Genomic DNA, 72,089 nt, shown 5'->3' with positions numbered 1-72,089 from the left:
TTGGAGAACCTGGAGGAGAACGACAGGAGGAGTGACCTGGGCGGAGAACGTGGAGGAGAACGATAGGAGGGGCAACCTGTGCGCAACATCTGGAGGAGAACCTGGAGGAAAACGACAGGAGGAGCGACCTGGGCACAGAACGTGGAGGAGAACCTGGAGGAGAACAAAAGGAGGAGCAACCTGGGCACAGAACTTGGAGGAGAACCTGGAGGAGAACGACAGGAGGAGCAACCTGGGCACAGAACGTGGAGGAGAACCTGGAGGAGAACGACAGGAGGAGCCACCTGGGGGCAGAACTTGGAGGAGATCCTGGAGGAGAACGACAGGAGGGGCCACCTGGGCGGAGAACTTGGAGAACCTGGAGGAGAACGACAGGAGGAGCAACCTGGGCGGAGAACGTGGAGGAGAACGACAGGAGGAGCGACCTGGGCGCAGAACGTGGAGGAGATCCTGGAGGAGAACGACAGGAGGAGCGACCTGGGGGGAGAACTTGGAGGAGATCCTGGAGGAGAACGACAGGAGGGCCCACCTGGGCGGAGAACTTGGAGAACCTGGAGGGGAACGACAGGAGGAGCGACCTGGGCACAGAACATGGAGTAGAACCAGGAAGAGAACGACAGGAGGGGCCACCTCGGGGCAGAACTTGGAGGAGATCCTGGAGGAGAACGACAGGAGGAGCGACCTGGTCACAGAACTTGGAGGAGAACGACTGGAGGAGCCACCTGGGGGTAGAACTTGGAGGAGATCCTGGAGGAGAACGACAGGAGGGGCCACCTGGGCGGAGAACTTGGAGAACCTGGAGGAGAACGACAGGAGGAGCGACCTGGGCGGAGAACGTGGAGGAGAACGACATGAGGAGCGACCTGGGCGGAGAACGTGGAGGAGAACTACAGGAGGAGTGACCTGGGCGGAGAACGTGGAGGAGAACGATAGGAGGGGCAACCTGTGCGCAGCATCTGGAGGAGAACCTGGAGGAAAACGACAGGAGGAGCGACCTGGGCACAGAACGTGGAGGAGATCCTGGAGAAGAACGACAGGAGGGGCCACCTGGGCGGAGAACTTGGAGAACCTGGAGGAGAACGACAGGAGGAGCGACCTGTGCGGAGAACCTGGCAGAGAACAACAGGAGGGGCCACCTGGGCACAGAACTTGGAGGACAACCTGGAGGAGAATGACAGGAGGAGCGACCTGGGCACAGAACGTGGAGGAGAACCTGGAGGAGAACCTGAAGGAGAACGACAGGAGGAGCGACCTGGGCACAGAACGTGGAGGAGAACCTGGAGGAGAAAAAAAGGAGGAGCGACCTGGGCAGAGAACGTGGAGGAGAACGACAGGAGGAGCGACCTGGGCGCAGAACGTGGAGGAGATCCTGGAGGAGAACGACAGGAGGAGCAACCTGGGCACAGAACGTGGAGGAGAACCTGGAGGAGAACGACAGGAGGAGCCACCTGGGGGCAGAACTTGGAGGAGATCCTGGAGGAGAACGACAGGAGGGGCCACCTGGGCGGAGAACTTGGAGAACCTGGAGGAGAACGACAGGAGGAGCAACCTGGGCGGAGAACGTGGAGGAGAACGACAGGAGGAGCGACCTGGGCGCAGAACGTGGAGGAGATCCTGGAGGAGAACGACAGGAGGAGCGACCTGGGGGGAGAACTTGGAGGAGATCCTGGAGGAGAACGACAGGAGGGCCCACCTGGGCGGAGAACTTGGAGAACCTGGAGGGGAACGACAGGAGGAGCGACCTGGGCACAGAACGTGGAGTAGAACCAGGAAGAGAACGACAGGAGGGGCCACCTCGGGGCAGAACTTGGAGGAGATCCTGGAGGAGAACGACAGGAGGAGCGACCTGGTCACAGAACTTGGAGGAGAACGACTGGAGGAGCCACCTGGGGGTAGAACTTGGAGGAGATCCTGGAGGAGAACGACAGGAGGGGCCACCTGGGCGGAGAACTTGGAGAACCTGGAGGAGAACGACAGGAGGAGCGACCTGGGCGGAGAACGTGGAGGAGAACGACATGAGGAGCGACCTGGGCGGAGAACGTGGAGGAGAACTACAGGAGGAGTGACCTGGGCGGAGAACGTGGAGGAGAACGATAGGAGGGGCAACCTGTGCGCAGCATCTGGAGGAGAACCTGGAGGAAAACGACAGGAGGAGCGACCTGGGCACAGAACGTGGAGGAGATCCTGGAGAAGAACGACAGGAGGGGCCACCTGGGCGGAGAACTTGGAGAACCTGGAGGAGAACGACAGGAGGAGCGACCTGTGCGGAGAACCTGGCAGAGAACAACAGGAGGGGCCACCTGGGCACAGAACTTGGAGGACAACCTGGAGGAGAATGACAGGAGGAGCGACCTGGGCACAGAACGTGGAGGAGAACCTGGAGGAGAACCTGAAGGAGAACGACAGGAGGAGCGACCTGGGCACAGAACGTGGAGGAGAACCTGGAGGAGAAAAAAAGGAGGAGCGACCTGGGCAGAGAACGTGGAGGAGAACGACAGGAGGAGCGACCTGGGCGCAGAACGTGGAGGAGATCCTGGAGGAGAACGACAGGAGGAGCGACCTGGGGGCAGAACTTGGAGGAGATCCTGGAGGAGAACGACAGGAGGGCCCACCTGGGCGGAGAACCTGGAGGAGAACGACAGGAGAAGCAACCTGGGCACAGAGGCACGTGGAGGAGAACCAGGAAGAGAACGACAGGAGGAGCCACCCGGGGGCAGAACTTGGAGGAGATCCTGGAGGAGAACGACAGGAGGGGCCACCTGGGCGGAGACCTTGGAGAACCTGGAGAAGAACGACAGGAGGAGCGACCTGGGCGGAGAACGTGGAGGAGAACGATAGGAGGGGCAACCTGTGCCCAGCATCTGGCGGAGAACGTGGAGAAGAACGACAGGAGGAGCGACCTGGGCACAGAACGTGGAGGAGATCCTGGAGGAGAATGACAGGAGGAGCGACCTGGGGGCAGAACTTGGAGGAGATCCTGGAGGAGAACGACAGGAGGGCCCACCTGGGCGGAGAACCTGGAGAACCTGGAGGAGAACGACAGGAGGAGCAACCTGGGCACTGAACGTGGAGGAGAACCAGGAAGAGAACGACAGGAGGAGCCACCCGGGGGCAGAACTTGGAGGAGATCCTGGAGGAGAACGACAGGAGGGCCCACCTGGGGGCAGAACTTGGAGAAGAACCTTGAGGAGAACGACAGGAGGAGCCACCTGGGGGCAGAACTTGGAGGAGAACCTTGAAGAGAACGACAGGAGGAGCGACCTGGGCACAGAACGTGGAGGAGAACCTGGAGGAGAACGACAGGAGGAGCGACCTGGTCACAGAACTTGGAGGAGAACGACAGGAGGGGCCACCTGGGGGCAGAACGTGGAGGAGAACCTGGAGGAGAACGACAGGAGGAGCGACCTGGTCACAGAACTTGGAGGAGAATGACAGGAGGGGCCACCTGGGCGGAGAACTTGGAGAACCTGGAGGAGAACGACAGGAGGAGCAACCTGGGCGCAGAACGTGGAGGAGAACCTGGAGGAGAACGACAGGAGGAGCCACCTGGGGGCAGATCTTGGAGGAGATCCTGGAGAACGACAGGAGGGGCCACCTGGGCGGAGAACTTGGAGAACCTGGAGGAGAACGACAGGAGGAGCGACCTGGGCGGAGAACGTGGAGGAGAACGATAGGAGGGGCAACCTGTGCGCAGCATCTGGAGGAGAACCTGGAGGAAAACGACAGGAGGAGCGACCTGGGCACAGAACGTGGAGGAGATCCTGGAGGAGAACCTGAAGGAGAACGACAGGAGGAGCGACCTGGGCACAGAACGTGGAGGAGAACCTGGAGGAGAACCTGAAGGTGAACGACAGGAGGAGCGACTTGGGCACAGAACGTGGAGGAGAACAAAAGGAGGAGCAACCTGGGCACAGAACTTGGAGGAGAACCTGGAGGAGAACGACAGGAGGAGCAACGTGGGCACAGAACGTGGAGGAGAACCTGGAGGAGAACGACAGGAGGAGCCACCTGGGGGAAGAACTTGGAGGAGATCCTGGAGGAGAACGAAAGGAGGGGCCACCTGGGCGGAGAACTTGGAGAACCTGGAGGAGAACGACAGGAGGAGCGACCTGGGCGGAGAACGTGGAGGAGAACGACAGGAGGAGAGACCTGGGCGCAGAACGTGGAGGAGATCCTGGAGGAGAACGACAGGAGGAGCGACCTGGGGGCAGAACTTGGAGGAGATCCTGGAGGAGAACGACAGGAGGGCCCACCTGGGCGGAGAACCTGGAGGAGAACGACAGGAGGAGCAACCTGGGCACAGAACGTGGAGGAGAACCAGGAAGAGAACGACAGGAGGAGCCACCCGGGGGCAGAACTTGGAGGAGATCCTGGAGGAGAACGACAGGAGGGCCCACCTGGGCGGAGAACTTGGAGAACCTGGAGGAGAACGACAGGAGGAGCCACCTGGGCACAGAACGTGGAGTAGAACCAGGAAGAGAACGAAAGGAGGGGCCACCTCGGGGCAGAACTTGTAGGAGATCCTGGAGGAGAACGACAGGAGGAGCAACCTGGTCACAGAACTTGGAGGAGAACGATAGGAGGGGCAACCTGTGCACAGCATCTGGCGGAGAACGTGGAGGAGAACGACAGGAGGAGCGACCTGGGGGCACAACTTGGAGGAGGTCCTGGAGGAGAACGACAGGAGGGCCCACCTGGGGGCAGAACTTGGAGAAGAACCTTGAGGAGAACGACAGGAGGAGCCACCTGGGGGCAGAACTTGGAGAACGACAGGAGGAGCGACCTGGGCACAGAACGTGGAGGAGAACCTGGAGGAGAACGACAGGAGGAGCGACCTGGTCACAGAACTTGGAGGAGAACGACAGGAGGGGCCACCTGGGCGGAGAACTTGGAGAACCTGGAGGACAACAACAGGAGGAGCAACCTGGGCGCAGAACGTGGAGGAGAACGACAGGAGGAGCCACCTGGGGGCAGAACTTGGAGGAGATCCTGGAGAACGACAGGAGGGGCCACCTGGGCGGAGAACTTGGAGAACATGGAGGAGAACGACAGGAGGAGCGACTGGGCGGAGAACGTGGAGGAGAACGATAGGAGGGGCAACCTGTGCGCAGCATCTGGAGGAGAACCTGGAGGAAAACGACAGGGGAGCGACCTGGGCACAGAACGTGGAGGAGATCCTGGAGGAGAACGACAGGAGGGGCCACCTGGGCGGAGAACTTGGAAACCTGGAGGAGAACGACAGGAGGAGCGACCTGTGCGGAGAGAACCTGGCAGAGAACAACAGGAGGGGCCACTGGGCACAGAACTTGGAGGACAACCTGGAGGAGAATGACAGGAGGAGCGACCTGGGCACAGAACGTGGAGGAGAACCTGGAGGAGAACCTGAAGGAGAACGACAGGAGGAGCGACCTGGGCACAGAACGTGGAGGAGAACCTGGAGGAGAAAAAAAGGAGGAGCGACCTGGGAGAGAACGTGGAGGAGAACGACAGGAGGAGCGACCTGGGCGCAGAACGTGGAGGAGATCCTGGAGGAGAACGACAGGAGGAGCGACCTGGGGGCAGAACTTGGAGGAGATCCTGAGGAGAACGACAGGAGGGGCCCACCTGGGCGGAGAACCTGGAGAACCTGGAGGAGAACGACAGGAGAAGCAACCTGGGCACAGAGGCACGTGGGAGGAGAACCAGAAGAGAACGACAGGGAGGAGCCACCCGGGGCAGAACTTGGAGGAGATCCTGGAGGAGAACGACAGGAGGGGCCCACCTGGGCGGAGAACTTGGAGAACCTGGAGGAGAACGACAGGAGGACAAACCTGGCGCACGAGAACGTGGAGGAGAAACCTGGAGGAGAAGAATGGAGGAGCGACCTGGGCGGAGAACGTGGAGGAGAACGATAGGAGGGGCAACCTCGGCGCAGCAGATCTGCAGGAGAACCTGGAGGGAGAACGACAGGAGGAGCGACCTGGGTGTCAGAACGTGGAGGAGAATCCTGGAGGAGAACGACAGAGGAGCGACCTGGGGGCAGAACTTGGAGGAGATCCTGGAGGAGAACGACAGGAGGAGCAACCTGGGCACAGAATGTGGAGGAGAACCAGGAAGAGAACGAAAGGAGGAGCTACCCGGGGGCAGAACTTGGAGGAGATCCTGGAGGAGAACGACAGGAGGGCCCACCTGGGCGGAGAACTTGGAGAACCTGGAGAACGACAGGAGGAGTGACCTGGGTGCAGAACGTGGAGGAGATCCTGGAGGAGAACGACAGGAGGAGCGACCTGGGCGGAGAACTTGGAGAACCTGGAGGAGAACGATAGGAGGAGCAACCTGGGCACAGAACGTGGAGGAGAACCAGGAAGAGAACAACAGGAGGAGCCACCTGGGGGCAGAACTTGGAGGAGATCCTGGAGGAGAACGACAGGAGGGCCCACCTGGGCGGAGAACTTGGAGAATCTGTAGGAGAACGACAGGAGGAGCGACCTGGAGGGAGAACCTGGCGAAGAACGACAGGAGGGGTCACCTGGGCACAGAACTTGGAGGAGAACCTGGAGGAGAACGACAGGAGGAGCAACCTGGGCACAGAACGTGGAGGAGAACCTGGAGGAGAACGACAGGAGGAGCAACCTGGGCACAGAACGTGGAGGAGAACCTGGAGGAGAACGACAGGAGGAGCCACCTGGGGGCAGAACGACAGGAGGGGCCACCTGGGCGGAGAACTTGGAGAACCTGGAGGAGAACGACAGGAGGAGCAACCTGGGCACAGAACGTGGAGGAGAACCTGGAGGAGAACGACAGGAGGGAGCCACCTGGGGGGCAGAACGACAGGAGGGGGCCACCTGGGCGGAGAACTTGGAGGAGAACCTGGAGGAGAACGACAGGAGGAGCAACCTGGGCACAGAACGTGGAGGAGAACCAGGAAGAGAACGACAGGAGGAGTCACCCGGGGGTAGAACTTGGAGGAGATCCTGGAGGAGAACGGACAGGAGACAGGAGGGCCCACCTGGGCGGGAGAACTTGGAGAACCTGGAGGAGAACAACAGGAGGAGCGACCTGGGCCACAGAACATGGGAGTAGAACCAGGAAGAGAACGACAGGAGGGGCCACCTCGGGGCAGAAATTGGAGGAGATCCTGGAGGAGAACGACAGGAGGAGCGACCCTGGTCACAGAACTTGGAGGAGAACGTCAGGAGGGGCCACCTGGGCGGAGAACTTGGAGAACCTGGAGGAGAACGACAGGAGGAGCGACCTGGGCACAGAACGTGGAGGAGAACCTGGAGGAGAACGACAGGAGGAGCCACCTGGGGGCAGAACTTGGAGGAGATCCTGGAGGAGAAACGACAGGAGGGCCCACCTGGGCGGAGAACTTGGAGAACCTGGAGGAGAACGACAGGAGGAGCGAACTGGGCACAGGACTTGGAGGAGAACCTGGAGGAGAACGACAGGAGGAGCAACCTGGGCGCAGAATGTGGAGGAGAACCTGGAGGAGAACGACAGGAGGAGCCACCTGGGGCCAGAACTTGGAGGAGAACCTTTAGGAGAATGACAGGAGCAGCCACCTGGGGCCAGAACGTGGAGGAGAACCTGGAGGAGAACGACAGGAGGAGCCACCTGGGCGGAGAACTTGGAGAACGTGGAGGAGAACGACAGGAGGAGCAACCTGGGCACAGAACGTGGAGGAGAACCTGGAGGAGAACGACAGGAGGAGCAACCTGGGGGCAGAACTTGGAGAAGATCCTGGAGGAGAACGACAGGAGGGCCCACCTGGGCGAGAGAACTTGGAGAACCTGGAGGAGAACGACAGGAGGAGCGACCTGGGCACAGAACGTGGAGGAGAACCTGGAGGAGAACGACAGGAGGAGCAACCTGGGCGCAGAACGTGGAGGAGAACCTGGAGGAGAACGACAGGAGGAGCCACCTGAGGGCAGAACTTGGAGGAGAACCTTGAGGAGAACGACAGGAGGAGCGACCCTGGGCACAGAACGTGGAGGAGAACCTGGAGGAGAACGACAGGAGGAGCGACCTGGTCACAGAACTTGGAGGAGAAACGACAGGAGGGGCCACCTGGGCGGAGAACTTGGAGAACCTGGAGGAGAACGACAGGAGGACAAACCTGGGCACAGAACGTGGAGGAGAACCTGGAGGAGAACCTGAAGGAGAACGACAGGAGGAGCGACCTGGGCACAGAACGTGGAGGAGAACCTGGAGGAGAACAAAAGGAGGAGAATCCTGGGCACAGAACTTGGAGAAGAACATGGAGGAGAACCTGGAGGAGAAAAAAAGGAGGAGAAACCTGGGCACAGAACTTGGAGAAGAACCTGGAGGAGAACGACAGGAGGAGCAACCTGGGCACAGAACGTGGAGGAGAACCTGGAGGAGAACGACAGGAGGAGCGACCTGGGCGCAGAACGTGGAGGAGATCCTGGAGGAGAACGACGGGAGGAGCAACCTGGGCACAGAACGTGGAGGAGAACCAGGAAGAGAACGACAGGAGGAGCCACCCGGGGGCAGAACTTGGAGGAGATCCTGGAGGAGAATGACAGGAGGGCCCACCTGGGCGGAGAACTTGGAGAACCTGGAGGAGAACGACAGGAGGAGTGACCTGGGCGCAGAACGTGGAGGAGATCCTGGAGGAGAACGACAGGAGGAGCGACCTGGGCGGAGAACTTGGAGAACCTGGAGGAGAACGACAGGAGGAGCAACCTGGGCACAGAACGAGGAGGAGAACCAGGAAGAGAACGACAGGAGGAGCCACCCGGGGGCAGAACTTGGAGGAGATCCTGGAGGAGAACGACAGGAGGGCTCACCTGGGCGGAGAACTTGGAGAACCTGTAGGAGAACGACAGGAGGAGCGACCTGGGGGGGAGAACCTGGCGAAGAACGACAGGAGGGGTCACCTGGGCACAGAACTTGGAGGAGAACCTGGAGGAGAACGACAGGAGGAGCAACCTGGGCACAGAACGTGGAGGAGAACCTGGAGGAGAACGACAGGAGGAGCAACCTGGGCACAGAACGTGGAGGAGAACCTGGAGGAGAACGACAGGAGGAGCCACCTGGGGGCAGAACGACAGGAGGAGCCACCTGGGCGGAGAACTTGGAGAACCTGGAGGGAGAACGACAGGAGGAGCAACCTGGGCACAGAACGTGGAGGAGAACCTGGAGGAGAACGACAGGAGGACCGACCTGGGCACAGAACGTGGAGGAGAACCAGGAAGAGAACGACAGGAGGGGCCACCTCGGGGCAGAACTTGGAGGAGATCCTGGAGGAGAACGACAGGAGGGGCCACCTGGGCGGAGAACTTGGAGAACCTGTAGGAGAACGACAGGAGGAGCGACCTGGGCGGAGAACCTGGCGGAGAACGACAGGAGGGGCCACCTGGGCACAGAACTTGGAGGAGAACCTGGAGGAGAACGACAGGAGGAGCGACCTGGGCACAGAACGTGGAGGAGAACCTGGAGGAGAACGACAGGAGGAGCCACCTGGGCACAGAACGTGGAGGAGAACCTGGAGAACGACAGGAGGAGCGACCTGGGCGGAGAACCTGGCGGAGAACAACAGGAGGGGCGACCCGTGTGCAGAACCTGGAGAAGAGCCTGGAGGAGAACTACAGGAGGGGCCACCTGGGCACAGAACTTGGAGGAGAACCTGGAGGAGAACGACAGGAGGAGCAACCTGGGCACAGAACGTGGAGGAGAACGATAGGAGGGGCCAGCTGTGCGCAGCATCTGGAGGAGAACCTGGAGGAGAACGACAGGAGGGGCCACCTGGGCACAGAACGTGGAGGAGAACCTGGAGGAGAACGATAGGAGGAGCAACCTGGGCACAGAACGTGGAGGAGAACCTGGAGGAGAACGACAGGAGGAGCCACCTGGGCACAGAACGTGGAGGAGAACCTGGAGAACGACAGGAGGAGCGACCTGGGCGGAGAACCTGGCGGAGAACAACAGGAGGGGCGACCCGTGTGCAGAACGTGGAGGAGAACCTGGAGGAGAACGATAGGAGGAGCAACCTGAGCACAGAACGTGGAGGAGAACGATAGGAGGGGCCACCTGTGTGCAGCATCTGGAGGAGAACCTGGAAGAAGAAATGACTGAATATTTAGACGATTCTGAATACTCTGATGTAGTATTTGAATTTGATTTGTGAATTCTCTCCATAATGTTGTCAAATACTTCCAATAATATGAGTAACAAACCAAACTCCTGAGTATCACAACAGCATGGCTGGCTGAAACCCTGTAGCCTGTTGTCTCTCTCCCTCTCTTTTTCTGTTGCAACTTCTCATCAGTTCAAATACATAATGTAGGCCATCAAATTCAAATACCTCATCCAACTGTTCAAAATCTTCTAATATTCAGCCATCACTTCAGAAACAAATTACAAGTTTTAGAGATGAAAGTGGCTGTTGGCAAAAAACCCTGAAAATTTTTTTTCTAAGCAACTTTGCCAAGTGAGCGCCGAAGGTGCTCCAAGAGGCTGCCGAAGGCAGCCTTATGCGAGTGCCGAATAATAAATTATAATAGTGTCATTGTTACAATTAAATTAACATAGCATTATAGTCTTTATTAACAATAAGTATATAAAAAATTAAAATGACCACGCAATATTCAATGAAGATAAAAATTTAAAAATGACCAAACAATATAGATCTTCAATGGAGTCTATCTTATCAAAAGCATGCACAAATGATATTCACTCAAAAGAAAAGAAAAAATTGAGGTCTATCTATTTTTGTAAAATAAAAAAAAAGTTCCTCGTTTGTCTAATTTCCTGATATATTCAGACAAGAAATCGTCGTTCGTATCTTTCTTTTCTAAAACATGCACAAATAATATTCATTCAAAAAAGAAATTAAAAAAATATTCTAAGTCGTGACCTGAAAAAAATTTCGGCAGAACTTCCCCTAAGGGCCAAGCCCAGAATTTCATAAGCCCCTTCCCTCATTAAAAGAATAGCTGTGAAAATGTTCATAAAAATGCGGAAACATTCCTGTTAACATGTTCAGTAATGTAAACTATTCAGTAGTTTGGTACCCCATATTTCATATATTAATCATTTCATACTCTAGTCTAGATGTGTCACTAATCTATTATAAGGATTATATTATAATATCATTAAGACAGGAACCTTAAGACACAGTAAACTATCAATATATTGATATCTATTTTTGTAAAATAAAAAAAAACTTACCTGGTTTGTCTAATTTCCTGATATATTCAGACAAGAAATCGCCGTTCGTATCTTTCTCTTCTAACCACGACCACCGGAACGCGTTCTTGACTGTCGCGTCTATAGCACGCACGTCAGCGTGCCTGTCTACCTGTTTAAACATTGTCCTGACAGGTACGGGTCATTACATTTACACAAAAGCAAAGGTCGTCTATTCAATGAGCGCTATTCAATGATTAATCTCTCCTTTGTACTCAAAACTGGCGCTATTCAGTGCATCCGCTCTTGCAAATTCTCGCAGCAATGTATTCAGCATTAGATTGGAATCGCGTCAATGAACGAGATTCAAAATGGCTGCCTCCGTACAGGAATATAAACAACAAACAACACATTTGCGATAAGAATAAGATTTTCAAAAAGAATACTATCAATCAAATTCTGATTTTCACTGAAAATTTCAATCAATTTTCCCAGATTCCCGGAAATGAACTCACAAAATTTGAAATCCCGGATTTCCGGGAAAACCCGGAAAACTTTCATCTCTGAAGTTTCTGTAGCTCCACACACTCCTCTGCTTCAAATGACAGACTACATAACAGGATGTAAACAAGGGCAAGAAGCAACATCAGGTAAATAAAAAGGTAGAATTTGTCTCCATAATGTTGTCAGATACTTATCATAGCAATCTAAGCTGGTTAGTCACAAAATAAACACTTTTATTGACATACTTTTGATGCAAGAAAGATCCCCACACAACCCCGTTCAAACTTAGTTTTAGCTCCTATCACTGAGTTGCAGCGCTGGACTACCTACCTTAAAGGTACCGAGGAGCCGGCTACAAGCATGGAGAGCAAAGCTTAATCAAAACAAAAACAAGAGGCCCATGGGCCTTGACGGTCACCTGAATTTTTCATGTAGTCAGTTTTACTGTTTATGGAAAAAAAATATATTAATCCACATTTTGAATGGTGTACCACGTAACTAAATCAATTTAGATTTAACAAAGTTTGCGATTTTACGATTTTCATGCAGCTACACTCATGTAAGAATGCATTTATTGTGATTAACTTACGAAGTTCAGCAGTCTATATCATCGTATCACACATTCTCTTTTTAAAACTACCTATCAGTTAATTTTAAAACATTTGAACTGCCAGTAAGTTTTGAATGATGTACTAAACGTTGAATGAAAAAGGTTCTGCAATGTTGTGGAAAAAAGGGATGTTTACTTCTGTTTAAAATTAATACCAGTAAATCTAGTCAATGATTAATATTATCTAAACATGTTAATTTTCTTACATCACACATCCTGATGATCTCTGAAGTATCCTCCGAGAAAAAACGTGGGAGACCAAGAAGGGCAGCTGTCCTCCTATTCTGATTTGTGTCCTACATAAAGTTGACAAAAGTGAGCTCATGCAATATTAGAGTTCTGATGGAAGTTCACATTGACAAATGCCCATTATACATACCTCTTTATCAAGGTACTGCATAACACTTTGAAAGGTCAACCTCCTGCTTGATGAAATGGCTGCTTTATACAACTGCAAGAGGAAAAAAAGGATAATGTGAATCAGTTTTTAACCTATCTGCATCATCTTATGATATATTGCGTGAGTGAGAAAGAGATATTTTGGGTCCTTCTGCATGAAACTGCATTTATGTTAAGTATTTCTACAAAGAACCAAAAAATCTAGTCCATTAAAAAAAAAGACACAGGGATTGGATGTAACAAATATTTGATATTATTAGATAAGTCGCATAGAATTCCAGTATTTCAATCAATAAAAAAAAATACAATTAATTTCCTCAAATTTCCCTTTTACAAGCTTCCAATTTTTTTTTAAAAAGAAGCTCCATTGTTTTGTTTAATGTGACAGTGAAAATAATCTATTTGGGACAAATCTGAGGGTGTCACCATGAGCTTAATGAAGCTGTGACTAAGAGTTTTTTTTTTTTTAATACTATTTTCTGACCTTTTATGGAATAATCAATTTAATAACCACCAGATTAAATGAAAAATAAAATTAACTGTAGATTGTAGGGTCATTAGTAAAAGTAGAAAAAGATAAACTACACAAGTCACACACAATTCAGACAGTGCTGCACCCTGACAGGGATCTTCATCCCCAGAGCAGCTGTGGGAGAGGAGCTCGGTTGTGATAGAGCGAGCAAGAGGATGAATAGAGAGAGAGAGCGCGCAGCGGTAGACAATGCACACAGTCAAGGCAAAGTAGTGCCGGCTGTGTTCTGGTATGCCCGCGAAAGCTGTCACGTGACACCCCCCCTCCCCCCCCCCGTGCGTGAATGCAAGAAATTGCATTCGCGGGGCGGGGGCCTTGACTGTGTGGCAAACTAGCTATCTAACAAAAGGGTAACATTAGCCAGCAGTTGCTGGCAGGTAAATGTTGAATTCAAAAGTTTTTTTTTATTGCTCCTGTCATGTCAGAAGCATTTGTAACCTAAATGAACGCCCGTCAACTAAAATGTCCGCCATTGACAACAGTGGTGTAATTTACTAATGCGCCATTTCAAACTTTGATTAACATGATGGATTAGCATAGAGAAAAACACGGTAATGTAGTCATATTTGCAAAGCTCTGCCAATGTGCTGATTTTATTCAATTTTATCACAGAAGAAACTGACATTGTTATTAAATTTTATTGACAAAAACTCAAAAGCACTTTCAGAAGACAACTTACATCCTTGCCGTGTCTTTTCTCCGAGCAGAATGCCTCCCCTGGTCAGTTGCACTCTGCCCGCCTGCATATGAATGCAATTTCTGGAACATTCTGTGTGTGTGTGTGTGTGTGTGTGTGTGTGTGTGTGTGTGTGTGTGGGTGGGGGGGGGGGGCACGTGACTCAGCTTTCGCGGGCATACCAGAACACGACCAGCACTACTTTATCTTGACTGCATCCAAACTAGCTAACTAACAAAAGGGTAACATTAGCCAGCATTTGCTGGCAGGCAAATGTTGAATTCAAAAGTTTTTTTTTATTGCTCCTGTCACATCGGAAGCATTTGTAACCTAAATGAACGCCCCTCGACTAAAATGTCTGCCATGGACAACAGTGGTGTAATTTACTAATGCGCCATTTCAAACTTTGATTAACACGATGGATTAGCATAGAGAAAAACACGGTAATGTAGTCATATTTGCAAAGCTCTGCCAATGTGCTGATTTTATTCCATTTTATCACAGAAGAAACTGACATTGTTATTAAATTTTATCGACAAAAACTCAAAAGCACTTTCAGAAGATAACTTACATCCTTGCCGCGTCTTTTCTCCGAGCAGAATGCCGTATACCTCCCCTGGTCAGTTGCACTCTGCCCGCCCGCGCGCATGAATGCAGTTTCTGGAACATTCTGTCTGTGTGTGTGTGTGGGGTGGGGTGGGGTGGGGGGCACGTGACTCAGCTTTCGCGGGCATACCAGAACACGACCAGCACTACTTTATCTTGACTGCATCCAAACTAGCTAACTAACAAAAGGGTAACATTAGCCAGCATTTGCTGGCAGGCAAATGTTGAATTCAAAAGTTTTTTTTATTGCTCCTGTCACGTCGGAAGCATTTGTAACCTAAATGAACGCCCCTCGACTAAAATGTCCGCCATGGACAACAGTGGTGTAATTTACTAATGCGCCATTTAAAACTTTGATTAACACGATGGATTAGCATAGAGAAAACCACGGTAATGTAGTCATATTCGCAAAGCTCTGTCAATGTGCTGACTTAATTCCATTTTATCACAGAAGAAACTGACATTATTATTAAATTTTATCGACAAAAACTCAAAAGCACTTTCAGAAGACAACTTACCTCCTTGCCGTCTGTTCTCCGAGCAGAATGACGTATCCCTCCGCCCTGGTCAGTTGCACTCTGCTGCGTCACTGCGTCAGATTGCAGCTAGCTGGAAAAGGGTGTCCCTCCGCAGCTGGAAGTAGTCCACTGCCGTTTTCTCTATTGTTTCGTCAATAATTAAGTTTTGGTTGAAATACTATGGTTTGTCCAATTTAGAGAACTGGTGAGCCTGATAGTTCTTAGATATCATAGCTTTACAGTTTTATTTTTGACTAATTCCAAAATTATGGTATTTCTTCAGCAGCAACCCCCCTCTTTTTTCAAGGTATAACTTACAGAAATAAGTTAAATCAACACTGACAGTCCTGATGAAACTTACAAATAGCCAAGACAACTAATTACTTTAAGTTTAATTTTCTAAAACTTATAAACTTCAGTTCAATATTCAAAACTTACCATGACGATTTGAGTTAAAGAAAACAAACAAGTTTACATAACTTAATGGCGCTCTCATGTTTTACGGTGTAGAAGCACTGAATTCAAGGCATCTTTGCTATAAAAAAATACATATATATGTATATATATATATATATGTGTATATATATATATATATATATATATATATATATATATATATATATATATATATATATATATATATATATATATAAATAAACTACCGTTCGAAAGTCACTGAGAAATGTCCTTATTTTTGAAAGAAAAGCATTTTTTTTCCCAATGAAGATGACATGAAATGAATGATAAATCCAGTGTAGACATTGCTAATGTGGTAAATGACTATTGTAGCTGGAAATGGCTGATTTTTAATGGAATATCTCCATAGGGGTACAGAGGAACATTTCCAGCAACCATCACTCCTGTGTTCTAATGTTACATTGTGTTAACTAATGGTGTTGAAAGGATCATTGATGATTAGAAAACCCTTGTGCAGTTATGTTAGCACATGAATAAAAGTTGGAGTTTTTATGGAAAACATGGAATTGTCAGGGTGACCCCAAACTGACAACCATGACAAAAAGTCCAAGTTGTCCAGTGGCCCAGCTCACAGCCCACAGAACCCAGAAGATCCACTACCTGTATACTTCTTAGGTGTGTTGCTTAACCCTCCTGTTGTCTTCATTTATGGGCAACAAAAAATATTGTTTCTTTGTCTGAAAAAATCCAAAAATTCAGCAAAAAAATTCCCCAAATATCTGAAAATTTGCAAAACCTTCAGGAAGAAAATTCCAATAATTCCTTAAAAGTTTCCCTTAAAAGTTTCCGTTTCGTCTTCTCTCCCAACTTCCACCTATCGTTTCTTCCTCCCGCCCCCTAACATTCTCTTCCTCATCCCTGACCAATCCCCACACAGTAAAACAAGTTGACCTTTAACCCTTGACCAATAAACAGTTAACTGCAAATAAAAGGAGCAGTCTGTGTTTTCCATTTTCTCATCCACTAAATCAATTATTTCGATTACCCCCCCACACACACACACACTCTTTCCTATACACAGTTTATTTCAGCTATGTAAATAACCATTTTGTTTACAGAAAAAATTAACATGAATTAACTATTTTAAGGTGTTAGTTAACTCAATTATTGTTAGTTGAACAGTTTTTTCCATAAAAACCTAATAACTTTTTAGGCCATCAATATAGTTAAGTGCCCTGTTTTCAACGGGGCTACAAATGCTTCTTCGATAAGGTAGATATGACAAAATGTAAGCACAACAGGGCATACTGTATATACATTATGTATACATAAAGACGGGTCGCAGTTTACCTGAGCTTCCAATGCGTAAAAGAATAGAATCATTACAAAACACTGTTGACACCTACTGACTGAGGAGAACATCCATTTTTGGGGTGTGGAACTCAATATTGAAAAGACCAGAAACTGAAATAGTCATAAAGTCATTAGACATTTGCTGTAACGAGCAATTTACTGTGATAGTCTAAGTTATTTGTACGATTCGTTTTACAATTAAGTCTGATTTTGGCGTTCCCTCTGTGCTTGATTGAACGTCCCTGCTGGAAAATAAACTCCATTTCATTACCACAACTTAGCTGTAATGACGGTGGTTAATTTTAAGCATCATCTCATTTGAATCCAGTATTATGGTGAGATTGTATCTTGGGAGTGTCAGGGTAGAAAGACTCTAATTATCAGAGCTCTGCTGGGGCTTTTACAGATCACTGGCTTATTCTGACAACAACACTAGTCTTCCCACTCTCTGGCCAGCATGCAATTAGAGGAAGACCTCTACCTCTTATCTCATCCTCCAAAGGTTATTGAACGGAGGCTAGCACACCTGTCATCGTTTCAGAGCAGTGGAGCATAAGACATATGACAGTTTGCTAATATTGCAATACTTTCTGCAGCTCTATACCACAGTCGGTAACTTTTAATGTGAAACCGGAGAAGTGTACTGTGTAAGTAAGTCACGAAGGAGGAGGGGTGTTGAAATATTAGTGAATACAAATTACAGAGCACCCCAAAAAATATCACATTTTATAACTTCCAGCCAAGAAATAGCTTTAATTAAAAATAAAACCACTGATGCTGCAGATATTTGGGTGAAATCCAAAATACTGGGCAAAAAAGCAATCACCGAAGTCATCCTGGGTCAAGGTTTTTCGGAGCCTGAAACTTACGAATGCTGCATCAATGTTGACTTGGGTTCCAGGGGGACTTTGAGATTTGAGCCTTCAAAAACCAAGGCAGAAAGGCCTTATTCAGAGTTGAGAGAAGAAACTGACTTTGATCTGCAGCACCTGTGAATTCGCTCCTTTTAGATTTTGGTCTCTTTTTGCACCAAAGCCGTTTTAATATTAATAACATGGCTATCTTATCCTGTAGCGTAGAGATGCAGCTAATTGGATTAACAGTTCAAACAATGTCTGATAGAGAGATGTAGAAAATGCCTTCCAAAGCTAACTTATGATTATCCAGTAAATTAGTGTGTTGTTGTTGGAAAAGGCAGCATTACAAAGTGGTGATGTCCATTAAAATTAAGAGCTTGAAAGGCAAACTGATGACCAAACTTCCTCCATATGTACTGCAGAGAGTCCCTGTGAGTATCAGGTGGGTGTGAATCATGGTGGGATGGGCGGTTGTACAGTGTAGAGGGTGTGCATTGTAGCCACTGTGGCCTGCAGCTGTGGTACTGTGCAGATGTGTGGGAAAGACACAGGCACCGGCTGACCTTGCCAACAGTTGAAAGGCCAACGCTTCTTCAGAAGTCCGTCCAGCCTTTGAAGTGCCGGAGTGGCGGGCCTGGATATCACAGGAGCGAGTCGCCATGCAGCGTCGGTAAACCAGCTCTTAACCTCACTCCCCTCCGGTGCTCGGAGACAGATTAGACTCTCCGCGGCTTCAATGGACATCAACGACGACAAGCAGTTCAGCAAAGAAAAGAAGGGTGGTTGCAAAGTTTTTTAATTCCTGGCCTGAAATGTTAAATGCTGCGAGAATCTGTTAGGTGAACTGATCCTCGCTAGCAATGACAAAAAATGATTAACCTGGCTCGAGGAACAAAACAGGAGGCCACACACAGATCTAGAGTGGAATTAATTTCATAAACATTTGCGAAAATCCAAACCATGTGGCGTGTAAAGAGGTCACAGACCAGTGGTGTGTGAGACTTGTGTGGGAGGCTTCTGCCAGGAAGTCAAGGGAAAGAGGTTAGTGCTCAGTGAGACACTGCTTTTAAACCGAAGCAGCCCGAGCACAGATGTTGCAGGCTTAGGTAATGAGAAAACCCAACCCCACCCTCTTGCAGCCTCACACAGGACAGGAACACACAGCGGAGGGAGTGATCACACACAGCTGGTCCACTCAGAAGCTCTGGATTTAGCAAAACCTGACAGCGCTGTCACACTGGAGGTCTTGGAGATAATGTTTAATAGAGGAAAATAACTTAAAAATGGATACGAACATGTCATCTTTGTTTTGTAGAAAGGATACAGAAGCTGAAATACATTTAATTTCATGCTGCTGTTTGGACATTTTGTACCTGCTTGAAGGTGGTTCACCAAACTTAGAATGACAAAAGATGCAGCAAACTAACAGAAGAGACAGTAAAGCACAATGTACAGTTACTGTAAATACACAAAAGCATGATACAGTTAAGGCAGGGGGATTTAATGGTGTATATAAATATATATTAGTTGCAGATCTGTCACAGTAAGCAAACTTTGATCATTTGCACAAAAATCTAAATTGCTAAACGCCCATCCTCCGCCCTAACCTCCTCACCCCTCAGTCGCATTCATTTCAGTAATGATGTGCGACACCACTGATTTCCTTTGCAATCTGATACCGAGAAAACTCCAGACTGGTATCCCTGATGCCAATATGTATTGTGTGCAAAATCTTAATGTGTTCTGAAAAGGGAAATTAAAAAACTAAGCTCTACCAGTTTCATTTCCCATGCAGACTGTGAGCCGGCAAACCGTGGAGTTACACTCCACTCCACTGTATGCTAAATCTCATTCGGCTCTATGTATACAGGCTCTCAAGATGCACTGACAAATGTAGAGGATCAGAATAATCAACAGTTGACACAGGTTAGCTGCCTAGAATGCCATGTTATTCAAACTGAAATGAAAAAAAAATGCCAGTGAAATACACAAACAAATAAATAAATGCCGTAATCAGCATTTAAATGAGTGCATAATGTGCTAGCTGTCAGTCAAAACAAATGAGACGGGGTCAGCGAGCCTGAATCTACGGCCTACGTACTTCTAGTAAGATAAGGTTTGTTGCTTATAGTAAGAGGGAAATTATTTCAAATAGATACACGGCAGAATATGCACAGTATTGGCAGTAAAACAACCTGTTTTAGAGAATTGAGAGCCAATATCACTCACACTGATCTCACTGCAAGCTGAAAAGTTGGAGACCTGATCTTTATAAAGCTACATATTCTGTCATTTATTTCATTACTTATGTCATAACTGTGTTTATTCATTTTGCCACTTATATTAGTCTGAATAAAATGCCATCGCATAGATGTAAAAATGCAGGGAACTCCCATTGGATGAACATCAATACACAAGCAGGGCCCAGACAGACATGAATCACTTTCCCACAGTCGGGGATACACATCGTCATAGCTACATGTAGTCTCTCTTCCTGTCTGTGCTTAGATGCTGCCACAGCACTCAGTGATAGGAACCTGTCTTGTCCTCGCAGGACCTTTCTTCTTCCTCGCTTACTGGCTTCAGTGGCTCACACATATACACCGCCGTTCAAAGAAAGTGCAGTGTGAATTTTACGTTTCAAACCTTTTTTGTGTGACGGTGTGTTACAGCAATGCTAGCATGACAAACACAAGCATGAGTTAAATATCTATCAAAATTAAGAGTTAAGGTGAGGGTAACTAATGACAGGAAAAGTTCACCAGGTGACATCCTGACACCTTTGCAACATTTGCAGTCATTCTTCTTATTTATACAGTTGAAAGTAACCGGTGAAACAATATTAAATCATTACCTACACTGTAAAAAAAAAAAAAGGATTACCTTTTAAGTAATAATTTTTTTTAACAAGCTGGTCCCTTTTTTGGTAAATTATAGATAATAATTAGTAAAATCACAGAAAAAAGTCTTATTTACAAGTTAACCATAAAAAACAGGCCCAAAAGGGAATGGTGGTCCACATCAACTTTCTATTTATACAAATAGTATTTTATAGATTGTAATTAGTTAGGAAAGATAGCTAGATAGATAGCTAGATAGCTAGATAGATAGATAGATAGATAGATAGATAGATAGATAGATAGATAGATAGATAGATAGATAGATAGATAGATAGATAGATAGATAGATAGATAGATAGATAGATAGATGGCTAGATAGATGGCTAGATAGATGGCTAGATAGATAGATAGATAGATAGATAGATAGATAGATAGATAGATAGATAGATAGATAGATAGATAGATAGATAGATAGATAGATAGATAGATAGATAGAGGATGGAAGAATTGTAAATAATTTTAGCCGCAACAAATCCAATCACATAAGTCTGCTCCGAGGAAGTACAGGAGTGACGCTTTGCAGCAACAGCACAATGACAATGTGCATCGCACATGGCAGCATATGGGAGGGAAGCAGTAAGTGGAATAATATGCAGCACATGCTTTTTGCTTATTCATATAGGAAGCAGATTGCCAGGCTAAAAGCTCCGTCATAATTGTTACAAATTTACCTGAGCTGTCATCCAGGATGTTGAGGTTTTCGGAACTTGGATGAAACACAGAGCAGTATTCCTAAACAAGTTGTTGGAGTTGAAGGGCCATTTGAGTCTTTTGAACACTTTGATACTTCTCAGCAGAGAAATACCCGACAAACAACATTAATTCTTGGCTATGACTGGCTCTTCACACTCTCTATTTTTGTCAAGTGATGCTCTCCAAGTACCTGTCAAAAGGGATGTTATTCTAGTTTGTTTTACACCCATGATACTGCATGAATGTGTTATTTTGCATTCACACATTTAAAAAGGAATTTAACCTTCACCACTGCACCACTATATTACGTCACTTAAAAGCACTAGTGTAGGTTTAGACAGATTTCAGATGTGATGTTTCAGTGCGTTAAACCAAAGACTTTCACCACTCTAAAGTTATCCTCTTTTTGATTTGTGGTTCCAGGTGAAAGACAACAAACATTCCTCTCTTTTACAGACTGAGATGTCCACTTTTCACTTTGAGTTGTGGTTTATTTCTCACTCAGGGGGGTCAGTTGACCGAGTGGGTTGAAGCCAGCCATGATTATACCGGTCAGCGCCACCCACCTAGAGATAATCACTGGCTCCTGGGGTGGTAATCAGTGTAAGGAATCTCAGCCATTTACAGTCGAGGCCGTCTCAGTGAGCTGTTGATGTTGTTTCATTGCCACCTGCATTGTTGTGCAAACGGAAAAATAGCTTTCCCTCGAACTCGGGCTGATTGCGGGTGGAAACCCTCCGAAATTTCCAGCAGATACACAAAAGTCATGTAACCCTGGTCCAAACTGTCCCATTTTTTCCTGTTTCTGCAAAACACTGATGATGCAAAATGGTGAAAACAGATCGAAGACCTGATTATGGCACTGATTGCGCTGATTGCATCCATTGCAATCAGCCAAACCAGTGAAAAGCAAACCCCAGTGGCAGGCAGGCCACAGTTGGCGCACATCATCTCCAATTTCCGCAACTCCACAGTTAGAACTTTTCATCTCTGCTCAAAAAAAATCCAGTTTTCTATGCAGCTGAGGGCCTCCTAGATTATGTCCATGAACAATAGAAACTAAAACTCAGCTACAAGGACTTAGAAGATGTGTGAAGACCTCTTACCCATTTATCTTACAAAGAAACAGCTAAAAATGAAAATGGAACCCAGATTATCCAACAACATGTGGGTTGTGTTTCTGCAGTGCTTCAAAAACTGAGAACTTTTGTAGAGTCTACAGTTCACTTTAATCATCATGGTCAAAATCTAAAACCGTCATCTTCCTCATTTTCACCAACGTAACAGTTACAATCACCATTGAAACCAAATATTGTTGTGAACAGATGGAAACAGCCGTCATCGGCACCTGTCATCACATCAACACCACCACCATCATCATCATTTTGTCATCTCAGCGATCTTTAGCAGCAGCGGCGGCAACAGCATCGAGCTCCAGGTTTAATAAATTAGAAGGTACATTACAAAACATTTCAGGCAGTCAAGTCAGTCACCAACAAACAAAATGAGGTATAGTACACTCAACTCACTGCCACCTACCTGCAACAGTTAATTTTGCATTTGAAAAGCAGCACATTCTGTAAAACTGTAACTGATACAGTGTTATCAGAAATTACATGTATATATATATATATATATATATATATATATATATATATATATATATATATAAATACTTTTCACGTCGTCATTTATCTAAATCTGTCAACATACATTATTTAATGTTTAGTCATCAATAACAACAGCTTATGCGAAAACGTTGTGTGTGAGAACTAAAATCAGAACCAGGATCCAGAAATACAGAATCAGATTCTGAGTGATGCTAATGAACAAAACAGAATAAGGCAATGACTGATTCTGTGTATTATATCGAAGAGATCCGTATGCCACTGTGAAGGTAAAAACTCTGAAATCGTACAGAATTTAAGGCATCAGTTGTCTTGGAGTGTAATACAGTACTATGCAATGCATCATTTATCCAAGACAACAATTTCTCCTCTGTATAACCATAAAACCTTAAACTCATGGGTACAAATGAAAGCAAATACGTATCGGTTTGTAATTACATAAATACCTTACATGTATATTAATGTGGATTTTTTTTTTTACAAAATGAACTGCAGCTGCTAATATTTGGCTCACTGGGCATCGATGATAATTTTGGCACTGCTCTGTTTCACTGGATGTACAGTATAAATGCACTGTGTATCCAAAATCCCAGTGTAAATCACATATCCATGAATAAACCTCAGCAGTACTTTAATTTGTCTTCTGGACTAAGGTGTCTAAGCACTTCTATCTACAGTAAGTCAACTCTATAACAAGTGGAGCCCAGTAGAAACCCTCTGATACAAAGCTGCCTGTCTTCTGATACAGAAATAAACAACATAATGGGTACAACAATGGGCTAAAGGCTACTGCAGAAACAACGGGACGAAATGACTACACAGAATATCTATCAATTATGAGAGCAAAAAGGGGAATTTTATATGATCCGTCTCGTTAAAGATGTTAATTAATGGTTGCCAGGTAGCTTTCCTGCAAACACTGTTAGTGTCACTTTTTGTTTCCACGGAAACATTTCACTATGAAAATGGAGATTTATCTAAACAAACATTTCTTGTAGGCAAAGCTCCTCTGAAAGAAATTAATTAAAACGGGAGATAGAGCTAACAACAAGGCGTGTCTGTGTGTTCCTACTATTAAGGATTAGTCATCCTGATCTATAGCCAATCTACCGGTTTATATTGTTTCTACGTCCATATGAGGGGAATTAGACTGATTAAATACACAATCCCTGTATCCTTCATAATTTTCTGTAGCTGGTATAAATCTTAGACTTTGCTTGAGAATTTGGTAGAACAAAAAATAGTCAATGCACTGAAAGGGTGGCTGACAGAAAATTAAACTGCAACCTTTTTGAGTCAACAACAAATGCCCAAAATTCATCATTTCCAGCATCTCTGTGACTTCTATAATAACAAACCGAATATCTCCGTGTATTTACTGAGATTTTAGGGGTCAAACCAAGTAACTGTTGGATTGTGTTTACTTTCCAAGAAAAGGACTTTGATGAGTTTTTGAAGAGAGTTTAGTATTGTGTTGCCCTCAGCAGTCAACCCAATATTGTGGGAGACTTGCGGGTTATAGGTCTGTTCACATAATAAAGGTTATCGCTATTGCATCATTTCACGTCTTACACAATCATGTAACCAAGATCTGAAATGTTTAGCCTGTGTTCTGTGATTCCTTCAGGATGGTTTTCAACACAACCTATTGCTTAGTTCAGTTTGAGACAGGCCTTTATGAAAAAACCCACAAGTCACCTCAGAGGTAGAAACCTTTTGATAATAATATGATGTGTAATTTTGTATCTGCAATTAAATATTGCATTCTAGCCATATTCAGAAAATCTATTGTAGTCAAGTTTAACTGTACAAGTGATTGTAGTCATGCTAGTGTACAGCTAATGGCAATCCTGCTAAAAGTCCAAAAAAGAATTAATGATAGTAGAATTAGCATGTTCACTAGCTCAAACAGGTCAAAATAATGTTACGTGCTTTCTTTAAGGTGCCCTCAGCTATCACCATTACACATGCAGCATGTATTAGATGTATAGAAAAACAAAACAGAGACTTCGTCCTATAGCTTCACCCCTGACTCGAGCATAAATGCTTCCAGAGGTGCTTTGTTCTAAGATCGGTTTGTACCTTTGCATGGATGGCTGTCACTGCTATTAAATCCTACTGCTAAAGGAAAAAAGACATCACATATTTCTGATCTACTGGTCACTCGCGTGTGTGTGTGTGTGTGTGGGTACAAACCCAGAGAAGTACAGTTAATCATGCTCCACTTGACCAAGCAACCTGAGGGGCGAACGTCAGCCATGACAGCAAAGGCAGCCGGTTTGAAGGCTCGGTTTTCCTACTAAGACTCCTTCGAAATGGGTGTTAAAGCAAAAAATAACACATTTTCTTGCTATTTCCAGCTGAATCTACCAGAAAAAGTACTAAAATAGTGAAAGTACTCCAAGAATTTGCTTAATTTGGCCTTAAAAAAAAAACCTGAGCCGGACTGTGCAGCAGAACTCTCTGCTGTAATTTCATCTATAATACAATTAGGGGACTTGTAGTGTATCAAGTTTTGGTTAGGCTAGTTTTCAGTGCTACATACAGAATTTTCAACTAGTCACTTGCAAACACTTTGCACAGACTAAAACAGACATCCCACCGTGTTCTTAAAGATAAGATGAATATACAGTGTGATGTGAAAACAAACTGCAAAAATCAATATATAGTGAGCTGTATCTGACCGAAAGCTACCCTAGTTAAAATAATGAGGCTAGGAACTGGCTGTTCTTCCTGGGCAAGCACATCTGTCTCTCCAGTTGGATGTGAAATCTGCTCTTCTTTATTGTCCTCACAGCAAGTTCACCGCACTGATCTGCTGTTCTGGGCACTCGGTACACAAGCGCAGCGGTGCTCCTGTGCAGGGATTTGCCCTTGTGTGCAGCAACTCCTTGTATTTTTTCTTTTTTTTTTTTCTTTTTTGGCATGTCAGACAAAATTCAAGCAGACGTGAACGGGAACAACCAATATTTGTCCTCATCGGCGATAAATCAGGTTCACATTTCCCATGACGGGTTGCCAGGTCTACCTCTCAGACCGTATCCCATCAGCCCGTTCTCTCCGTCAGTCGGTCGGTATGCTGTTGACCTGGTTCTCCTGCCTGCGGCCCGACGCGTTCAGGGAGCTGCGCTTCAGCAGCCTGTTGATGATGTCAGTGCACGTCTTCTTGTACTGGTGCCGTAGCAGGGAGTACACGAAGGGGTCGCAGGCTGCCTTGCTGTAAGCCAAGCACTTGGAGACAATTCCCCAGTGAGGGTTGATAGGCACCGCTGGAAATAACTCCACGATCCTGCGGGCGGGCGGGCATAAAGAGAGGGGTGGTGAGCGGGAGACTGGCGGAAAGGCAAGTCAACATGCTGGAAAAGACATGCATGCCCTAAGCTTATTATGCAGAAATAGAAATACATTTGCAAGACTCCTTTTTTCTCATTTCGAGCAGGCTGCTTCTTTACCAATGCAGTTATGTAAAGATTCTATTTCTGTATTGATAGTCGTCTCATTAGGTACTTACTTGTTTATGGTTATTGTTTGCTATCATGCACAAGATAAAATGCAGATAAATGTCAAAGGAAACTACATGAAGAGTCTCGACCTCTTTCACTGATGTATTTTCAGCCAGAGAGAACAAAGACAGACACACTGGAAGAATAAAACTGATCTGTTTCAGCAGTAATGAGTATTTACAACTATAAAACACTGAAGGCTAAGCAGGCAAGGACAAACAGTGTAGTCTTCCAGCAGTCTGGGTGAAAAAAAAAAACTAATTTGTGCTTAAAATACTATTTATTTGATTTAAAGGTGCACCTAATGAGCTTTATAGGCTGCATCTCAACTTGTCAGACTCAAAGACACACAATTGGTGCTAACTCATGTTGAATTTCTTGTTTACTTTCACACTAATTTTTGTCAAGTGTAAAAATTACTCGGCTGTCATAAAAGGTGCAAAGAAGACTGTTGATCCTCTCCTATCGCACTCTGTATGATTACTCTGTCCACAGCTCCGTCAGCACATTAACACCGGCCTCGCATGGGCCAGTAGCCATCAGTGACATTTGCTCACACACTCCACGAAAACAGTGAACAGCAGGTTAAGTCAGCTGCCACACAGTCGCACACAGCTTCTACAATACACACTCGGACATCAAATGAGCACCAGAGAGGCAGTGGAGGAGCTTTTAGTGTAATATATTCAGATTTTAATTAGTACGCTGCCATTTGTGGGATGAGAGCAGCACGACTGGCCCCGTAATGGTCATTCATTACCCACAGCGTCCTGATAACACAACAAACCGTCAGAGCCTGTTGTCTGAGCGGAGAGCACTCACTGTCAAAGTCTCCGGTCAATTATTGATGTCATTTCATTTCAACGATTTCAGATTTTAACTGAAGATTGGCTGTTTAGAGGATAAAATTCTGTCAACAAAATCTTCACCTCACGCACCCTAACTTTTTACTGGCACATGTAAATTATACACAGGTTTTAAGGGTTCTCATTTACAGAACCTTTATTATATCCAGCTCAAATTATGTTTTAAATTACATAAGAGAAACCACATTCTAACTGTATGCAAAATTTCACAGTAATCTTCATAATATCTTATTTTTTTCAGTTAAAAACATGAACTGGACCTACTTAAGCGTATTAGACTGACAGAAAACGACACAATACTTGTCATATTGGATGTCAGTCAAGCTTTACAAGGCAACTGCCAGTAAAACCAGGCAGGAAAATGTGTTTTTCCAAAATTATTTTTTGTTTTATGAGGTGTTCCTGGAGCTGGTTCACTTGAGAGCAGCTTCTCTGTTTCATGTGTATCACAGAATCACAGGAGGACTAGCGTCAATCAACAAAAAAATAATGATTTGAAATGAGTAGTTTTACTTTTTATTCTGGCTGTTTAGAGTGGGCTTTATTTTCTCGCCTTTCATGTGGTATCAGTAAGTTTGAAGCACTTTTTTGGCATGCAGCCATGCAGATGCTGGTTTTATTGTGTTTAGGGTTCGAGATGAGCCTGCCTGTCTCTTCTGCTCCCAGCAGCATATAAAACAGGTGAATGGAATTTCAACAGCATCTTCCTCCAAAAAACACCATCCAGAGTTTCCTTTCTCTCTCTGCACATTCTATTTTTTACATTTTCATGCCATTTGCATAATTTTTTAGCTTCTTGCATGTCAACACACACATCACAGCGTGTCCTTCTCATGCCAGGCCACATTAGACACCCTCTCTTTGTCCAGTGATTGATGCGACGGGATTCTAACAAACTGGGATGCACCCGGCGAACTTGAGGGAGAAAAGTGCTCATGCAGCAGCAGCAGCAGCAGCAGCAGAGCAGAGGCATATTACTTATCACAAGGTCAGCCAATCTCATCTTCCAACTCTGGCCAGTGTCGAGGAGGAAGGAGGGGAGAGGAGAAGGGGAGGTACGTGGGTGAGGGTCACCACAGTGCCATGCAAGCCGCCGTTATTGTTTGCCAGCAGGCCTCACCTTGTGATCACGTAGGGAGCGAAGCAGAGCATGAAGGTGCCGATGAAGGTGCTGATCTTCCTCGTCGCTCTCTGCCGTCGCCTCTTCTGCTCTTCTAGACAACGCTGACGGACGCTGGGGGGGCAGACAGTTCAGCTGGTGTTTAAATTAGTTATTAGGAAGGACCACAAAGTATCTCATAAATCACAGCAGGAAGTGGGTGCAGCTCTGTTTCATTTGTGGTGTGAAGGGGTTAAACACAGGAGGAGCCAGCAGGGGCTGAGCTGAGGTAAAATAACTGAGGACAAACTGAGGATTCCCACTTTCTGTGTGGGTGTGACTGTGTGTGTGTGGACCTGAATGCACTACGGCTGTCGTGACACACTGATTTAAGTAATATTTTACGAAACGGGGGTCATCAGTGTCGATAATGACAAGCAGGATTTAGAATAGCAGCACCTCAGCTGTGATCTACAGCCGGCTGTGTAACCAACTGATTGATCTTTCTCACACACACACACACACACACACACACACACACACACACACACACACACACACACACACACACACACACACACACACACACACCCTCTCTCTTTCTCTCTCACACACAGACACTCTATGTCCATTTCAGCTCTACTATATGGAGGCAGAGTAAATCAATCTCTGCGGATGACATTTCAATAGAATTAGATTTTGCATCCCCTCCCAGGACTCAATTCAAATGTCAATGCAAAGATGGCAAAGCATCATTAAGTGCAATGTTCTGTTCTGAGCACAGAAACACAACAGTGCCATTTACAGCCTCACAATCAATATGAACGGGACTGATGGCACCAAGTACACTAACTGCTCCAAGGAAGTGCTGATTTGGACAGTTTGTTCTTTTTTCTAAATGCTCCATTCTAGCTGATAATCTGAAAATTGCTCTCCAAATGTGATTCTACACAGCAGATTGTCAGGATATAGGATACAAAGCAGTAACAGAATAGAAAAACAGCTTAAAAGAGCTCACCTGGGGTGTATGTCCACCAGCAGCACCAAAGTTTGCATTGTAATAACGTCGATCCTCTTGCAGTGAAACCTAGCCACTTTAAGGACTTTGAGGTATGTGACACACAACACTATAAAAGACAGCAGGAAGGTGAAGGAGTGGAAAAAGACGGTGAAGATAACAAACTGGGTCCGGCTGCTCGCCCTCGGGTTGGACAGGGTGCAGGACGCGTAAAGCCGGTGGTATCCCACCCAGGAGAGGCAGGTGGCCACCGTGGAGAAGGACATGGAGTGCGCCCACGTGTAGCCGAGCACAAAAGCCGCGTCCTTGTGGCGCATTTTGGAGTGGTACCTCAGGGGGAACACCACCGCGATCCACCTGTCGATGCTCAGAGCTGCCATGCTCAGCATCGAGTTGGTGGACAGGAAGGTCTCCAGGAAGCCCACGATCTGACAGAAGCCGTCTCCGCCCGGCTGAGCCTTGCTGACGAGTCCCACCAAAGTGAGCGGCATGTTGGAGACGGTCAGCAACAAGTTGCAGAAGGTGAGGTTGAGGTTGAACAGACCGGGCACCTGCTTGCGGATCTCCGGGTTGTACAGAAAGCAGATCAGCACCAGGATGTTGGACAGCAACGACACTATGATAATCACAACCACCAACACAGAGAGAATTACCTCCGCAGTGTCCATCCTGTGCGCCCCCCGAAACTCACTTCTCACTTTTTTGTGCGCATATCCAGCCTTGTTTTGCTGCATTAATCACCCATAACCGTGTCCATGCATCCCCAGATCTCTCCAACCGGTGGAGATCCCCCTCGTCTTCTTCTTCTTCTTCTTCTTCTTCTCCCCACTACATTGTCACTGCACAGCGAAGATGGATCAGCTGGATTCCGGCATGATAAGAAGTATGTTTGTTGGGGGTAGAATGAACGAGCTGCCCAAGCTTTTTCCCCCTTTAAACTACACGAAACAAGCTATCATGCCAAAGCTGCTCTAGTCTGGCACTGCGTGTTGCAGAGGGGTTTTGTCGTCCTGTGATGCGCTCTCGAGGCATCACCCCTCCGCGCACACCGCACAGTGTGTGGGCTACTTGATCTCTCCCCCGTCTCCTCTGAGGAAACAGTAAAAGACAGAACAAGAGTTGAACAGGGATTCTTGGAAGGAAAAAAGATTGCACTGATTCCCCCAGAGCATCATTCAATCACTGCTGAGATATTTTGAAGCAAATTTGACATCAAATTACACATCTGTTGTGCGTAAAATGAATATTTTTGACAAAGGACAGTTTTTACAATGAATTAATAAGCATTACATACACATTACATTATGCCACAATTGCCTTTTTCTTTCCCACAGACTCTCCTTTGTGTTTATTGTCAAGCAGAACATACTCAGATGAAGAAAACTGTCACAAACTACACAAAAGAGCAAACACAATAGCCAGAATAAAGCATGGATTTCCAGATTTTTATTGCACTCTGGCTCATGTAATGAAACCTTATTTTTGGACTCAAACTGACTCATGTTTTGGTGGTTTCATCCTCACATCCCAGCAGCATCTCCTCTTTATCTTCACTCATTACATCTGCTTCATCAAATTGATAAGGAGCAACATCTTCCCTTCTTCACCCTCCCTCCCCCTGGATAAGCTGGATAACGCCTCCACACTCTGCTGCCCCTCTGGACTTCAGCGTGGAGAATTATTTTTTTTCCTCTGAAGCGTGGGACTCATCTGAGTGTGTGCTGCGGCACGTGAGCCACTGAAGGCACTGGAGCGGGGTGAGGTAGTGGTTGTGGCTGCAATAAGGGGGGAGGTAAAGGGAGAGGGAGGGAAGGATGGAGGGAGTCAGAGTGTGTGGGCGGAAAGAGTTATTGTTACTGCAACACACACACACATGGTGTTTGACTGAGGAGATGGGATGCTATGCAGGCCACACTGTGTCCTCTTCCTTCTCTCCTGGGTGGCAAAAGGTGAAGAGACTCAGGAGGGGAGAGAAAAAGGGGTGATATTCTCCCTGAAAATGAGGCTTGTTAAAATCCCTTCCTGTAATGGTGTCTGTGGAGTATCGGGGTTGATATTTGATGCAAAGAGAAAGCAGCTGCGGGGGAAAGGACAGACAACCCTGCCAGCTGCCCGGTGTTATTTCGCTGAAACACAGCTCCATCTTGGTCCAGAGTGAGACTCTGGGCTTTGGCGGATGCATTTCCAGCACCGCATGTTTAACATGTGATGGGCCCTTTGGTGAAAGGCACACTGGAGTGCTGTCATGCAAGCTCTTGTGCAGCTCTCTCCCGTCAGTTCAGAAGCCTTATCAGCACAGAACCACCAGTTGATGTCAGGCGCAAGTGTGGCTTTTTGTAGACATGACTTTAATTATTCTTTTCATAATTAAATGCCAGCTCCACCGACCACAATGTGTGTGGAAAAAAAAGAACAAAATGCTCCTAAAAATATAGCTCGGAGGGGGACTGGGTAATACAAATGGATAACAAGATAGTCATTTTCATGAATATTTGAATATAAATTTTGTTTAAAAGCGAGATGTTTTTGATTGGGAATTGAGGTTTTTGCTGAAGGTGTATTAGTCAGAACAAAACCACAGTAACAGTCCCACTGAGCAGCATGCCACATTAGACAGATGTGCATGGAAATCGCTTTAGATAGAGATGCTGTTTTCACAAATGCTACATTTTCTCTTTAAATTCACCTGAAAGAAGCTTCAGTTGAGAAAAGCATTACGTCTATGCAGATCCATGTAGATTTGCAGTGGACATGTGGGTTTGTACACCTTCTAGCCTCAGGTTATACCACCTTGAATGAATACAGCACAGCACCTCTTTTGTTAGCAGATTAACCAACACCAGATAGACTCAAAAACATTAAGGACTGAATTAAATTTTATGAAATATTACCGAGATCAGTTCAGGTAAAACCCATGATACTATACTGATGTTCTCCAATGCAAAACATTGATGAGTTGGAGAAGAATTTATATGTAAATCATGCAAATCAGCAGGTTTTACAGTGTATTTGCAACCAATAATAACATTTTGGGGAACAACTAATGAATTTGTTCTCATTAAAGAATTTGAAAATAGTCAAATATAACCATCAAGGTTTGCTACAATCCAACATGATATATTTAAAAATCTTTTGCCCAATTAACCTAAAAAATAATATTAAGATATAAAATAGTACATCTAAACATTCAAGAGGCTACAAAAATTGAATATTTATCACCTTTTCTTCATAAATAACACATATTCATTTAATTCAATTACTGACTAATATAGTTGAGTTGTTTCATGCTCCTAATTAGGTTAATTATCTTGTTTTGTACATGTTTCCTTAGAAAACTTCATTTTAATCATCACTACCAAAAAAAAAAATCACTCTTATTTCTCCCACAGGCAGTGGAAAGGGTGGGCCTCTGGCTAAATCGTATTCCAAGTGGAAAACTCCCATCATTGTCATTATTGATTATCTCCCATCCTCTTTTCAAAGATGGACGATGAATCATGTAAAATCTCAATTTTGTGGGGTGAATCCGTCATGTTTACCGTGGCTGAGACAACATCTCAAGTCTGCAGATCTGCGCTTTGAAGATAATACCTCTTGTCAGAAGATTTAACAAGTGCAGGACTTGACGGTGAGAGGCGGTAGGATGAGAGAGAGCCTGCAGCACTCCTCCTTTACGCTGTGATAGTGTGGGTTTGAATTCACTGCCAGTTCCAATTCCACACTCGACTTCCCTCTGATTGGCAGGCCAGGCGTAAATTTAAAACCTAGATGTATGCTTTAGCTGCTACGTTTTGCCCTCACTCGTCTGAATATAGGCTTGTCACTTATATTTTCAACACATCTCAGCATAGTGACGCAGGGATTCTATGCTGAGTTGCTTTAGAGAAAAGTTGGGAAATTTGTTGCAAGTGTGACACATGGAAAAAAAAAGTTGTACAACTCAGACTGCATTATGTAACTCGGAGGAGATCAGACATACTGGTATGAGCAGCACAGCAGCAGTCTTACGGCTCATGGAGGTTTCTCAGGTGAAGACAGGAGGGACAGACAAAGGAGCTTTATACAAACAGAGTGAAATGCCAACCTGCAAGTAAGGAGGGAAGGTGTTGACTCTGCTAACAATAATGCTGAGAGGCCAGTTTCCTGTTACTCCTGACTTAGTCATCGCCGCTGCAACCAGTTGATGTCGAGCAGAGCTTGTAGGCCTGTGAGCCTGCACATATGTTAAAACACACAGGGCCAAAGTAGTCATCCAAAGCAGCGGTGAGTCAGCGTGTGAGGGCGGTATTACAGTTTTGAAAGCTTAAATGATAACATATTGTGAAAAAGTTTAGCTCCGATATTGGATCTGTGGAGTTGCTGAATGGGTCCACATTAGGATATACAAGTATCTGCTTTCCTGTGTATTCTGCTTTCTACAATAATGGAAATGGGAAAAGAGGTAGCGTAGCTCTGTCAAAATGTAATAAAATGTGCCTACCTGCACCTCTAAAGATCTCATCTTGCTTTAAACTGTGCAAACAACAATGTTTTTTTGAATAACCAAATCGGCATTTTACCTGGTTAGGTACTTCTTGGTCCAGACATGTAACTTTCTAGGGTTTGCACTGACTGCCAAGAGGTTGGGTCCATGAAAATATCACATAACCTCCAGTAGAATGTAATTTTTAAAAATCAAACTTGCTATCAATATCCATTAAATGCTAAGAGGCACTCCTGACCGACCTCTTTGTGACACTGGTCATCTCCCGCTACCTGTTCTCGTCAGACAGGCCTATAATTAGCAGATGATTCAGTCAATGAGATATCAGGATAGCTTCTGGCTTAATGAGGCTGTTAGAAACCAACTGAAGATGAAAAGGCTAAAAATACCCCGTTTGGATGTCTCTTTGTCTGTCATTACATCACGTAATCAGCCCCCTCTGCCTGTTTGAACAATATTGCTTTTGATTGTATATAACAAGGGATTTGGTGCTCTGAAGATCAAACCTATTAATACTGATATTATTCAGCTGACTCACTGATGCTGCAAATGTGTCATACACCCAGCACAATGGGCTTGTTATTGCCAATGTCATTCTATGTCTGTCATGTACTGTACTTCAGTATTTCTTGAGTTTTTCCCTTTGATGGTTTTATCTATTCAGGTTACTCCAACATAACAGTATATTTACCAGCTTCTTACTCATCACTTTGCAGATTAAGAGGGGGGTGCTGGAGCCTGAGCCTATCCCAGGTGACTTAGGGCAGATCTAGAGAAGCTACACAGAGAGACAGATAAGCCAAAAAAAAAAAAAAAAAAAAAAGCCAAAAAATGCAAAAGTTGCATGACCATGTACTGGGGTCCTCATACAGAATATTCTATTATAGCATAGCATAGCGTAGCGTAGTGTAGTGTGGTATAGAATAGCATAGCGTATAGTATAGTGTAGTATAGTATAGTATAGTATAGTATAGTATAGTATAGTATAGTATAGTATAGTATAGTATAGTATAGTATAGTATAGTATAGTATAGTATAGTATAGTATAGTATAGTATAGTATAGTATAGTATAATGGTCCATTACATGAAAGCTGTACAGATCAGCTATTTTGCAGACTGTGTTTTTACATGAAAAACGTGTGCTAAACATATATGTTATACATAATAAACTTTGATACGTTGATTCCATGTCATCAAACCACCTAAATTACAACACATTAAAGCAAGTACTGCTACAGTTTGATGTATCTGGATCCGAAATGAGCCATTTGACTTACTTTTAATACTTATGTATTTTTATAGAAAAAGTTAAACATGGGCACAATTAGCAATGATGTAAAGTAACTTTTATTTTGTGCATTTATTATGTTAAATCTTCTTACAGAATTTCAACATTACTCCTGTCATTTTATCCCTCCACTCCGTTACAAATTGAACGAACATGTTGTGCTCCAAGAAATGCAGATTAAGGCTAATAAAATATATATTAAACTATGATTTATCGTTGATGCATCATGTTCCTGAAGTACTTAAAGTTATCTCCCACTCTACAAGCTACAGCATTAAAATGCTGCGTATGCTGGTGCATCAGACACAATAATACAATAATGTAATCATATAAAACTCAGAGTACTGCGTATGAATGTTTAAAAAGTCTCCCAAATAAGAGGCTTTTGTCCGTGTCCTCCATCTGTATGCCTGGCTGGGCAGTGCATCATCCTGCACAATCTGAGGTCCGTCTTTTCACATTAGCTGTGGTGATGTGGAGGAAACCCAGCACCAAGCCTCAGCTCGCCATCAGCCATTTATAATCAGCACACTGTTAATACAGACACCGGACTACTGGGTACAAGCCTATTTTCGTTACAGGTCCAGGAGGGAATTGGCAGCAAAAGGCAGCAAACAGGCAACCGTTACAGGCACAAAACCAAATGTTCTCACTTTGACATGGTGTTTTACTGCCGGTGCTGACGAGTTGCTTTTTGCCTCATTCTAAATATTTAGACTATAAAACACCGGGCTGCAGTTATTATCTTTAGCTGGACAGTTTTCTGCAAACATTTGCTGTCCTGATTTTGTAGGATGGCACAGATTTATAGCATCATTATGTAAAACTGCTCAACTTTAGAGGAAAGAGTTGGAATGAGCTGTATTTTTGGCTAATGTTGACTGAATTTGATACCAGTGGGATTTTCGCCACATTATAAAATAGGAGATGCGTTCACCGCTGCCAATCCGGGTCACACTGCAGCTCAAATATGAGCCCATCCGTCTTTCATCTCTTTTATTTCACAGATGAGTTCACAGTGACAGCGTCAGCTGTTCTTTGAAGCCTGCGCTACATCAAACATCCAAAGCAAACACAATTCGTGATGTATTGATCTTGTTATTAACAATTTTCCAGCAAAGTGTCAGCCCTGTGAATCTGTAGAGCTTTTAGATTAAGAGGCATCTACAGCAGGGAATTCTAGTTTGTGATGTGTTTCCAGGGAACAAGCTTTCATTTTACTTGAATCCATAAACTGAATTGAATTTGATTAGATTGCTTCTCCTTGTCGGAATGTAAATTAAACTGTTTCCTCCTGACAGCAGTTAGAACAGTTTGTCTTTAACATCCAACAAACTGCAGTAAAATTCAGTGAAGGAAAGCAAGTTTTCTTATGGACTTGTCATGTCTATTACTGCCTGGATGATTTGATCTGTGCCAGTCAATATAATACAAGACAGAGAAATAAAAGAGAAGAGCTGAGAAATACTCAGTCTGTTAGGTCTGCTATCGACTTATAAAGCCTGAAGCAACTCAACTTTGACCTTTCTTTAAATCTAAATCCACACATCCCCAAATTTCACCTCTTTTCAGGATATTTCTCTTGCTTTTTATGTCATTTCACATAACATGAGGTGACAGGATCTATATAGGTTATGACTATAATAACTACTAGTAACTGTTAGTTCAGTGTTTCCAATTTAAGCTAGAAACCGCTGAAGTGTAACTGAAATATCTGACAATAAAGCCAGAAAATCCATAAAATGTAATATTCCTCTGCTGATGTTCTTCTTCTGTTTTCATCATTTGATTGCAGTATATCTTTATGGTATGAAATCACATTATGCAAATTATATTTTCTGTCACTGTAACAGTAACAGTAATAAATATTTACTATCAGCGACTCAAAGGAATGGTTCAACATGTTTGAAAACATGCATATTTGCTGAGAGGTAGATGAGAAGATGGATGACAACCATGTTTATGTGTGAGCATGAAACCACAGCTGGGAGGTGGCTGGCCTAGCTTAGTATAAAGATCAAAGAAACAGAAGGAAACACCTAGAATGACTCTATTGTATTGACTATATATAAAGATAGGTATGGATATAGACCCTCCGTGATGTCATCCATAGGTTTCCTGAAGAGCAGTTTTAAACATCAATGAGGGCGATCTACCTGTCACCATTGTGTCATTGCCTGAAACTAAAAAACTTCCTGCTAATCCAGAGATGAGCCATGAGTGGAGCTCAGGTAGGTCATGCAAACATCTTTGGCCTTAACTGTGTGCAACTTTAAGCCTGAATAAAATGTGATGGGTGACTTGTACAAAAATTGTCATTATCAGTGTGATTAGCTATTGAGACCAAAACTGTCTTTTGCACTCGTCTGTGAAGTTGGGCATTTTAACACTGAAGTCTATAGAGATTGACTCACTTTTGGATCAAGCCTCAAGTGGACATTTGAGGCACTGCAGCTTCCAATTTGGCTTCATATTTCAGCCCCAAAGGCTGCTGCTTGATTAACAAAATTTGCCTAACAGCAACTCTTTAAGTACAGAGATCACTGTACATTCCAAAGAATTAACTATTCTGTATGTTTGAAATACATCATCTCCATCATCATACATCAGGAAGCAACAGCTTTCTGTTAAAAGTCAGGGAATGTCACCTACCTTTGCTGCACTCAGGAAAACGTAATTGTCTTGGGGAGTTTAGAGCTTCCCTGCAAAAAAATGACAGATTTTCTCAGTATGAATTCCTGACAGTTTATAGAAAGCATCCCTATACATTAGTTTCTTAAATGTCAATGTATCAGAGGAAAAATCAAGTTGTAACTAGGAATAAACTCCATGTGCACTGGGGATTTAACAGCACTTATCTTGCTGCTGAAATTGAGTTTCTTGCTCATCTGGATATTTTTTTTTTTTTTGTGGGTGCTCCACCTCCACCTACATGTAAAAAAGGTCCATGTGGACAACTTCAGTGAAACAAGAGCCATCACCATCCATCCTTGATAATCACCTGAGCCAAACAACCTGCAGTGCGTCTGCACTTTATACCAGTCCCACCTTCTCATCCCCATGCTTTGTGTTGTAAAGTCAATTTTCTCATTCACTGATCTAATTCACTGCGAGGATTAATTTGCCATCCTAATTTGATTTCACAGTAATTTAATAAATCCCTCCCAAAAAATTTCATCAGCGTTTCATTCACCTTTGAGAGAAACCTTAATTAGAAGCGCTAATGCGTAATTATTCTTTTATTTCCGGCTTAACATAGCCGGCACGAAAAGAATGCAACAAGGGGGATGACATCACATTTCGGTGTCAGAAAATTAATTTCATATCAGCGTGATTACATGAATGTGAGGGTGTAATTTGTTTTTTTACCCTGCTTGCATGGAGGCATCCTATCAAGCTTACAGAAGACTGCAATTAACCTCTGGTGTCTCCTCTCCAGCCTGCAGTTTTCACACAGTAACCATTCATGCATTGGCTAGTTTGTTTTTTTTGGTGTTTTTGCAGATGAAAACCTGATCATATCCCATGAGAATAAACTTTATTAAGTCTCTGCTGCAATGTGATGAAGCCTGTAACACAAACACTTCACCACCGAAAAATATGACTTGTAATCTCTTTATTCATGATATATATCAAAACCTCCTTTATTGCTTAGTGATCACTGTTGGCCCGAGTGAAATTCAAAAGCTGTTTGTTCAGGTGGTTGGCTTATAGCAGAGACTGTCTTGGAAGTTCACAATGACACAATTTCAGGCATTAAATCATGTTCTCCTGCCATCTAGTGAAACACTGCAGAACTACATGCATGTTTAAAACCTTGCAAACCGTTATCCCATGAGCAAGAAATGAACTGCAGCAAAATCTAATCAGTAGTTCCTCCTTGTGGCGAAGCAAGGTCAGTGCCGGTTTTATATACTTTGTCATTTTCCTGCTATTGATAGTCTACTTCCTGTTGAATGACATTTGTAAATTGCTTCACCTGCTTGTCATAGATATATGAAATATTTGACATCTTCAGAGCAAAGCAGAAGGTGACCTACAGTTTGGTCTTTCAGCCAGGAGGATATCTGACAAGCTGAAACATTATTGTCGAGTTTTTATACGTAAGACATACCAAGGCGTCGTAACAGTTTCTGACTGAATATTTGCATTTACACATAAAACACAGATTGCTGCTTGTGCTGAAATGTGAGTTAGGGAGGAAAAATATTCCAGATTTTTATGGAGAAAGTGATACAAATGAGAGGTCTGGACCTATTTTAATGTCAGGGGTCAGAGTAAAGAGCCCACGACTAAACTCCATTTAATCTCTGCAGCGTTTTGGGAGTGTCATCCTGCTCCTGCAGCTGCGAGCGATAAAGCCACTTCGTTCCTTGTTGAGATTAATAGCAGGCACGCGTTGGGGCTATTAATGTTGAAAAGCCACTGCCCCACCTCTTCCCCAGCGCTACCCTGGGAGCCACAACCTCCATAATGGCTCCATTCTCTGAATTAATGGCGCTCACCGGCCTTATGAGGGAAAAAAAAGGTGATTTTAATTATAGGTCTTGGTGATACAAGAGAGGAAGAGTGAAGGAGGGCAGCAGGGAAACCTTTTGTGCCTACAGAGGTAGCACAGCAGAACTAATTCATATGTCTGGATCACACTCTAGGGGATGGGGAAAATGCAGAGAACAAAAACAGAAAATTATCAGTTAATATCTGTCAGTTTGAGATCTCATCATAGATTGGATAGAGATTATCATCAAATTCAAGTTCTTGAAAAGGTGTAAATAAATCAATTCCACTTTTAAATATACTATTAAACTTAAACCTGGTTAAACTTAGACACAATCTCCATTAAAATATAGTTTTACTTTGGTCCAAAATTATGTCGTTTTTCATTATAAGTTGTAATTGTGATATACAATTTGTTGATCCAAAATGTGTTCCTTTCCTTAGATGTGGATTTTACCATGCAACCAACAGAAACTTGAAATTTGTGTGTTGTCATCCCATATATTAAACATATTTCACTTATTTCAAGCTCAAAATGTCTTGTAGTCATTTGTCAGACCATACTAACAGACTGCTGCTGCTACAAGCCCCACACCCAGCTCAGGATGTATATCAACCCGTTCTGTAACAGTATCCCAGCGGAGACAGACAGGTAGAGTCAGCACCGACAATAGACCTCCATGATCCACTGTCAGCAGCCAGCAGAGGCTTTTCCTAAACTCCCAAGCAGCAGACACAAGATCCCAGCAAAGACCAGTAAACAGGCCATCATTCGGGTTCTGTTTCAAAGAGTGCAGATATCTGATAACTGAGAAACTGGTGCTCAGTTAACTCTGCTGTAAATAAGACGGTTTGAGTTAACCATGAGTGAAACAAGAATAGGACAAACACCGTTAATTTCATTACCATCATCGCAATATGAGAGTTTAAGATTGGACTTTTCATTGGTATCAGTGACATTAGTTTGTGTCAGACTTCATTACTGATCTTCGTCTTTCGGGGGGTCATTTGGTAATGAGATGGGATAACTTCAACAGTGATCGTATAACCAGATATCAAGAAAAAACCAAAATAAACAAATAAAAACCCCAAATAAATAAATGAAATAAACAAAAAGAAAGAAATTTTAAAAAATATTTGTATATAATATAGTTTTTTTCTTTTTTTTTAGATTGACACATCTCATGTAAAACACACAACACTTGTAACTGTGAGCAACCATAAAATGTGGACTTTTTCACAAAATTCTGTGACCTAAAAACACTGCTGTTATACAACTAGTGACAAGCGAAAAATCTATCTATCTATCTATCTATCTATCTATCTGTCTATCTATCTATGTTCCACACTGACCTTTTCACCCCTGAAAAGATATGGATTTAAATAAATAAATAAAAGTTCTTTAACCAAACAGATACTTCTAAGACAAGATAATTATGAAGAAAATGGTTGCTCACTTGGTATTTACATGTTTTTAGACATGGAAATATCCTTCAAAAAACAACAAAAACTCAACAAAAATGCACATTTCCCTATATGAAAGTAAAGCTGGATTATATATTTTGATCGTGGAAAATATCTGTATTTATACGAGATGGTAATGCCATTTCACCAATTGTGTGACTTCTAGCAACAACTGGTGTTAAATCAGGTGAGTCACTTTAAAGGGGGTGATTACTTATGGAATCACTTATCTTTCATTTGAATTAATTAACATTACAGAAATCTGTTTTCACTTTGACATGAAAGAGTCTTTATTTTTGTAATTCTTGTCAAAAAAAAAGCCTAATTAAATTTTACTGCTTTTCCATATTGAAAAGCCATAAAAGTGGCAAACCTCCAGTGAGGGTGGATACTTTTTGTATGCCATGTAAACAGGAGCATTTCAGTGCCGATTGAGCCCTGCAGAGGGCGAGGCAGACAGCCAGACCACTAAACATCCCTTTCACCTGAAACCCAAGAAGAACCTCTTAAAGAGAGTCACTTGCAATCAGAAAGCCTCCATTTAATTACAACACACAGGAAATTACCGAGTGAATGGGTCAGGCGCTGATAAGAGGCTGAGCCCCGGGGATGATAGCTCCTGAAACCCAAGGAGCCCCAATCTCAAAGCCGAATTATCACAAAGGCCAAGTCTGGAAGGCTGACAATCTGATTCTACTGTCATCCAGATTCATAATTAATATATTTATCGAATTAATCGCTGAAAAGAGCCCCGGCCTCCCGAACAGTAGGCAGATTCATTTGCTACTGGCTCAGCTTACCGCTAATAACAGTGTTGTCAGAGAAATAGGCCCTGAGTGGGCTGAAGCCCCAGACCTCATGACAGACAAATTGCTCATCTGTGTAGGGATGATATGGGGAATTTAGGGAGCAAAAGAAAGAAAAAATGGCATTGTTTGGTGACAACCACAATTGTACCCTTGTTTCAGATTGTGAGTACCAAGTTGGGGGAAACATGAAAGGGGCATTTGCAGTTTGGAGAGAGCTGAAGATACCTGTTGTTATACCTCTGGTTTAACAAATCACTCATCAAAGGGGCAGTTTCTGTGGCTGCCACATGTTATTCAGTGAAGAAGAATGGTCCTAGTATTTTGTCACCCAAATTCACCTAAAAAATACATTTACCTTCAGCATGTGCTGCAAAATCTACAAAACTTTTTAGTAGTAAAGAGAACATGTGAGAAGTGCTTTTACCTGGATGTGTACATACATAGACAGTCACTGCATACATGTGCCTTGGATATGTGTTAAGAAGTAAAAATACTCGTACATTTATATAAAAAAAAATGTTATAAGAAAAGTTAAAAATCCAATTTGAATAAAACTGGAATCTGGTTCTTCAGAAAAGTTTATCTTTTGACTTAAATGTAATAATATTTGACATTATTACATTTTGATGCAGCAATGAATAAGTAGGTGAATCTAGTTTCCACTATTTTATTCCCAGTGAAGGGCTTTGGTGGCTCTCAACCTTCACTAGGGGACCAAAGACCTTATAACGCTCGTTTGAGTAACTGTGAAAGAAGAAAGAAGAAAAAAAAGTATATTCCATATCTATTTTCTAGAAATTGGCAAAATACTAAATAATTTTACATTCATAGTTTGGCATCATAATCTGAGACGTATAAACCAGTAACAAAATTATTAGTTAAAATCCATGATGTAAAAAGTACAGGATTTTCCCCTTGGAATGTAATGGACTAAACATCAGGCAACTCTTAGAGCAGATTTACAGTGATATTTTCTGTATGAATCAGTTACTAGTATTCCACCTGTACCTACATGCATTTTAAGTGTTGTAAATTTATTTTATCAGAACATTTGATCTTACCATGTGTTAGACTGTTTTGCCTTGTTTTGTCATTTACAAACTAATTTTTGAAGTGTTTATCCTGCCTAGCTTTTGCTTATACTTTTTTTTTTGTTTGTTTTTGCTGCCTGACTAATAACATTTAAAGCACTTTGGTCAGCTCAGCTTGTTTTAAACGTGCTATATAAATAAACATGATTTGACTTGATTTAAATGTAGGTAGAGGGATACATATATAGAGAGAGGACAAATGAAATGATTAATAAATTAGACTTCCTGTGCTTCTGTAAATAGCATTATATTCATATTGTATAGGAAATAAAAATCTGTACTTTACAGAACCCAGTATGTTGCCAGTCTTTTTGTGTTGTTATTCTAGTTTTTGAGAACACAGTAGCCTGTAATAGACCAGACCTTAAAGACATCATGTTTCTCCTTGTTCTACAGAAATTAATTACAAATTGGACACATATGATAATTTAGAACACTAATGAGAATATTAAAAAGCTGCTGGGTGACAGTAAAGGGGCCCCTATTGTATCCTGGATTCCCATCTGGGCCCCTGAAAAGCCCAAAACACAACAGTGGTCTTCTGAAACTGATTGTGGAGCTGTAATTGCATGATAAATATCTGGATTACAGATACCAAGTATCTACCAACACCGAGATAATGAGACTCTTAGACAGACACGCTGTTTTATGTCTTATTTACTTACTTAGATGTTGATCAAAGGGAATTCAATGTCCCACCGAATAACTAAAAGCCAAACTTTATCTCTCTTTCACTCTATTATTTCTCCATCGTTTATGTTGCAACAACTACAATATTTATACTTTCATAGTAAAGAGTTTTGTATTGGCTTTGTGATTCTGCTGATTCTAGAGGTCTTTTTATTGTGCTGAAATATTTTTTTTTATTAATTGAAAAACATTTTTAACTGACTATTTGTCTGTATTCATAATAACAGTATCTGCAATGGTATGATAATGTATTTTGGTTTTTTTCCAAAAGTAATAATAAGAACTGTTCTTGATGAAGGCCTCCAGAAGTGAGAAAACAAATAAAAACAGAAGTCATGACTAAGAGTTGCACTAATGGGCTTCAACAAATACTTTATTTCGAAGTAAAATACAAAAGTTGAGGATCGACCAGTCAGCAGATATCTTCTCTGAAAGTAGAGTAGTGTAAACTAATTTCACCTTGTGTTTATAGTCTGAAGAAACAATTTCCTTCCAGTGTGGTGACAGTGAAAGCTCCGGTCCTCTCTTGTTTACTCTGTGATAATGTTGTTTTAACATGTTGTCCCCAGTAGCACTTACATAGTTGGTATTTATGCTGTCTATCAGCAGCTAGTTGAGGTCCTTTTGCACACTGAGAGCCCGGCTGGTTCAGCTCTGCAGCCTGAATGGAGCCACTCTTCACTGCCAATGACTGCACCAGGCAGGTAGCAGAGGCTTTTGAGCAGGGCCAGCCCGCATCAATCAACTTAGCTAGAGGGCTCTCTCTGTAATTGCCGACTATTACAATGTGTGGCATGAGGAGTTCAACACTATTTTCCAACACGATGAAATGGCATCAAGGCCTCCTCTCACATCCAGTGATAATTGAACAATTAAACTTTAGCATATAAATTACCTCTTCATATGGCATAGCTAATTACAGAGGCAGGCCAGTCACAAAGAAGGCACTCTGGGGTCGATACCAAAACTGTTTTCCAGACTTTAATGCTTCAGATTTGGGCTCAGGTTTAACAAGGTTTATTTTCCTAGTGCCAATAATTAATAATAGTCAGTTTTGTTAGTAAGGTTACATGCAACAGTTAAGCAAAAAAAAAAAAAACCTGCCTGAAAACGAATATTTAATCTAATTTATACATACTTTCTCAAGCCTCTTTCCAGCTCCCAGACTTTTTCAGGTGAAATGATCCTAATTATACAGGTGACTGAGACCCTGGAATATTTTCAGACCATTTACTTCAGGTCATCCAGCAGCAGCCCCCCATTAAACATCTTGATTAGACAGGATTTAAATCACCCCTGTTTGATTGGGGCAGTTAAGCTCTTTATACTCTTCACTGTAAAATGCAAATTCTCCCCGAAACGAATGGACACGACTCCTCGGAGAGCATATGGAGAATCTCTCATATTAATAATTCAACAGGAGCAAGCAAAAATTAGTGAGCAGAGCATCAGTGGAGCTGGGCGGCCATTACTTCTGCAAATGAGGTATTTGATTTGAAAGACTGAAAATGGAAATATCCTCAGTCTGAAAAATTATCTTTTTTTTTTTTTTTTTTTTACAGTGCAAGAAACTATCATGTACTTGTACATGACAGCATAATTCTAACAAATGCACGAAATTCATGCCACTATCAGTCTCCCGATTGTGCTATTTCTTCCTAGGAAGGTCGCTGAGCCCTCTATACAATAGCAGCTAAACCCCCAAGTATGAACTCTAATGCCTAATTACACCAAAGTGGGGACCTGAAACCCCTCGGAAACTCCTCTCACACACAGTGGAGCTCTTCAGGTGCATTAAGTGAACATGGCATTAGCGCTGTACAATGGTAGACACAAGGCTTCAGGATCCACTTGAAGGATGCAGTGGACATGAAGAGCTCCCATATTTTAATCCATGACAAAAGGTCGAAGATAGCAACATGGGTTTTACAGCAGCAGTATGTATAATCAACAAGCAGTTGCTAATGTCTCTGTAAAATATTTCTTTTTTAGTATTTGGTGCCTAAAAGAACATTAAATGTCACAGGGTAAAGTTTGTGCAAAACAAACACGACCATGTTTGACACCATAAACTCACCCCTCGGATAGTCAGAGATGAAGCAGATTATGATTTTGATATTAATGCCAACCGAAAAGGCCAAACTAGGAGCACAGAGCACATTTAATATATAAACGTGGCTGCTCACACACACGAGTCATTTGCAAGTTCCAATACAAGATGATTATATGTGTTGATACATCAAGGCAAGAGATTGAAATGATTGGAAATGTATCACGAGGTGGTGATTGTGGACAATATTAAACTGCACAAAGGCGCTTTTGTTCTCGAATTCCTGCAGCAGTTCAGTCAGTATTGCCTCTGCTTTAATTTAATATCTATTTATTTTACTCCATTGTGTGGGTTTTATTGAGGTTGCGCCTGCATTATCGCCCCGATCTCAACCAGAAGTGAAGGTCAGGAGAGGCAGAGTGCCTCTGTTTATTGGCTTCCATTGAGCCCATATGAGCTGATTTGGCTATCTGCTCTTGATATTAAGCTCTTTCATAGTATTTTGTGCTATCCGGATATTGTTTATCACCACATTGAGATATTCACTGTGTATTTACTAGTGAATTAAATATTCTTCATCACTTTTGTAATATCCTCTCTGTAGGCTCATGCAGGATGTGAGAACCCTGCTGGATGTGCCAGCAAATCCTTATTGACGATCTATGAGTTCATGGGGGAAAAATCACAATATATATTTCATCTGTTTCCTCCCATATGCTATGAAATCTTTCTGCTTTCGGACGAGTTCTCTGCATTATTGTGAAATCTGTTTTTTGAATTCTCAAGGGTCACCTGCAAGTACAGATAATAACTGTTAATTCCTTCATTCACTTTCATTTTGCACAGCTATCATTGTATTAATGGAATTATTTAGAAATCTAATTAGTTATTAATTAGGCAAGATATGTAAATGACTCAGAACTGCATGTCTGTGTTGTTTTTTGAAATAAACTGTACATTACAGCTGTCTTTCATTTCCAGTGGGGCCTCGTGTTCAGGAACACACAAAAATGATTTCATAGTATTAAATCACATTTTCTCCACTCCATTTTCTTTGCCATGAAGTCAGGACTCATATGAACCATAATAAAAACCAGAGACGATGTAAAACATGTCATCTTTGACAGAGTTGCATTTTAAATCTATAATGGTCAGAAATAGTCCCACACTAAAGTTTCTCCATAACAACACACAGTGAGTTTCTGCTACAGCCTGACTCACGTTCTAGTTTAAGAGAGACCTGACATCATGACGGTTGCTGCAGACAGACAGTAATGTTCATCATTTGAACTTTAACTTTTTCTCTTAACTGAAACGGGAGACATGTTGACTCATTGTTAATTTCACAAAGTCGTTTTAAACTTACCTGTCGACTCAGCCCACTCCTGTAAAGTTGCCTGGCTGGAGCTTAAATGGCGCAAAGACATCATTCTGCGCGACTCCGACACTTAACAGCATTCACCGTTTTATGAGAAATTAAGAATATATCGGCTTTTAACTCAGTTCGACATGCGCTACGGCAAGTCTACTTGGACAAACTGCCCGAAATGCGTTGGCAGAGACGTTTCAATAGCAGACATGCCCTTCTCAACAGGAGTGGCACCCAGTGTGGTCTTCTGCTGTAGCACATTTAGTTCAAAGCATTTTTGCGTTCAGAGATGGTCTTCTACATACTATAGCTGTACTGAGTGGTTGTTGGAGTTACTGCTGCCTTTATATCATCTTGAACCACTCTGACCTCTCACCTCTGGCCTCAACAAGGCATTTTCTCCCAAAAAAACTCCTGCTCACTGGATATTTTCTCTTTAATGGACGATTAACTGTAAACTCCAGAGGCTGTTGCATGTGGAGATCTTCGCAGATCAGCAGTTTATGTAGTCACTTAAATCACCTTTATTCCCTAAAAACATAAGAATTATAGTCATAGAAAAAACTGACATGTTTTCTTTAAAAAACAAACCTAATTATGTTCACATTGGAAATTTGTATTTTCATAAATGCAATCTGTTCTTTATCAAAGTGTGACCATAATATTACAACGGTTTACTGCATTTAAATTAGCTAAAATAACATTACTTCGTAGATGTTCACCAATAATTTTTGAGGTTTTTACAGTTTTTGAATGTTATAGTACTCTACTGCTTGGTAACAGATTTTTTTCTGCCACACTTGCTGTGAGATTTTTTTTACAGTATTTGTTTATTACAGCAGCAGTCTGTTTAAAAAATAGATGATGCAGCTGTGCCATGTGCCATATTTAATTAGACGGTTTGTAGATGTATCTCAGTATGAGCAACAGGAGAGAACTGGACATTAGTGACAGACTTTTAGATCTTTTTTTCCTCCTCTTTGGTGTCTCTTCAGTACGTGTCATCTAAAGCAACCACAAAGTTCATATATGTCTAAAAACTGGCGTATTCAGACATATGTCTATGTATAATATGAAATAGTTATTTGACATTTCAAAGGTTGACCTTGGAAACAGCTGTGAACAAACAATTTCCCTTCATGAGCAAATTTCTACTTGTGGAGGTTATCATATCATATAAGCAACTAGAATTCGGATTTCTTTCTACAGGTCTGAATGACTGATTGACTGATTGATTGATTGAACACATATGATAAGACCAAAAGCTTTAGAAAAGCTACTGAAGGGTCCTTATCATGGTGGCAGGAACACTAATCTTCAAACCAGTGATTTCTTCTGATAACTACAATTTACTGCACAAAAAAATGTCCGTTGTTTTGTTTTGTTTTGTAACTTTTACTATTATGCATAGTTCAGTACATGCCATTAACACGTAGTCTTTGCACTGGCTGTGTTTTTTCCACAGTGGTATTGATATCAGATTCATTTTTCCACCACTGACTGGCAAATTCTTAGTAGAAGCATCACCTGCACATCACATGAAAATAGCAGGCATGGTTCCCTGAACGCATCATGGAAAAAAAAACAAAAAACATTTGGCAATGCACGGATCATATGTGAGGCGCCGAGTGACGTGTGCAGACGTCACGTCTCCGTGGGAGAAATCTGAAGCTTCAGGTGGCGCACGTGGTCTGTTGTTTACTTCTTCCAGGAACGCTGGAAGTGCAGCTGGAGCGGAGCGGAGGGGGGCAGGACAAATTGTGAAACAGCGTTCCTGGATAGAGTTACGTTGCTCAGCATTCGGGGAAAAAAGATACACAGACAGAGCGACATTAACGCCGGGGGGGGCATCATGTTGGCATCATGTTGACAGTACTGCGGTAGCTTATAGAGCTTAAGCAAAGCAATACTGTTGATTTCTTTATAGACCAAAACTATAATAGACTTAAACTACTTTGTTTTTGCAGTATAGGTTGTCTCTTAGTGAACTGCCGACTTAATTATAATGCTATTTTGTTTTATTTCACTCTTTTTCACCAGATAAAGACTATGCTTCAGCTTGGAAACCTGTTCACCCAGTTTCATCCCAGCTCCAAAGCTTCAGAAAATGCCCAGAGTCGGAGCTCAAAGCCGACACCAAACCTGCCTGACTTTTTACAGCATGTCACGTAAGTTTATGGTTAACTTAAAGTGTCTTTACAGTAACAGTGGGTCACATAGCTGTGCTTGAAGTGAGTGTTGACCCACTAAGAATGTTCTCCTCTGCTCCACAAACCATTTTAGCATCTTTCAGTTCACTGTTGTGGTACATGGCCTGCAACATTACTGTTTGGTTTACATTCTGTTAAACTAACTGTACAGGTTCAACACCACCAAATGGATTGAACACAATGAACAAAGTAGAATATCTAGCAGCTAAAGAGCCAGATGTTTCCCAGAGAGGGTGGAGACTGAAACTGAGCAAAAAGAGCGAATATTGAAACAGGCAATGTCGTTTACATCTTGGTCCACTGTATCCATGTAGCTAAAAAATTCACATAGTGCAACTTTAACAGCACCAAATGGAATAAACGCTCTGAACATAATTGCATATTTAACAGCGAAAAATACTTTTTTTTCCTGAGTAAATACTACAGTGAATATTGGAATATTCAACATTGCTTCTAACTTGTTCCACTGCACCCAAGTGGCAAAAAAAAGCACACATAATACACCTTTAAACCTTGTTTTTGCTCATTTGCTCATCATTGCAAAGAAGTATGCTATATCTAAATCTTTTTGTTTGTGTTTGTTTTCTACTTGCACTGCAGGAAACTCACCGGGCTGAGAAAAGAAGATGTTTACTGCAACTTGCGAATCCCTGACCAGTTTCAGGCAGCCAAAGATGACATCAACTTTGTTATCCTCACAGGTTGGTATCTATAATGAAATGATATGCCGAAATAACATTTATCTTGTGATATATGATTTAGTATTACCTTCTCCAGGCCGAACACTGAATTATTCAATATACCTTTTTTCACAGCAGACATTTTGATTTGGTGAAACACAGAAAAAAAAACTGTTAATAACATAAATGCTGTTTTTTAATTATTCAAATGTGCTAGTAACTCAATCTACTGAGACAGTGAACCAGCATGTACAACAAACTAAATAGAAATCAGTCATTGTTCACTTTGTTATTTACCCTCCTGCAGTCGAAGAGCACCAGTGCATTCACCACATTATACATATTTCCTAATGTATTAAGGCATTTTTTTGTTTGCAATAACACAATATACATTCCAGAAAATGCATAACATCCCAATATACCGGATGCTGTTATATAATAACATGCCTTTATGAAGATTTTATCCATATTGTCCACTCCTGTGTGTGTTTTGTTACATGCTGCAAGTTAAAGTCTTCATTTTTGTCTGAAAGGGATTCATTTCAGTATAGGTGGTATGATACTAGCGTTTGAAGTGGGTAAACCATCACTTGGCTTTTTATTTTCTTTTTGTTAAGGCCAAGGGATCTTCTGCGTCGATGTTAAACCCTGGAGAGGCATGGTGTCTGCTCACAACCAAAACTGGCATGTGCAAGTGAAAGAAGAGGACCAAAACTTTACCAATACCTGCATCGAGCAGATTGAAGATCCCCTCAAAGCTATCATGGTAAAAAGACACATTCAGCTGAAATGCTGCAGTGGCCTCATGAAAAACTGAATGTCAAACTGTCTGGCACACTTAAGTCCAAGGTCCAGCCAATTGTCTGATACACTGTTCATCCAAACTGTAGCCGGGTTAAGAGATTCTGACTCAGCATAACAATTTATATGGAAATTTCAAACACTACAGCTAGGGCTCCCTAAACTTCCTGAGTGGGCACTCTTCATCTGAAAGGCCATAATTATTTTCAGGGGTTGAGGGGGTGGGGAGGTGAAAGCAGGCAGGTGCCTAAACACAGCTGTCACCTTATGTGCCTGGGTCTGTTTGGAGTTGTTCATTTCCATTTCTATAGATGCTCAATTTGGACTGGAAGCTTGACACAAGAGTCTGACGGCAAACGCGCTGATTTATTGAAATAGTTCTGCTCAAAATGGATCTATTAATCTACACAAAGCAAATGCAGATCCACTGTCTGTGCCAATATGAGGTTACATAATTGTTTGAATTGGTCCTCTTACAAATTCAAAAGAGGACATTTGCATTGTGTGTCTTTAGGTCATCGTGTAACAGCAATGTTGAGAAATCCCGTGAATGTTAGCACATGCTGAAAATTTTCACTCTCAGTAACACAACCAATAGGTTAATTAATTGGCTTGTCAACATGTAAACATGTTGTGTGCCTGTTGTCTTTGGTGAGTTACTCTAAATTGCGAATCTCTTTCAGCTGAAGGATGCATGAAGACTTTACTATGGGTTCTAAGTACTGATTAGAATGTAAGCATGTTTTTTTCCCCCACCAAAACATCCATCCATCCATTATCTATACAACACTTAATCCTCATTAGGGTGACGGGGGCTGGAGTCTATCCCAGCTGACTTAGGGTGAAAGCAGGAGACACCTGGACAGGTAACAGTCTGTCACAGGGCTACACATAGAGACAAACAAGCGTACTCACATTCACACCTACGGACAATTAAGAGCCACCAATTAACCTGAGCATGTTTTTGAACTGTGGGAGGAAGCTGGAGAACCCAGAGAAAACCCATGTATGCACAGGGAGAACATGCAAACTCCATGCAGAAAGATCCCAGGTCCAAGCCGGGACGCAAACCGGGAATCTTCTAGCTGCCAGGCGAAAGTGCTAACCACTAAGCCGCTGTGCAGCCCCCACCAAACCATATTTCCATTAATTTCTCAAATAATAGTTGTTGTTTTTTAAAAAACAAAAGGCATTACAAGACCTTTTTCCAAACAGTGTAGACAACAATCCACAAAATTACAGTAAATTGTTTGCAAAGAAAAAGAATTCTCTAAAAATATGACTACGCAATTTGAACCAGATTTCCGTACTTTAGATTTTTGATGCTACGGAAAATATACACAAACACTATAAATGGACAAAAAAAGTAAATAATCATTGCCTTCTGAATGTTTATTGTCTCCCTCAGACCAAGACAGCAAACATATGTAGCCATTTGAATAGGAGTGGAGTCTCTGTCCGCCAAAGTCTCTTCTTCCCCAGAGTCATCTTCCTCTCTCCGGACTGCGAGCTGGATGAAGGGCTGAGGAAGAAGAGGGAGCTGGTCTCCCACAGCCAGATAGATGATTTCCTCCGATCTTTCAAGGAGGGTTATATGGCCTGGATATCAGATGCCCTGACACCATCCTGGATCTCCGGTAAGTGGGTCCATCCTTCGCGATTCAATAAATGTTCTAATACACTGCAGAAATCTTCATATTAGCTTGTCTTTTTTTCCTTTTTTTGTCTATTATTAAGCTCAACAAACATAAAAAATTGACCAATATCACTATCATTAAAATAAACCTGTTACTAAAATAAATCCATGAACAAATCTCATTGACTGCTCTTTAGACCTAACACTGAACACCAAAACTTGTCTTAAGATTTGAAAGACATTTTATTTTGAAAAGAAATCACCAAATTTTAATATTTATCAGAGCCAGAAAATGTAAAAGCAAAAAAATGTCAGATTTTCAACTTTCAGGTGGTCCTTAAACTAATCATGCGTGACATGTCTTCAATTAGGAAGGTCAACCAAATCTAAGCTTGAATAAACTCTTTGCATTGACTACATACTGTAAAAAAAACAAAAAAAAAAACAAAAAAAAACTTTGCCATTAGTAATTCAGCTGCAACCATCAGTCCTTTTACAAAAAAATCAGGGACATTTCGGCTGAACTAGGCTGAAATGTAAACTGTGTAGTAGCAGGTATGTAAAGTATGTATACAAAGTAGAAAATGTAAGTAGTAAAATATCTATAACACGTAAGGTCACTATTATTTCCAGTATTGGTAACACCTGTGGGCACTCTTTTTTTTTCAATTTATGTAAAATAAATAATCAGAGAAATTCGACTCACCTTCCTTCTGACTTATAGTATTAAAGCTGTTTCATATTGCACATAGAACATTTTTGAGTTCACTCTACTTCTAGCCATACTTGTGTTGTTTCCATAGAGGTAGTTTCTATTGTTGGGAAAAAATGAGCCCACTGTGAGTAAAAATGTGATGCAAAAAACACTGCATCAGGAAACAACCAAAAAAAAAAAACTCTTGAGGTTTAGCAGGTTAAAGGACAGCTTGATTTTTTTTCTTATTTAAAAGCATTATGAATTCCAGCATAGAATCTGACTACACTAAGCAGGTTTGTGACAGGAATACCACCAGTTCAGCTTGTGCTGTTGGTCCTGCAGGTCATCTGTCGTACAGGCAGATGGAATCAGTGCGGGAGGTCCTGAGGAGGGTGGGAACGTGGGATTTGGTTCGGCTGCACTCTGGCGTGCAGCTGAAAGGCGACTACCAGGGCTGCCAGTACATCGCTCTGAACCGCCAGGAGACGGACACGCTTGAATTTTCCAGAGTCAAGACCCTGTCTGCTGATTCACTGTGGGCCCTGCTGGGACACGCTCCTCAGGTCAGTCCACTGCCTCAGCTCTGATGAGGACCATAAGTCCTGTCAAAATCTGGGGGTTTAATGCTGTGTCACTGGCTCCAAATAATACTGTGAAACATAAAGGTGAACATTAACCAGCAGGTGGCAGTAGTACTTTATAACTGTCTCACTCAATTTTCAGTTATCCCCCTCTTCTTCTGGTAACTGAAAAAACACAGGTTTGATTAGTGCCAAAGACTGCAGAACATGACATCAATTATATAGTTATTTTAATACAATTAGTCTTTTTTAATTTAAAAATCTAAGAAAATTACCGTACAAACATCAGATTAAGTCATTACAATACAGTTTGGCCAAAAGCCATTCAGTTGAAGAAAATTTCAGGTTTTACAGGTTTTTTTTCACCCCGCTACAGAGCAATAATTTTCAATAATCAAGCAAACTAATTACAGAAATCCACATCTAGAAGTAAAGCAATTAGAGTTATAGTGATCAGTTTTTTAAAAAGAAAGTTCCACAGCACAGAAAATTCTGATTTCAGCTCTTGTTTTTAAGCCCGTCTGTTACCTTCATTCTAATATGTTCTCTCAGATAATTTCTATCAACACACCATGTGTTAATTATTTCCTTAATTCCTCAGTTTTTTATTGAGGTAATTAGGAAATTCATTCTGTCTGCCTCCAAGGTACTTGGTAGTTCACTTGATTGAATCCAAAATCATGACAGTTGCACAGTGTAAAAAGCATGATTTGGGTGTATTCACATTCTCAGGTAGGTTGAAGTTTTTCATCATTGTTGTTTATTTCATTATGAGGTAATGAATGGATCTGAGTCAGTTAAATGTTGTCTGGTTAGATGGCATGATAGCACATCTTTACCGTCACAAAAGCAGTATAATGAATTTAAAGGTTGTTCATGTATTAGTTGCATTTCAGTGATTATATTTCCAAAATAACAGGTGTTATGTGACATTTTCATCCAAAAACATTCTTAAATATTTATTTATTTTTGCTTGCCCGTGGTGCCTCAGAGCAGTCTGACAGTTAATTTGCTAAATGAACTAAATGCTGTCTCTTAAAGACCAGTCAGTATGACCCCAGCTCAGCATCCATTACAGATTCACACCCACCCTCAGCACCCAAACACTCAGCCTGGGCTTTCCATACAAGCCCGTTCAGGCTTTAGTCTGCCCACCCCCCAACACCCAGACTGTATGCACTCTCCCCTCTCGCCTCCAGCTGCTGTGTATTTGATACATGACCCAACAGTCATTAGACTGTCTCCAGCGGGCCGTTTTCTTGCCCAAGGGGACACACACCGCGACAACAAAATATATTATTTTCAAAGAAATATTTGTAAATGGAGGCACTGCGAGGCAATCCTCCTCCCCATATTTCACACACAAAAATGCCATTTGGAGAATATATGGTAAATATGCTCTTCAGGTTTTTGCTTTACCTCACTGAGTATGTCAATTATCAGTTTCCCATTATTTCACTGCATGGATCTCCAGGATTTGCGCAATAAACCATTCGAAGATTTTGCTCCTTTGGACTCAACGACTTTGTCACCTACTGTGTCTTTGGAAAAAAAAGTGCTCTTTGCTCGTGTGCAGCAGCTGGAAGGGGAAGCTTGGGGGTGGCAAAGAAACCTGATAGCTCCCCAAGGCATATTTTCAGGGCCCAGAAATAATGCATGCATTTGATTTGTTACTTGTAAACACACCAGCTAAAAGATCTGCGATATGACCTACAGTTTCACTCGGGCATCTGTTTGGTTGTAAGAAGTGGCACCAGATGCATTTATAAAGCCACTGTGGAAGCACTAGGTGTGTTTTCTGTGAGCTCAGGCAATTACTCTGTGGAGAATGGGATGTCTACATGCCCCAAAGTGGAGAATGATTGAGTAGAGTGGCTGTAATTTATTAATTATAGTCTATATTCTTAGACCACGGTTCTGGCTTCATTCAATTTGTATGGATTGAGGGGTAATTACATTGTGTGTGTGTGTGCGTGTCTATGTGTGTTAAGGGGAGAGAGAAAGAGCTGAAGATCTATTCATGTCATAATTTAAAGTGCAGGTTACTTATGTTGTTCATCTTCATGTCGTCCCCTTTTCTGATGCTTGACTGTTTCGTGAAGGCTTTGTGCCAGTTTATATAATCCAGGATATTGAGGAGGAGCCCCTGAATTTCAGGAAATTTCTAACCCGCTGTCAGCGAGGTAGAAACAGAGCATCTACTCTGTGCCTACTAATTGCATAGCTGAGAAGCAACAATTAAGTTCCTTTGACCGTAACTTGACTACACAGCCCCGTTAGCTGATTAATAGAAGCAAAGCCACCAGGCGAAAAGCTGCAAATTCACAGACAACATCTCAGCTAAGAGAGAATGGTGCAAATAATCAGATCTCGGTTGCCAGAGATACATCTTGTCTCCCTGACAGGCTACAGATTCCACACAAATGTAGCTTGTTAATTTAAGTCCACCCTGACATTCCTCTCCGTTTGGCCATCTCCCAGGCTGCACGCGTCACAGGCCTGTAATGGACAGCCTGGTGCGCTTGGTGCTTAGCACAGAAAAGGCAGAGAGGGGAGACATCAACTGCTTTGTGGTGATAATGAATGGAGGCACACAAAAGGCCAGGAGCAGGTCATTTACAAAGCCTGCACATTCTGCTGCCTAAATAGATAATATTGGCAGCCACTGTGGCTTTTTGGTCTCTTTTTATGTGGAGATAAAACAGCATTAAGCCATTTGAACTAAATACATACAGCACCCATTACTGTTAATTATAAAGCATTTTTAATAGTCATTAGCAAATGTGGACTTATCCTATATGTGCTGCATAACAAAGACATCCACCTGAGTATGGCTGCTCCTTTAATTATGTATGTGCACTTTTGCAGGGATTATTACTGACTGGTGTCTATTTTAAGTTACCGGATGCAAAATTAAGAAAGTATACTTAAACGTGTTTCTCGCAAAGTGCAATCTGACTGTCACTCCCACAGAGTTTATTGTTCATCGAGTTCATCAAACCTAAACCTGGTTGAACGACAACTTCTGTGCTCAAGAAAAGTTTCATAAATAAAGTTTTCTAATGGATTTCTGACAAAGAAAGATCTATTAGTTGTACGGCACTGTTCAACAAAATTGGAAATTGTGTGTTCAGATTTCTGTAATTGCAGGATCGCTCTCGAAAGGAAACTGGAATTGGGAATAATTTGCACCAGAGTGTGTGTAGGAAGCTGCAGAGGAAAACTAACCATGCAATTACACATGAGAAGAGTGCTGCTGCAGAATCACAAGTGTCTGTAATGAACTAGTGAAGACACCAGCACTTACACGGTGGAAGGCAATGATAAAAGCAGCCTTGTAATAGCGTGTGATTAAACTTGGTAAAATCTATTTTTTCACTCGAGCACTAAGCCAGCGTGAAGAGTCCCGTGGAGAGATTCTGCATCTGTCAATTTGAAGATGACTCAATGTGTTTCCTCCAAATTCATCACCCAGCATGCAATACCAGCCATTTTAAAGGGCTCTTCAAGCGCTCTTTTGTTAATTTAGTTAAACATCAACCGTTAGAGTTCATGTTTTACACATTTCTACTTAACACAGGTGGAGTTTGAGTTTCACTGAATTTGAATACATGTTTAAAATAAAGGACATTAATATTCATTTGAAAATAATTTCTTTGAATGTGGAATGAGCTGGGTCTGCAGGACACTGTAGCTAATACTATATATATGTATATATATATATATATATATATATATATATATATAAAATCAAATGATTAGTTGATTCACAGAAACACTGTTTATAGCTGATATATATTCTTTGAAGCATAAATGCTGAATTCTGGTTCCATCTTCTTATGGGAAATAGATGCTTTTCTTTGTAATGTATGTTATTAAACTGCATATATTTGTGTTTTAGATAATTTAAAGACATCAGTTTGGGGCTCGGGAAACTCTGTTAGGCATTTTTATTTACTATTACATGACTTTTTAAAGACAAAACAACTGAACAAAAGAAAATAATTTCCAGATCAATAATCATTAGTTACAACTCTAATGACGTGATGTTATAATGACAATTCAGCACCATTGAAAGTTAAAAAAAAAAAAAAAACATATATATATATATATATATATATATATATATTGAATTATTGCACAGCCTATGCAGTACCATATTTAATAAGCCCATATAAGCTTCATTTGGGATATTTCCAATTAAGCATTCTTTATCCAATTCAGTATTAAATGCTGGTTTTAGTATCTAACGGAAACTTTTCTTTGGTCAGTGGCCAAGATGTTAATTTTATCTCTGTGAGGTCAGTTACGTGTTTTGTGGATTCAGGATATTACAGTGATCCCCACAGTATAGGTTCTAAGATATGATCAATAGGGATTCATGAATAATGAAGAGGCTGAGTGGAGCAGAGGCACTTAATTACAGCTTCAAAAGCCATTCTCGTTAATTGAGGAGAATAAAGGTGGTGAAGTGGACTGAACGGCCACATTAGGATTTTGTATGACTTTCTTTTTTTTTTCACTATACAGAAAGCCCCTAACTGACAGCTAGAAAAAAACAGCAGCTGGTAATTGGCAGGTCCTCACTGCTTTGCTATCTCAAGTTAATGCATTTCTCCGTTTGACTTTAAACATCATGGTTTATTTTGTGAGCTCAGTCCTTTTCCCCTGACCACCTGGGAGCAGACTATCGTTCTTTTAATGTAAAGGTTAATGTGCTGCATATCCAGACAGTTTGTGGCCACTGCGTGCAGCAGATACAGTATATAATTGACAGCCCTGCCATCTGTTACAGTTATGTGAAATTACGGATAAACTAGTTAACAGACACTTTGGCCCATTGTCTGTTGTTTTGATAATCACCCTTAATAACGGACGGCATCAATATGGTCTTTAAACCTGATTTGGGAGTTAATGGAGTCAGATGGGGGCAGTCAGTGTATGCTCTGGGGGTAATGCTGTTAGAGATGTTCGTAAAGAGCAAATTAAATCAGTCATAGATTGTGCCCTCTCAAGTCAGCCAGACAACCAGACCCATTGAGGAGAAAAAGGAGGAGATTCATATTTTAACCTCTCGCAGAAAATGCACTTATGTGGATGGAAATAAAGTCAGAGCTGGGTGACTGGATGTAAATGGTTATTGCAGAGAGTCTAATGGCTTCCTGTTAGCCGAGGCAGGTTGTTTGGAAGCAGAGACGCAGCTATTTCAGAATTTAACCAGCCAATTTTTTCCGCGTTCATGGCTTTAGACGGTTATTGACGTAAATGGTAATGTCACCAAGCCAAAGTTTAGGCATCTTAATGGATGGCCAACATCTGGAGCACACAAGAGTTCAGTTACGAGTATTTCATGCACAAAGTATTGTAGAGATGCTTGAAAAAAGCAGTTTTTGGAGTGATGCCATTTTGGTGATGATTCAGCCCAGTAACATGCATGAGAGGGGCACAATATTAGGAACACTTTAAAATGTAATGTAGTCCGGTACACCACCACTATCTAATATGACCTCAGAAATATACATGAAGTAGAATTATCACCTTTTAGACAGCATCAATAAAAGCTGAAAATACAGAAGCTTCATGAAAGAAGGATTTATAGCCGAGTTGTACCGAATTGCATTACAGATCACTGGTGTAATAAAGTGGCTGATAAGTGTATTCGATGGAGGTTTTGATTCTGTATTCATTTCAGTAAAATCTTTTTGCAAAAAAACCAAAAAGGCTTAACACTTACCGGTTCAAACATATGAATCTTCTGCATTTTCTCTGGCTTACATCATTGCAGATTTAATACCTGTAGGTTAAGCCAAAAACAGGTAAACTGAAGATGTTACTTTGAACTCAGCTGTTATAATAACTGACAACCTAAACAATTAATCCTGTAATTGAAAAAACATTCTAAATACTTGTTGATAATACATCAACCACTCATTTCAGCAGGTAAAGAGTGCAGACTCATTCTTTGTATTGGTGCACCAATGAGAAATTATGAAACTCTGATGTATCAGTCTGCCAAATGAAATCCAAATTGCTCCAGTTTAGCAATAAATGAAACACTTCAAATCACACTGAATTAGTGCGGCCAGGTTTATTCATTAGTTACTGCTGCTGCTGCCAGGATATATAATGTAAAAACTATCACTGCTAATATTGCTGCTACTCCCTTAAAAAATACTTAATCTTTAGATCAGTCATTGTCAGTGGAAATGTTTTCAGTGTTTGCTATGATTGTTTATTTAATGCTTATTTAACTAATTGTTTGTAGCTTATTTTAGTTAAAAAATGTCATAATTTTCACCTAATAGGGGAAATAAGAAGTTGAACATTCATTTAAGGTAAATTTACTTTTGTCTCATTGTTATTGAATCAAATTGTGTCTTATAACCTCAAATCAAGTTGAGAAGAAGAAAATCTGCCTTGAGTTGTCTCGCTCATAATCCAGTGATTCACACCCCACTTAGCGGATTATTAATACGTTCAACCAATGAGCCAAACCACACAGTGTTTACCTGATTGCCTGGCAAACCATTTTTGGTCCAGTTCCATGGCATTTGGCTCATTGACAAAGATGTTTGGTGCACCAGAGGTGTGTTACTCAGTGTTCCTCCCCATCTGTGTCTGGTGAGACACGGTGTGGAACAAAGAGCCCGTCGTCTGAAGCTGGTGTGGCGTTACGCTCACTCAGAGTTCACCTGAAACACTGCACCCATGGCTCCAGGTAACAGCCCCGGCTGACTGATACCCCACTGGGATTCTTTTGACTTTATCAGAGGAAGAATCTGAACTTTGTGAATGGCAATACACACAGGTGGTGACACGTCTCTACCCAATTACACAGATTCTCACATTATTCACATTCATCAGACCTGCCAGACCCTAATGAGAAATAATTACCTTCATACAATAACAATTAGTCGCTAGCGATGCAAAATCCATGATGCATGTTTATTTTCTTGATTTTCTAATTAGAAGAGGTAATAAGGAATTGCTTGCTTGTCATTCCACCTGCCTGGCTCCGAATCAGTGCCGTACACTTCCCTACATGTAGAAGATAAGGGAACCGGTATAGATGACTATCACTATTTGTAAGGAGATGTTCCTTTTTTGGACAGAGAATGAGCTGTCGTCTTGAGTTTAAGAGGGTAAAAGGTGAACAGTGAACCAGAGGCAGGATTTATGACTATTAGCAGACGGTAAATAAGGAGAAGGAGTTTATCTCGTTGAAATGTGAGGAGTGATGTCATTCACAGGGCTCCCGCGACACTGAAAGCGAGAGGCAGATGAGGGTAAACACCGTTAGGTGAGCTCTCAGCCCTTTGTGTGACACCCAGCCTTCGCCCCAAGGGTCTTCTCCTCACAGCGAAGTGTCATACATGCACACACAAACATTCAGGCTTGTCATTGCTTGTAATAATCATGATTCTTGCAGACAATTCACAACTAAAAGAGATATTATTTTAGTAATTATTAATCTGTTCATCTCAGCTTCTTGAAGATTGCGCAAATGTGACGTGCTGCGTTTCATCTGAGGTGTCAGGTGGAGATTGCTCTTTGACATTATTTATGTCAGCACCTCGTTTACACTTTGTTTTGTGCTACTGTAAGTTAGATGCAGTATCGTCTTTAGCCTCAAACACTTGCCTCAAGTGGCTGAGAGGGTAACAGTAGTGACAGTTCCTGTACCTGACACACCATCTCTGCTGAACAACACCTGGCAGGCAGGTTGTCTAGACCACACAGAACTCCCCTCTTTGAGCTTATGCCAAGATGGCAGCATTGTTCCTTCCTACATGACACAAAAAAAGCTTATCTGGTTGACAAATGTTGGATTGGGTGATGTTACAGAAAGGAAGGATGGCTGTAAATTTTAAAAAAAAAAATCACATTTCATCACTGTGCAAAAACTTTCTCAGCTAGGATTTAGATAATTTAGGTATAAATTATTGCTATCACTATCCATTATTAAAATAACATTTCATGCATTTTGCAGTCTTGTGTGTTTCACAGCTTCTTCTGTTGCTCTTACTAGAAAAAGTGACTGATTTTTCTGCTTCTGTTTGGGTTTAAATGTGATGCAGAACCAGTACTGTGTTTGTGCCTCTGCAGCGTCACAAAGATGGAAATACTCAACTCCAGTTCAATTACATTAGTTAATTGCTGATTACCAACTATTACACTTGGCTATGATTTGTTAGAATAATTCTTCTCTGATTTCTTTGTCTCGGTTTGTACGCTTCTCTGCCACCAGCTGTCATGAAGCTATTTTTTCATGCATCCCAAATTAATAGACACTCACTCACTCTGAAGTGTCTGATGCTATTGTAACACAAGCCATGTGGCATTCGGCCAAGGCTGCAATATAAGACACAATTGTTTAGTGTTTTTTTTCTGTCTTTCACCCTGTTTTAATGCACAGTAATAAGTAAGTAAATGGTAGAAAGATGTGTGTCTGAATTCGCAGTGGCCTTTGTTGTAGATAATTAGGTTAGCAGCAAGAGTGTGCAGGTGTTGAGGGTGTGCTGTGTGCTCGTGTTGTGTTATCGACTTGCTCATATTCGTAGGCTGTCAGGGGTGTCGCACTTCCCATCAGCCCCAAAGCTCACCAACCTCTTCACTATTAAAATGATCACTTTCAATAGCAGACAAAGGAAAGAGGGAACATATCTAGTGCAGGGTATTTTCCCCACCTCTAATGCTTATCTGCCTTTTGATGTCGGCGTAATAAAAGGCCTATTGGGCTTCCACAATGACCTGCAAAATGGACAAGGGCCGATATACTGGGCTCTGACTGTCGCTACCATTAACTAAAAGGCCCAGACATTATGGAGAGCCGGGGATGAAAGTACATGGAAAAAAATAATAATTGAAAAATTGCCTAATGCTAAAGTGAAAGAAAATGGAACTGTGAAAAGGCACTGTAATATTCTGTTATCCCCTGTAAATGCAGCCAAACAAGAGATGCAGCGAGGCATTCTTTTTGAAATGGATGTGGTTCAATTACCTGCATGTCTAAATCTAGTTAAGGCTTCCATTGTCAGGCTCGAAACATAACAGGCAGTTTTGATGTAGTGTTAAAGCGTATTATGCCCTACAACCTACATAAAATCAAGAGAGGTATGACTCCATTCAAGATGTGGAGGGGAATTAAAGCTCACAGTGAGAATAAGGTTAATTTAATATTTATTCTGTTTCAGACTCGCGTTTGGTTCACTATTCTAACACAGTTGCTCAATATTTTAGCAAGCTAAAGGAAAATTCTACAGCTGTTAATTTTTTGAAGGTCATTTCATTGAACACCTCAATCGAGGAGTTCTATGGACAAATGATTGCCTTGTAATAGAAAGAACTGATTTGTTTTCCCATGTAGCACATTTTCTAAAAGGGAAAACTGCAGATCTATATTTAAATTGATAGAACTGGAATTAGCAGCTATTTTGCTAATTCACATCTATAGTTTCTTTGTGAATACTGCAATCAAGATGAATAGAGATGTCATTGTTCTCATTATTAAACTCAATCCGTTTTTCAACAAACCAGAATAAATAGGTTGGTACTTGTTCTTCAGTCTGTAGGCCCACCAGCTTAGCAACAGCTTGAACATGTTGAGGTCAAAGGTGAAAGTCATGAGTGTCTCCTTAGCTCTAACTAGAGGTCAAGAGGTTGCAGACAGGGTCACGACACCAAGAAATGTCCATTGAATAGCCATAAAAAGCACCGTGTTTGTATCCACTTGAAAACAGGAGCGTATCTAAAGAAATTCTCACTTTCTAATTATCTGTATTTAATGCTTACTTCTCTCTTCCCTCCTCTGTAGGTAACAGTTAAAATGTATAAGCGTGGCTGTCACAGCTGGCTGGGTAAATCCCTGACCGCAACCACCACGATCCCTTCCAACACCTTTGTGATCTTCAGGATCAGCGGTGAGGAGGCAGATGCCAAAATCCCTGCGGACACTGTTCACAGCATCACACTCAGCATATGACACCCTGTATCAGGCATTACAACATGGCACTGAAGGGAGAGGAGGCATTCTTAGCTATGAATGTGCAGATGCAAAAACAAAAACCCCTAACTCGTATCTTAGCTCTTATGTTTATTGAGTGATTTTTACTATGCAGTGTTTGTACTTTGTTATATTGTACTAACAAAACAAATTCCAAGTGCCTTTATGTAAGCATTCACTAAAGAAACAAAAGACCCATTTGCCAATTATTCTGATTCTCTGATCATCAATGGCAATATTATGTTAATGGGAATGATTTCAGACAATTAGCCTGATTAACTTTCTCTTGTTTTGAATTTCTAGGGCTAGCCCACACTTTACACTAGCCATTAATTAATCATTACGCCAGCTGATTGTGTCACATCAGTTCAGGACTGAAGTGTTTAATGTGTTAATTGTGGTGGTTAAAAACCGGTGGCCTGTGGCGCAGCGGGGGCCGAGCATTTTACTGCCAGTACGGGGTTTAATGGGAAGTTATTTACGGACTGTTTAGACAGTGTAACTGTAAGGTGCTTTATTAATATGCTCCACCGCACAGAGGAGACGATAACATATTCAAGGGCGCACAGCCGCAGCCACCAGCACCATTCATAACTGTGGCTGAGTCACTTTCCATCAGTTACCAGGCTCGCACAGCTGCGCTAACAGCTAGCAATTGTATTTACTGGGCCTGGTAGTGGCCAAAATGAAGTTATTTCCATCAAGATATCAGTGCCTTTAGCTAATGCAATAGAAGGAGCTCTCTGTCGATGGTATCTCTCTGCATGGCATCTCTACCTGAAACATCATTACACTGTACTCAAGCTCCTCACTTTTTTAAATGTCTGTTTTACCTGAGGGACAGATTATCTGTGGTTGTATAAGCAGCACTGTGCTGTTTGCATTGGCAGGTGCACATTTTTGAGACAGGTTGTTTTTGAGTTCTCACTCATCAGTGCTTGAATTTCTATGTGTTTTGATGAATGTATTGTTTTTGCATATTTAACCTTCAGTAGTCCTCAGGAACTCTTCTCTCCACAACACTTGACAAACAATGTTGACAGTATCAGATAGTCTGGTTTGGGAATGCTTCAAGGAAATATGTAAATCTGATAAATGGTGGGTACATGCAGGGTTTACTGTAATTTTATTATTCTTTGATATGAATATCTCATTTTTTCCCTCAAAATTCAAAGCACTTTCAAGCATAAAGCCAACTTAAGAAGCATGATTGTTAACCATACTCCTCATTTTATTAGTTTAGGTGCATTTTTTAAGCCACTGAGTTGTCAAGTGTTTTTATGTTTGTACTATCTGGTGTTGTAATAAAAAGATGGAATTATTTACCGCTTCACGTAATGATTTAAGCCATTTTTGGACTGAGGTGACCAAGTTCTTTCACATATATACCACCCAATTGCTTCCCTAAAGCTACCGTGCTTTCGTCATATCGTAGCAGACCTGTGAAGGATCTGTAATAGTGAAACCTCATATACAAAGTCGTTTGTCACTACTGGGCCACAAGGTTTCTTCAAAGCCTTATTAGGGAGATGGAGGGCATGCATCAACAGCTCACTCTGCTCTTTGAAAGCATGCAGCACGTCTCCAGCGCAGTAAAAGACTGGAGATTAGGAATGGATGACTGGCCACAGGGACAAAGAAAACTCTGTTGGGCAGCGTGGTGGCGACTGGGAGGGGAAGCTGAGCGGAAATGGACATGGAGATCAGACCAGAACATAGTGTGACAAGGTAACAAGGTAAACTGATCCAGACTGTAATTCCTCTGGAAACTGAATCAATGAGGGTTCTGTTAAAATGGAAATCCTCCCGGATATTGAGTTCAGAGGAATCTATGGTAGAATAGAATCAGCCACAATTATGCTGTTGTTTTCCTTCGCGGTACGCTGTGTAACCTACAGATACATGTTCTGTCCATGTTTTGTTTTCGAACCTGTGTGTCCAGGAAGTGAAATGGAACAAGTCTTATACCCTCTAACCCTGAAACAAGACCAGCTGTCCAACTTTGACCTCTGGACAATCGGCTAAGCCCTCAGGTTTGCCAGGTCAGGTGACTGGTTTGACCTTTTTTTTGTACAGGACATGGACACGACAACCTGGACACGAAGGAGAGACCCCTCTCGAATGACACTGTGAAGTAAGAAACCATCATCTCAGCCATAGCCATAGCCATACTATGCTGTTTATCCTCTCCAAAAAGCGTGCTACACTTCCTCACACCTGCTTGATGCAGTTTGCCAGCAGAATTAAAGTACCGAACACGTTCAACAAACAGTTTGACTCCATTATGTGAACACCCCATCTTCTGTGATTTTGCTGCTTCAGCTCAACTAGCTCAGAGGTCCCGATCAGGCGGAGGTCAATGCGCTCTTTTTAACTGTAATATTTTCTGAGATGCAAGCCTGTTTCATCTGTAAAGGGCCCTAGAGATGAAATTGTGTTGTACTGAGAGTCTAACCCTACGGGAAAAAAGCTATGTTTACTGTAAGTGGGGAAACGGTTAGGAATGACTCCTGGCTCTGATTGTGCCCCAACGTAAACACTCTGAAAACCAAAATGCCTGGAATTTATATTCAGCAGTTAACAATTCTAGACATCACTCTACATCTTTTATCTAGCGGTAATCACAGCAGCTATTTTGGCTTCAATGCTGACAGTTTTACAAAAATATTTATCCTGAATGTAACAAAAAAAACGTACAAGATACCAAGATGTTTTTAAACAGCTCATTCTCTCACTTAATTCTGGTACGTAGTCATGCATATACCTTTGTTTTTGAGAGATTTTAGAATGCTACTATGTGCTAATTTATAGTAACTCAAAGTATATTTGATGATTAGTTTTGGCCAAATTGCAAATAATGCAAATGTCAACCTAGTTGTTGTAGTAACAAAACAGTAAGTGTATTACCAAAGCTGTAAGGATATGTTCTGTAGAAACCATTATGCCAACCCTTTTAGTAGATGCTGATACTTTTCACTTGTTAGTAGTGCTATGGCTTCATCTTCTGTGACAAATTTTATAGCAGTCCATCTAATAAAGATTAACAGATCAACGCTGCCATCCACAGAACCACCAGTAGAGCAGCTAAAAATACATAAACATATTTCACCCAGCCAACAACATTTTACATTCCAATTTCTTTGTTATAAAGAACTACAACTGCTGACATCCACCTCACTTTTCAGACTGCAGCTCCCTGTTTGGGAGTCAGGACATCTCAAAGGTTCACAAAATGATTAAAGAAGTCAGAAACAAAATTGTGCTGCCAAATATTAAAAGAAAAAAAAAATATTTGAAACAATGCAATGAGGAAAATCATTCAATGACTGAACTACGTGCAACTTGTTGACATCTGTATTCATGATGAGAGGTTGTACAGCTTTGTGTAAAGAGGTTGTGACATCAGGGGTTACTATTTATTTCTATGTTAATCAGCGATTCATCATTCATCTTACATATTCACCTATTTTCAGAGAAGCTAAATTCTCATGTATTTTCAGGTTACAGGTAAGATATGATAAGATCTACTTTATTCATCTTGGAGGAAATTAGCTGACCATTTCCTATGTGTGTATCTTGCATAAGTAGGGTGAAAACAGAAAATTCAAACAGTTTACAGTTTCTGATATGGCAATAAGACTACCATAGATTAAACCAAGCCAATGACAAAGATAAATGAGCTGTCACAGCTGTACTGCTATTTAGACAGACATGTTGGAGAAATTCACCTTTCTCAATAGTCACTAGAGACCTGTCAGTGTCATAGCAATTTTCATAGTTACAAGCAGATAAGGTTGAGAACCACTGCCATGCGACATTAGAACAGCTGAATAAATTGTCTAATTTCTGCTGTGAGCAGTAAATCCTTTCTACAGTATTCATGAAGAAATCAAAGGAATGTAAGATTGCAAGTAATGCTAACAGTAACTGAATTCAACCTGCAAAAGCAAAGTGGATCTTCCTCTGAGAACTTTTTCAGCAGCCATATTTATATAAAACTGATGTATGAGAGGGTTAAGAGTGCTTATGAGAATGATGCACCAATATAACACAGGGAGAAATCTTTGAATGCATTTTACCACAGGATAAAGTGTAATTGTGGTGAAAAATACGACTACAAGCTACGTTTTGCAGGCTTTTATACAGCGACTACAATGCGATGATGAAAGGAGACAGGCCGTCCCTCTAATGCCCACCAACCTCCATTCTGCCACCACTACTTTACCGGACGACAATAAAGCTTTCAGCGTGAAAGCAGCAGGACTCATAAGGGATTAAATGTTTTTCCACCTCTTGCAGATGTTCCAAATTAAGTATCATCAAGACCCTATTAAATGGTCTATTAAATGTTTAGTTTTTAAATACACTTCAGTGTCCAGGAGAGAAAAGAAAGAATCGCACAATTGTGTATTCACACAGAAAAGATATATAAATAAATGGGCACATGGGCAACAACAGGCAGGGGGCTGCAGAAATTAGCCAGTTTTGAAACAACTCTCAAAAGCACCACACTTGTAAAAACCTACAGGACAACAAAAGAAATACAGGAGTGAATGAAATGAAGGTTCCTTGCCAATTACTGCTGCGAACGTGGCTGCGGTGGGGCTTTTTGTGCTTCACACAAGCAGTCTTTTCTCCCCCTTGTCCGCGGCTATTGAGAGGGATACATTAGCCAGGCGGGATGGATGTTGTGGAGAGGAGCAGTGCAGAGAGTTCGCAGTCATACAGCTCACTTCACGCCTGGTGTTACAGACCTCTCTTATGATTTCACTCGCAGTGCTCGCACAGAATGTGATTTTTACCATGCCATTTTCTGCCTCCTCTCTAAGACTTGCACCAAAATCCAGATGAAGAAAATATCTGCTCACTTTTTCTCTTGTTTGGATAATACATAGTGATAAGATTCGTGTGTGGTTAATTTCTTAATGTGTATATTTAAAGTCTGTATTCTGGAATATTTACTTGAGCTCAAACAGACCTGGTTTCATTGTTGGAAGCATGTTCTTGCTTTAAGCCACTTTTCATTCCACAAATTTCCAAATTCATTTAACATCCTTTCAGTAAACATAATTTTGATCAAAAGATTTCTGGAATTTAATGTTTAAGGTAACTAAATTTGATGAAAAGGTTCCACTTTCAGGGTATTTAGGTTGCTCTAGTCTTCACTGATCATATTTAAATTTGTAGTAATCAAAAATGCTCATTTAAACACTGTAGAAGCAATAATAACCCAGACAATTAAACCAAACACATCCACATTTAACCTAACACGCTTTGACCTCCAAATACTTGCTGCACTGCAACACAGATATTATGTTTTATTGCATTTTTGTCACCCACATGCCTCTGAACCACCTCACCGAATCCTCGGATCTTTATTTTTCATCACAATCAGCAGGCTCTGCAGGGTTAATGCTGCAGATAACCACATCCATCATGCCGTTTCATTAGCACTGTCCTCTGACCTGTTCCACATAATGTTGTGAAAGGTGCCAGATTTGTATTTTTTTGGGGCGAGGCAGAGCGATCAATACATAAATAAGAGAGAGATGTGTGTGATGCTGCTGGCGTGGCTGCAGAATAAACCTCCATCCAGCAATCTGCCGCCTGTCACAAATCTGAAATACAAATGGACTCGCCCAGGGCAAGAGCCATCAATAATAATATAATGTGCGGACAATGATGAATTAGAGCCAGACTTCTCAATGCATTGCTGTTTTACGTGCAAAAACATTATCGGACGAATGAATTGATCACTGTATTCACATTAGTTTGTTTAATCTGTATTTGAGTCGATGGGACGACATAATGTTTCACTTCACCGAATTCAGAAAAGTTAATAATGTCCAATAATCAAAAGCTGTTTATGAAAGTACCTCCTTTTTGTGTCATTGATTTGGCTCCATAATGCACCGCAGTCACTGATCACTCAGACAGAATGCACTTAGGAAATGACAAATGTATTTTATATTCAATAACATAGATTTTTTTCCCTGCTTAGCCACAGGTTGGAGGTTACACACTTGGACAAAAACAATCATATATTTCCACATCTATAACAATTATAGACAATAAGTCTGAACGAGGATGCATGTTGAAAATAGGTTGTTGTGGTTTGATCCAAAAAATAGCAGAAATATTGAACATTTGCTTTCATTTTTCTTTCTAAACGGCAGTTCTGGGATGTTGTACGTGTATGTGTTGCCTGGCAATTTTGTAAATGGTTGGTCTAAAGGCTTAATATATAATACTTATTGCATTTAATATGTCATTTTATAAACATAATTTTACAAAAATGCCTTCCTTTGCTCTCTGAAAGCCCCACAGTCCACATCACAGCCTACATACTTGTTGTAGTTCACAAACAGTACCCACAGTCAACCTACATAAACGTCCATGGATTCGTACATAAACTATGTAATATTACACAACAGCAGAGAAAACTAATAGCAGAAAACAGCTCGGAGCCGCTTCGCTTCAGCAGTGGTGTCACTTAAGACCCATGAGATCCCCAAGCGTCACCACAATGGCTTTGGTGTGAATGTTCCTGTGTGCTCAATACCTCCATGAGATCACGGTGTCTTGACCTAAATGTCACGGGGCAAACTAGATGAGAAAATAAAGACTTCACTTTGTTATGATGCAGAAATGTGAGAAATGAATGAGAAGTGAATATAGATTGACAATGAAACGGCCAAAAATGATCGGCGGCGTGAAAACGAAGGCCACGGGAGATGTTGCTTAGCCTGACACCCATTAGGACCCTCCTGTTAATGTTCTTGTAATTACATAACCCGGAGCTAGACTGTATATCAACTCATGGTATGCACGAGTTTATCCATCTCCAGCAACAATGCAACACCAACACTTAATTGGCTGGTAGTAGCTGGCTAGGAATTGTATTCTTCGGGGGATTTTGCCAATAACATCTAATAAAGCAGGTTGAAATGGATACAAGGAGTCAGTTAAATCTTGCCCGCAGTCACTCAGAGGCACAGAGGAAACCTGAGCCTCAAAGATGTGGTGCATTAGTTCTGCTAAGCTAACCGTGAATGCTAATTGCAGGAAGGACAAACTGTAACCCTTGCCCTGTGGCCATGAACCCATTAAAAAGCACAGAGGGTTTCATAGACACGGAGAGCGCACAAAGAGGCTGCCCTGAAAAGGCCTGCAATCTGATGTCAGTTTAAATGGGGATAACAACTTACTGTTTTTCAAAGTCCCCCCCTGGGATGTGCCCTCCCTGTATTTTTTGACAGTTTGAAAAAAAAAAAACCCTGCCTGTCACTCCAAAGCCAACCGCAAATCATCCACACAATGCAACAGGTTCTATGTTTACAAGTGGAATATGTTGTGAGATACGCTGGACTTAGGCGGCTCTCTATAGGACGTGGATCAGTTATGTTTAAGTGCTTGTGGTTTCACCCCTGGAGGACACGAACAGGCCAGTCACAGTACAATATGACACCCTGTACATGGGAAAGGTGTCCTTCAACAGTAGGAACCATCGAGCATTTTTTCTCCGTATTAATAGCATTTAACTGAAACAAAACTTGAATATACCAATCCTTTTTTGGGCCCAGCAAGAGTCATAAGCAGTTTACTTTTAGTTGTATTTTCACCTTAATTCCCTGTAGTGCTGGTCGCTCCTGGCTATACGTTTTCAAACCTGTGATCAATGAACCCACTGCCCTCGTCCTATTTATGCAAACATTCATCAGTTTGACAGGTGACATGAAAGCTCTTTTAAATGCTGCACTTCCAAAATATAATGATTACTGATCGCCCTGAAGTGCAACTTTCAGAGAAGTGTGAAAAAATCTTTTGGTTCTAAAGATAAGAGAAAGAGTCTATAACCACACTGGCAGCACAAAGGTGAACTGATATAAATCCTAATGTCATTATGATAACATGCTCACAATAACAACCTGATCCTAGCACATGTGATATTTACTAATTAGACCATCTTTGTTAAGTGTATCAGCATGTTCACATTCACTGATTAAAACTATGAAAAGTACTTTATAGACAAATTAAGTTTTTAACTAATAAAGGAGCTGCAAGAAAACTTAGGGATAGACTATTGCCAGACTTTTTTCAGTTCTTCATCAGGGGAACATGAAAGTCTGAACCAAATTTCATGGCAATCCATCCAAAGTTCAGTGAAAACCAGAAAAGTTAACTTTATGGTGCCACTACAGGAAAAGTTAAGGAATCACTCTGGCAATCACGAATGTCTCTATAAAATGTTGCGCACCAAAGTCATGGACCAAACCACCAGCTGACAAGTCCAGTCATTCTGTTAGTGCAAATAAAAACAAGAGAAGCACTCAGAGAGCGCAGTACTCCACCAAGGCTACTCAGTCGTTGTATAATTTCCGTCTGATAAGTCTGCATGGATTTATAGCAGAATCGCAACCATGTGAT

General features: G+C 42.2%; 2 protein-coding genes across 2 annotated transcripts; one reads left to right on the top strand and one right to left on the bottom strand.

The window, feature by feature from the left end:
• Positions 1–22,879: 22,879 nt before the first annotated feature.
• On the bottom strand, positions 22,880–32,385 carry LOC111582240 (G-protein coupled receptor 26-like). The gene is made up of 3 exons (XM_023290824.3): positions 29,313–32,385; positions 28,316–28,429; positions 22,880–26,115 (listed from the first exon to the last, which is right to left on the bottom strand). Exons 1-3 carry the CDS (start codon positions 30,044–30,046, stop codon positions 25,890–25,892), a joined length of 1,074 nt encoding a protein of 357 aa, XP_023146592.2. The 5' UTR covers positions 30,047–32,385; the 3' UTR covers positions 22,880–25,889.
• Positions 32,386–48,915: 16,530 nt separating this feature from the next.
• si:zfos-911d5.4 (uncharacterized) lies at positions 48,916–64,985 on the top strand. The gene is made up of 7 exons (XM_055004205.1): positions 48,916–48,934; positions 49,095–49,222; positions 49,865–49,965; positions 50,562–50,710; positions 52,154–52,382; positions 53,421–53,641; positions 63,474–64,985. The coding sequence occupies exons 2-7, from the start codon at positions 49,104–49,106 to the stop codon at positions 63,639–63,641; spliced, it is 987 nt and encodes a 328-aa protein (XP_054860180.1). The 5' UTR covers positions 48,916–48,934; positions 49,095–49,103; the 3' UTR covers positions 63,642–64,985.
• Positions 64,986–72,089: the final 7,104 nt, after the last annotated feature.

The sequence above is a fragment of the Amphiprion ocellaris genome, chromosome 18 (genome assembly GCF_022539595.1).
Source record: "Amphiprion ocellaris isolate individual 3 ecotype Okinawa chromosome 18, ASM2253959v1, whole genome shotgun sequence".
Lineage (NCBI taxonomy): Eukaryota > Metazoa > Chordata > Actinopteri > Pomacentridae > Amphiprion > Amphiprion ocellaris.
This window is presented reverse-complemented; position numbering and strand designations above follow the sequence as displayed.

Coding starts and splice junctions, on each gene's coding strand:
- LOC111582240 (XM_023290824.3), bottom strand. CDS start 30,046: ATGCAGCAAAACAAGGCTGGATATGCGCACAAAAAAGTGAGAAGTGAG. Junction 28,430..29,312: donor CTGGTGGACATACACCCCAG/GTGAGCTCTTTT, acceptor CTGCCCCCCCAG/CGTCCGTCAGCGTTGTCTAG. Junction 26,116..28,315: donor GCTCCCTACGTGATCACAAG/GTGAGGCCTGCT, acceptor GCCCGCCCGCAG/GATCGTGGAGTTATTTCCAG.
- si:zfos-911d5.4 (XM_055004205.1), top strand. CDS start 49,104: ATGCTTCAGCTTGGAAACCTGTTCACCCAGTTTCATCCCAGCTCCAAA. Junction 49,966..50,561: donor CAACTTTGTTATCCTCACAG/GTTGGTATCTAT, acceptor CTTTTTGTTAAG/GCCAAGGGATCTTCTGCGTC. Junction 53,642..63,473: donor TGCTGGGACACGCTCCTCAG/GTCAGTCCACTG, acceptor CCTCCTCTGTAG/GTAACAGTTAAAATGTATAA.